The sequence below is a fragment of the Martes martes genome (assembly GCF_963455335.1).
Source record: "Martes martes genome assembly, chromosome: 7".
NCBI lineage: Eukaryota > Metazoa > Chordata > Mammalia > Carnivora > Mustelidae > Martes > Martes martes.
Window position 1 is genome coordinate 135956052 of NC_137894.1, and position 70991 is coordinate 136027042.

The 70991-nt window shown below is 50.4% G+C and overlaps 2 protein-coding genes across 3 annotated transcripts in view; one reads left to right on the top strand and one right to left on the bottom strand.

Annotated features, from left to right (window-relative positions):
* Nucleotides 1-110, bottom strand: part of SYNE3 (spectrin repeat containing nuclear envelope family member 3) — an 88487-nt gene extending 88377 nt beyond the window's left edge. For both annotated transcript variants that reach the window (XM_080808047.1, XM_080808048.1), the window contains exon 1: nucleotides 45-110. The gene's annotated coding sequence lies outside the window, so the exon portion shown is untranslated. The remainder of the gene's footprint in view (nucleotides 1-44) is intronic.
* A 16991-nt stretch (nucleotides 111-17101) lies between these two features.
* GLRX5 (glutaredoxin 5) lies at nucleotides 17102-26805 on the top strand. Its single transcript, XM_080808853.1, has 2 exons — nucleotides 17102-17454; nucleotides 26154-26805. The coding sequence occupies exons 1-2, from the start codon at nucleotides 17160-17162 to the stop codon at nucleotides 26330-26332; spliced, it is 474 nt and encodes a 157-aa protein (XP_080664979.1). The 5' UTR covers nucleotides 17102-17159; the 3' UTR covers nucleotides 26333-26805.
* Nucleotides 26806-70991: the final 44186 nt, after the last annotated feature.

Sequence of the window (70991 nt, forward strand, 5' to 3'; positions counted from 1 at the left end):
ACCCTCCCCGCCCCGGCTCGGCCTCCGGGTCCCGTGCCACTTACCCGGTCCGGAGCGTGCAGGAGCGCGGCGCCGCGGGAAGCTCTGGCCCAGCCGCCCTCCTCCCTGTGTCCCGGGCGGCTCCGGAGAGGGGCGGGGCCGGGGCGGGGCCGGACACTCGCCCCCAGCCCCGCCCAGTCCCCTCGGGGACCTGCCGCGGGAGCCGCCCTCGGGCAGTGCCACCCCGCAGGGCTGGGGAAGGACGCGCCCGGCTCCGCGCGCTCCGCCGAGGCCCCCGGTGCACCGACCCAGCCCCCCGGCACCCAATCGCAGACCCCTCGGAGGGAGGGATCGCGGCCGCGGGGGCTCCCCATCTTCACCCCCGGCCCCACGCCCGGGGCTGCGCACTCCCGCCCGGGAGCCACCCGAATCTCCGGACTCCTGCCTGCCTCTGCCCGGGTCTCATCCTTGGGGATGACACAGAGCTGTCTCTCCCCCGGGGAAAGTTGGATCGGGGAGGGAGTTCCTCCGGCGTCCAGATTTGGGGGAGAAGGCTCGGGGGCTGGCAGGTCTTGCCCCCTCAAGAGCCGCGGTGGGGCTAACGGCAGGGCACTCCTCCCGGAGGCGAGAAATCCGAGAAGGAAGTGACACCTATCAGCTGGCCTGACAGTGGGGGCGCCCCATCCGGTCCCTCCCCCCACCCAGAGCCTGGAGCCACCGCGCACGGGATCTCGGGGCCCCAGGCTCAGATGGGGGCCCCCCAGGATGCCGAGAGGGGGCGACGGTGCGTGAGCCGCAAGGAATGTGAATTCTTAGCATAATGGGGACCTCCCACCCAAGCAAGGCCCGTGAAAGTGTCTCCCTTTCCTCCCTGCCCCGCACTCCCACCACAAAGACAGGTTCTCTCACCCTTGATCAGCTACTCCACCAACTCTAGGCCTTGCCGCAGAATGTCTGAATCTTATCTGCCCCCTCGCTTTTAGCTCCCGGCACACCAAGGCCCTTTGAACTGTCTCTCCACCCCAGCCTTGATCTTTGTCAGCCTAATTACATGTTTTGCTGATGCTTCTGTCTCCTGTGCATGGGGATAAGAGCCGCTAAGGACACAGATGGTGGAACTGGGTTCCAGGGGGGACTCCAGTCCTCACAATTCAGGTGCGGTGATGCCCATTTTGCAGAAAAACACGAAGGCTGAGCCTGAGGAGTTAGGGAGCTGGCCCAGAACTATGGCTTCCCAGAAGGTATTTTCCTCTTCTCTTCCTTAGTGAGTCTGGCAGTTCCTCTATCTTCATTGGTTGAACAAATCAGTGTCCTAAGACAAAGATTAAATTGAAGAACAGGACCAGATAGTAATGGGGGTGTGTGTGCACTTCACGCATGCGTGTGCAGGGTGGGTGTGTGTGCCTTTTCCGAACCAAGGGCAATGCAGAAGAATGCCACAGCCCAGAAGTAACACTGGGGTAGACCTAGCAGGAGTCACAGTGCTGGTGTTAGTCACACCCTCTAACTCAGAACTCTGTTCATTAAGCTATAATTATGCACAGGGCCCTAGGACATGCCCACAAATGGCCTCTCCCACGCTTCCCCTTGACCGGTTTTAGGTGCCCTATTATGTTTCTCATTACCATCCTACCTCCATCTGAAGGGCTGTCACAACCCTTGGGGTTACAGCCGCCAAGCTGAAGGTCCAGACAGCAACGAGCAATAATGATGATACTTGGCATTTGGAAACACGCTTTGTTTTTCCAAACACTTTCACGTGTATCTCCTCGTCGCATCTCTGCTGAGGTCTTCCAGGTGGTGAGGAAAAGTTTCCTGAGTCTATCTTAGGATGGAGGTCAGGTGATTGGCACAAGGAGGAAGAAGGTCCCACCATCACTGCTGGAACAGGGGAGCAGCGGGCCAGCAGAAGTCAGCTTCCTGCAGAGAGAGATGGGGTAGCCCAGTTGGGGTAAAGAACTCAAGCTCTGGTGTCAAACTGCCGGAGCTGGCGACTTTCCGCTCATTAGTCACCCTTGGTTTCCTCTTCGGTTACATGTGCCCCAAAATAAGAATCCATCTTGAATGGTTTTGCACCTGGTAGTGTGAGACCTCCATTTATACGAGCTATTCTGGGCAGAGCATGACCACGACAGGTTCTGTTACACATCATCAGACATTTCCTGAGCACCTACTATGTGCGAGTCCCTGGGGATATGGAGAGCGAGAAACGGAGGCCTACTGCCAGAGGACGAGTTCACAGTGCAATGATTCTGTGCCCGGGGGGGTTGTCTCCCGAGCGGGGCGGTGGTGGGCATAGAGATGCCCTGACCCCACCGACCCCCCCAAACCCCCAAACCCTCCCCACACAGCACAGAGTGCCACCTCAAAGCTGTGAGACCCACACTTCGGACCCAGCTCTGTGTTCCAACACTGTGTGAACCCTAGCAAGCCATGTAACCTCTTAGAACACGGGCTCATCTCTTCAGTGCGCGTAGCAAGAATATTCCACGGGTGAAAATACACGTGATAAAAATATTTTCTGTGCCAATATTAGACGATTTATTGTCATCCTTAGTATTCTCTTCAGCTTTATAGGGCTTGGTGACTCGTGAGGACACTCTCCCGTTGCTCTTCTCGAGCCTGACATCAGCACAGGGCGTGATGTTTTGTTATTTCCGTGGCAGTCTTCCTCCACTCCAAAGTAGTCCACACCGACCAGGAATGTGCTGAGTAATCAAAGCGGGAGAGAAGGGGAGTTTGCAACTAGGGACGCTGTAAACCTTCACCTCTATCTTCAGCATTACCCACGGCTACAGAAAGGAGTAGAGACGAAAACTGCTCTGGAAAGAAAATTCTGGCAAAGGATGCCGGGGGGGGGGGGGGAGCCCCTCCAGCATCTCTGGAATTGAGCACAGGAAACCCCGCCCTGAGGCCTCCCTTTCAGAAGTGGCCCAGAGAGGGAACCACAAGGAGGCCCTAAAATTATGCCATTCGGAAATTCTGACTCATTTGGCAGTGGGGGCTGTTTGTGCAACACACAAAATGTCTCCCAAAAAGTGAAATTTTTACTGCTCCTTCCCCGTGTCCCTTCCCTGCAGCCAGCATCTCCACGCCACGCATGGGGAAGCAGGGGCTGATTTAATAAGCCCGGGAAATGACTCAGGTCTGTTATACATTTGCCCTTGGTTGGCGATCTGAACGAGTCTCATTTTGCCAGGCTGATTTTTAGTTGTTTGTTCGTGTGTTCAGTCTGCACGAGAAGCTCTGGACAAAATCTGGAGCGGCTCTCCTGGCTAATCCAAACCCCTTGTTGTATGAATGGGTAAACTGAGTCAAGACAGCAGCAAGGAGGGGCCCTGCCCAGGGCCCTACGTGGGAATCGGTGTTCTGGAAACTTAGGTTTCCATTTCTCTGTCCCTAGCCTGGCTTCCCCCTTTGGTGATGACTTAAGTAACCGCCACTGGCCACACTGTGATGAAAAGCTCACACTGGGGTGACCATTTCTGGGGTCCCTTCTCAGAGAAGCCCTGATCTGGGGGCGGAGAGCTGGTTCTCATCCTGGCTCTGCTCCCAGCTTCTTCTTTCTCTGTTTTCTTTCTAGCCAGTCCTCCGAGGGTTATCCCGTCGCTTCCCACTCTGGTCCCATTATGCGCTTGTAGGGTGAGGGGCCCATCAGTCTGGTTTGTTCTCAGAGTCAGTTGCTGTCCCCACCAGAAGCAGCAACCCCGTAACTGGGCAGGGGCACCCCTGCTGGAGGGCAATGAGTCATCTCAGGCCCTAAGCATGGACACCGGGGTAATTCAGGATATTGATCTAGATCCACTAATTGTGCCGCATTTAGAAAATAAAAATACAGAGCAGTTGGAAGCACAGGCCTGGATCCTGGGGTGACTGGGTCCTAATCCTGGTTAATGCTGCTAGTTATTAGTGCTGCTAGTAACTTTGGGTCACTTCTGAGTTTCTGAATCTGTGAAATGAGAGAATCGGAAAAGATTAGCTCTCGATGACTCCTCCTAGTTTAAAAAAACCATGTGAATCCTGATGGTGTTAGACAATAATGTTGTTTAGCATGACTAAACACTGCTATTAATATATCCCAAGGATTTAGTACTAATGGAAACAAAAATGTTAAGTACAATCGACAAACTTCCTTCCTAAAAAATAAAACCCTTCTAGAAGAGACTTGCCATATTTCTTCCATCAGTGGGCAACCCAATCTATTTGTTCTGCCTCTGCTGGGAATGCCATAAGTGGCTTTTTAAAAATTAAACATTTGGTTTAGAGACAATTGTAGATTATGCGGTTGTGATAAATTCCACGGAGGGTTCCCTGTACCTTTTGTCCAGTTTCCCCACAGTGACGTCTTGCAAAACCATACAGCAGGATACCACGACCAGGATGTTGACACTGACACCATCAAAATGCAGGGGGGTCTTTCCCATCCTCCAAGGGTCCCACAAGCTGCTCCTCCCCTCTACTCTGAGTCCCTCTGTAACATCTGGCAACTGTTAATCCATTTCCATTTCTACAGTTTTGCCATTTTGAGTGGAGAGTCTGCTGTTTGTCTAGCCATCCGCTTGTTGAAGGGCATCTGGATGGTTTCCGGTTGGGGGCTGTTGTCTCCCAATAGATGTTCACTGTGGGCGCTTTTGCGTCTCTCCAAGTCTTCCCGTTTAGCATGTTAGCTGCTGGCTGTGGCACCCCTATATGATGCCAGAGCGCCGGATTTGTTCCTGCTTGTTTGTAGCGAGGCACACACTCCAGCGGTGCTGATGTGTCCGGCGGTTACCCAGGATGGGGCTGTGCACCGTAGGAATCCAGCAGAAGTAAATGACATGTTCCCTACGACCAGGGATCTCCCGTCTATGGACGATGCAGCATTAAGACTCAAACATTGAAATAACACTGGAATCACAAGACAGCACTGCCTGTCATCAAATACTGGACTGCACGGTAGGGAACTGAACCTTAGAGGAATCTAGAAATGGGAGACATGAAGGTCCAAGTATTTGGGGGAAGTTGTTCTGGGTAGTAATGGCAGTTAACATTGATTAATGCAGCATTAATGATCGTGTGCCAAGCACTGCACTAAGCCTTTACTTATATTAACTCATTTAATCCTTTTCACCACCCTGCAAGGTAGCTACTATGGTCTAATTAAAAATGAAGGAACAGAGAGGGTAATGACTTGCCCATCATCACACAGCTATGATATGAGCAGGAACCAATCCAGGCATCCTGGCCTCAGGCTGCATTTAATCCCTAGGCCTTCTGTGTGTCTGGTAGCAATCGCGGAGGACCATCTCCTGGTCATGATGCCATCCCCGTCCACTTCTTAGGTTCTATTTTTACACGGAATTATGTTGAAGATGAAATGTTCATCTCTGGCCTCATTGGTGTGATGAATTCCTTAGGGGTCAAAGTTATTTGAGTAGTAGGCAGAGAAGCAGGCAGAGAGAGAGAGGAGGAAGCAGGCTCCCTGCTGAGCAGAGAGCCCCACAGAGACCCTGGGATCATGACCTGAGCCGAAGGCAGAGGCTTTAACCCACTGAGCCACCCAGGCGCCCCTAGGGGTCAAGGTTATTGATGAAAACTTAATTGTACTTTGCAAAGAACTGCACCGGCTTTAGCAATAGGCAAGAAGCCTGCGTACACTCTGTGTGTGGGAGAGGGTGAGCACCGGCCTGGAGGTCTGCCCCATGTGTGTGGTGCGAGTGTGTAAACAGCAGGGCTGAGCACTCCAGTTATGTTGAGTACCTGTGTACGCAGCAAGAAAAGCATCGAAGTTCCAGCTTTATCCCGTAAAACACCCAGGGCTGGCTGAGTGCATTTCAGTTCGTGAATGTGGCTTCGTGTCTTCTGAATGACTGTGTAGCTGGAAGGCCACGTCCACACTCACTCTCTCCGTGGCGGCCCAGCACGCCAGGGGTGTGGTTTCTGTTCAGTCATAGCGTTCCTGCTGCTGGCCATTACAGCTTCATCATTTTAGTTCAAATGAGAGGATATCCGGATGCCTGGGTGGCTCAGTCGGTTAAGCATCTGCCCTCAGGGATGCCTGGGTGGTTAAGCAGCTGCCTTCGGCTCAGGTCATGATCCCAGGGTCCTGGGATCGTGTCCCATGTCGGGCTCCCTGCTCAGCGGGGAGACTGCTTCTCCTTCTCTGCCTGCTGCTCCCCCTGCTTGTGCTCTCTCTCCCTCCCTCTCTCTCTCTTTCCCTGGCAAATGAATAAACATCTTAAAAACAAAACAAAACAAAACAAACAAACAACCATCTGCCTTCAGCCCAGGTCATGGTCCCAGGGTCCTGGGATCGAGTCCCACATTGAGATCCCTGCTCAGCAGGGAGTCTGCTTCTACCTCTCCCTCTGCTGCTCCCCCTGCTTGTGCTTGTCCCCCCAACTCTCTCTTAAAAAAAAAAAAAAAGACAGAATTCCAGCAACTTGGCTTATTTGTTTGTTTTTGTTCTGAAACCTAAATGCAGCCTTGAGAGTGTTGACTGCCGGCCCTAGGGTGGGCGGGCAGAGTGAAAAGCTCATTGGGTGAGACCCTTTGGACCAGGACCTGGGGTTATCTCTGGGTTCTGTCCCCTCCAGCTGGCGGAGCGGGGTGTCCCCCCCCACCCCATGTCTCTACATCTAGAAAGTGGGGACAGTTTCGCCCTGCCGTCCCGGTAGGAGCTGTCCCCGGGATAAGGACGACAAGCACGGGCTAGAAACCCACTCGGTGAGAATGTTGGCTCCTGTGGGGAACTGAATCCTGCCGTGGCGACGCTTGCAAACACAACTGCAGAACCCACGCCAACTCGGAAGAGGCGGTGAGTGAGGAAGACTTCTCCCCAGAGGAGGAAGAGGAGCCTTTATTCTTTTGCTCCCTGGAGACGTGTTTTTGGAAACCGGCCGTAGTGTGCTCTGCTTGCTTTGGGCAGGCTCGGCAGTCCTGGGCACGCTGTGTGATAGGCAGTGTGCCCAGGAAGCCAGGAGGCCTCGGAGCCCCACCTGGAGGGTGGCAGAACCTGGGCAGGGCATTGCAGGGGTAGGGGTGGGGGCGGGTGGCCCTCCAGCATCGCGCCAGCAGGTGGGGCTCTGCTCTCTGGGGCAGCCCGCTCTCGGGGCACAGTGCTCCAGACACAGGGGCTTGCGGCTAACAGGTGTCTGGTCTGAGTGACGTCTTGAGGACGGTTCTTGATGGCCCAAGATGAGTCCCCAGCAGAGGGAGGCCCTTTCCCTGCAAGAACCTCACCCACAACAGGTTAGAATCTTGCCGCAAACGGCTGAGCCCAGACACACGGATCCGGTGTTTCCAGACAGACGGCTGCACGTCCCTGCTGCGGCAGGAGCTGCTCCTGGCCCGGGATTTTAAAGAATGTTCATCCTCGATTTCTCCTTTGATATTGTAGAGTTGGCACGCGGAGAAGTATGGCAAGGCCATGCACCGCACCTCCAGGCTAGTTAAAAAGCCTTGCTCAGCAGAGAGAAGCAGCCCAGTGGACAGGCGGGAGAGAAGGCAGCACACATGTCTCGGTGTCCTTGGGTGTTTAAAAGGCCCTTGCTGGCAGGACGCCTGGGGAGTCAAGGCTGTTCACCATCCACACTGAAATTTTTGCTTGTTTGTGTCACTGCTGAATGCAGCAGAAGGACTGGACCCTGTGTGCTCGGCTTTCAGATCCTGGATTTGCACACAGACGCAGAGGTGATGGCCAGAAGCACCTTCCACCACCACTGTCCTGGGTTCTTCATGTTCCAGAGACCCTGAGAGGTCCAAGGAACATCCTGATCGCTTCGGCCCACCACCAGGCTTCACTCAGTGGCCCGATCGTCCGGGCGACGCTCGGGTTCCTTTCTGGCCTCTCCTCCTATCTCCTCCCAGTCCCGTGGCCTGTCCTTCTCTAACTGCACAAGTTCTCCGGGTTCTTCTGTTGTTCCTTTTCTCACTCTCGCTGCCCAAATCTATAGCCCAGACCTGTAGAGGCAACAATCTGAGTGTAATGTGCCCCCTTTTTTTTAATTTTAAGATTTTATTTATTTAAGATAGAGTGAGAAAGAGAACACAAGTGGGGGGAGAGGAGGAGGCAGGCTCCCCACTGAGCGGGCTCAATTCCCAGGACACTGGGATCAAGCCATGAGCCAAAGGCAGATGCTTAACAGACTGAGCCACCCAGGTGTCCTGTGACCCCATATTTTAGGTACAATCTAATGATTTCGATTCCCCTCAGAATGTCCGAAAGCAATTCACGACTCGCCCTTCCACCCCCGTCCCCCTTCTCCCTTGTACCCCAAGCCTCAGCAAGAAGAACCCACCAGCCGCCAAGCCAGAAACCTGGGGATAAGCCCGAGTCCCCGCCTTTGCTTCCCAGCCAGCTCCCCACCTCCAGCCAGGCACCGGATGCCGTCAGTCCTAAGGGAAGCCTCGCACGGGGCCCTCTGCCCACCCTAGTCCCTGCCCGGGCCCCCTCTGCCACTATGCTCCCCCCCCCCCACACGCCTTGCTCAACGTGCCTACCAGGGGTGGCTCTCCCGAGCTCCGCAGCTCACACTCTCTCTGTGACCTTCCTTCACCCTGGAGAGGACAGCCCGAGGCCCTCAGCTGTGTCCACGTGTCATTATCTCTCTGGAGCGTGCGTGGGCCTCGGAGCCTCTGCCCTGGATTGTTCTTCCCTTTCAAACAGCCGCCCTTCACCTTGCCTTCGACGTAGTTCGAGCGCTGTCCAGTCCCCTCTACAAGCTCTCTCCGGCCCCCGAGGCACTGACTTGCCGTGCTGTTTTCTTGCGTCTGTCCCCACCATAGGACCGTGAGGCCCTTGGGAGCAGGAGTGCCTCATTGCACCCTGTGTCCCCCTTAGCGTCTGTGCTGGAATGTGTCTTCGCGTCCTGTGGTATCTGTGGTTGGGGTGAGGAGTTTCGTGCAATCTGGGATTTCGGAGATACTGTCCCGTATTGCTCACGGTGGTACGGGCTCTTCTCTCGAGAATGATGCCCAGAGCACATACTAAGTGCCCGGTAGACGGCTAAGGACCAGGGGCAAAATAATGAATTCTGTCGGCCTAGAAGCTGATGGTCTAGTTGGGGGGAGGGGGGACAGAAAAAAATAAAACTGTGATCCCTACAAAACATCCGAAGGGCTTGGCTCCCAACAGCAGGGAAGTAGGGTTGGGCTGTAAGATGCGCAGTGATGTTCTCCGATGCGTTTAAGGGCACGTTCCGGACTGCACGCCAGGACAGCATTCAGATGTTGTACGGATGGCTGTCCCCAGGCCTGTGCTGGCTGAGCTCTCTCAAACCCAACACGTGGTTCACAGTTGGCAAAGATCCAACCATATGCCAGTATCATTTAGTCCCTCCCCATCTAATTAAACTTCGTATTTCTAAGGGGCTTACCATGAACTAATAGGAGGTACCTAATAGAAGTCGGATAATATTGTTTATCTGGCATAATGGTGGAGGAAAGTATTCCTTTGACGTTGTTTTGTTTGAGAGAGAGGAGAGAGAGAGAGAGCAGGAGAGCACATGCACACAGAGGGAGAGGGAGAGAGAGCATCCCAAGCCGACTCCCTGCCGAGTGCAGAGCCCGATAGAGGGCTTGGGCCGCAGATGGTGAGATCATGACCTGAGCCAAAACCAAGAGCCAGACACTTAACTGAGTCACCCAGGGGCCCCTGAAGTTTATTATTATTATTTTTTAAGATTTTATTTATTTGAGAGAGAGAGAAAAAAAAAAAAGAAAGAGAGAGAGAGAGAATGAGAGGGGAGAAGGTCAGAGGGAGAAGCAGACTGCCCATGATGCTGGGAGCCCGATGTGGGACTCCGGGAACATGACCTGAGCCGAAAGCAGTTGCTTAACCAACTGAGCCACCCAGGCAGCCCCTGAAGTTTATTTTTTAACACACCCCTTTGACGAAGCCATGTGTGTGTAATTTGCATAGGCAATCGGGTCTATGTTGTTTCCCTGACTTCCTAACCAAAGCCTGTGGAATACTGTTCTTCTCTCGGTGACTTGGAATTATTTTACGAGGCTCTAAAGTCCAAGGCATAGTGACATGTGACGGCTGTTGGCCCGCTTACATCAAATGCTTCCAGAATACTGCTTTACCAAAAACAAACAACAAGGGGGCACCTGGGTGGCTCAGTGGGTTAAGCCTCTGCCTTCAGCTCAGGTCATGGTCTCAGGGTCCTGGAATCGAGCTCTGCATCGGGCTCTCTGCTCGCCAGGGAGCCTGCTTCCCCATCTCTCTCTGCCTGCCTCTCTGCCTACTTGTGATCTCTCTGTTAAATGAATAAAATCTTAAAAACAAACAAACAACCAAACCAAACCCCAGAGTCTGCTTCTTCTTTAGTACAATCTCCAGGTAACCTGGTAGTCCCTGCTTCTTCCTGCCCTTAGTGTTAGCCTTTTGAGCTTACGGCTTCATGCGTTGTGACTGTCATGTTAGAGAAGTCAGCAGGTTAGCCCTTCCCGAGAGCAAGAGCCGGCCTTGGAGGACGGAGGGACTCTGCCTGGAAGTCGGAAAGCTGATGGCTTCCCAGACGCTGCGTGCGAGGACCGACCGCCCCTCCGGGCGCCCGCTGCCCCGGCTTCCCAAGTAGACCAGCGCCCCCTACCGGCCTGGCCGGGAAAGGCAGACACTGGGGAAGTGCTCTGAGTTTCTCAAAAGACTGATTTGTAAAGACACATGCTACTTTTGCACATGAGCAGAAGTCCCTTCAAGTAAGAAGATACTATTGGCCCTGTCCCCGGCCAGCAGGATGGGTGAACTATCACAGGGCAGCAGCTGTGTGGGATGAAGGGAGACGAACCCACAGGAGTCTCTCTCATCCCGGACGGGTTGTACCAGAAACTCAGTGCTTCCTAGACAGAGGTCCCCGCAGAAGAGAAGGCCATGTGGCTGCAGATCTGTGGGGGGAGTGGGGGGGGAGGGCCTGAAATACGTTCACCTTGTCCTCAAGGCTTCTCACACACAATTCTCTTGGTCACCCAATTTTTGGAAAGCGCTTCCATTCCTATTTTCCTTTTACAGAGTATAATTGGCTTATAATATAGTCTTTTATTAAAACTCTCCAACTCCAGCTTACAGAAATTTGATATCAATTAATTGTATCTCAGTAGGCTACACTCTCAGAAAGTGAAGTTTAGAATTAACAAAAGGGATTTTTCTGGCCATAAAAGAAAAAAATAAATAAATAAAATTCTCCAACTTTTCCCTGTAAAGGAAAACAAACAGTTAAAGTCTCCTCCCATTTGCAACCTGCCCCCACCCTCCCCCGCCTTCTCTGTCAAACTGGGGTGGGATTTCCCTTCCTTCACTGATGGATTGTTGCGGAAGGCTGGAGCAATGGTGCCCCACCATAGCAAGGTTTAATTGAGAGCATGAAATTATTCAGACTCAAAGGCTGAAGTACAAAGTGAAATTCTGACACATCCTAAAGAGTATTTATGGCCTTGGAAACACATCTTAGCAATCATTCAAAAGAAAACAATGAAACTTTTCTAAATGTTCCTCTGGCTGCAAACCCTGGGTGATCATCAGAGGGAGACCTTCTGCGAACAGACAAATCTTCATAACAGGTTTGACACACAACACTGGCTGCTTGCTTTTCACACCCTAGGGTCCAGGGACCTTCTCAGAAGCTGCTGGAATAGAGTAACAGTTTGTGCTCTGGAAACTACCTCCTGGCAAACAAACAAACAAAACCCCACATAATGCAAAACATAAAAGATTTCATTAAACAGACAGTTGAGGAAAAATCAACAATCATTCTATCACTTTTAATCAAGTCTTCACATGGTTCCTGATAACCATTTATTTCTTAGTATTACCTTTGAGGAGGTTATGATTTGGGTTCTTTTCCTCTGAATAAAATGAAGTTTTCAATAAAGCATAGTGCAGCCCATGCCTGATTTTAAAAGCCTACAGCAGAGTTCAGGCCTGCAGAAAAGCAGCACGGGGACAAAGGACCACAAAACTTCCGAAGTAAAAAGCTATGTTGATCCCTGCCCCCCGCCAAAGGGTTTTTGGACTGAAATTACAGCCATTTTAGTTTCACAGAGCCTACAATCATATCTGTATCCCCCAGATACACATGTGGTGAAGATAATTCAGGAATATTTGATTTTCTGCAGGACTTGCTGGTGATACTATGATTCAGCAGGGGAAAAAAAAGTGCTTTGATGGCAAAAAACACATAGAGGAACCCAAAGGGCTCTAGTCTCCCCAAAAGATGTTATAAACAAATGCTGGAGAGAGAACATAATTTGGGAACCACTGGAGTTAACGAAAGGTTCAAGGGAGTTCATGTACAAGAACACATGATATGCCGTACATGCAAGAAGGAAGATGGTATTATCTGGGGGGTACCTCTTTGGGAGCAGAATGGAGTAGAAATACCTTTCCTAAAACCCTGCAGCCCTCACATAAAGACATCTTGGAATAGACAAAACCTTTTGCAGACGTCACAAACAATTTTCCCAAACCCCGGAAGGGGAAGATTGGAGGGGTGGAAAATCTCCAAGAGAAGGAACTTTTAAGTCTAAGCGATGTCAGCCCTAGAACCCAGGCCTCACACATCTGCAGTCCAAATCCCAGGACAGAATCGGGGGCTGCTGTGGCATCCAGGCTTCTCAGAAATGCTTCTTAAGAGAATCCGTTTCCTCCTGGATCTCCCAAGGTCTGTTCTAAACTCAGCGAACCCAATTTACAGCACACCGTTTCTCTCCATTTCACCCAGACGAGGAGAGCAGGACCACTGGAAGGGGGCCCTAATGAGCTCTGCCTTCCTGTCTCTAGGCGGAGCCCACCAGCCGTGGGACAGAGATTAGCACGACTGAAGCCACTCCCATGGCCAGAGAAGGATTTATAAAACCAGCTGTCTTGTCAGATAGAGGGAGTGAACATCCAAAAGGCATTTCTATCTTGGCACAAGGGACTGGCAAAAATGCTCTCAGAGGGCTGGGCATTGCCTGGGTTTCTCACACGTTTCACTATTCTTAGGGGAGCTGGGTAATCAAGCTAATTCCATGATTGTGGTGATGCTATAAAATAACTGGACAGTAGTCAAGCACGCCGAGAAAGGGTTCAGGTTCCAGCTCATGTCTGTGGAACCGTGGATCTCAAATGCTATTTTAACTCAGGAACGTTGGGTGGTTCAACCCCCTGTGGAGTCCAAGCAGCCACTTCTCTCTTAAAATGACTCTTCTAGAATGCTTCAGCTGGCTTGGGCTGCCCATGTCTGTACCACATGTGCTAGGCACAGAAACACACCCTCTTCGCAGGAATGAAGCAGGGACTTCAATACTGAGGTCAGCGTACAGACACAAATAACGCTGGATGTTCAAATAATGGGTCATCTTAGGCTCAACAACCTTGACTTTTCATTGAGGGCTGATATATAGGAAGAAACGAGCTCACATTTATAAGGTTTTTAACCATAGGTTTCATGGTGAATTTGCCTTCGGAGGGGTGAGTAGAAAGGAGAGATTCTGCCAAATATAGTAAAACCTTATCTATAAATAAGCACAGGGAGAAAAACATTTTAGGATGTTTGAGTCAGCATGTTTATACATGCATGGTTATTGAGTTATTTATACACGGCACGGTTATTGAGTCTAATTATACTTTGTGACCCAAATCCCAGGATTCAAAAAAGTTTCTGTGTTCTTCCCACCCCCACCTTCTCACTAATGTCCAGGTGGAAGAGATCACAAACTGATAAAGATTACTGACTTATGTTCAGGGCGCTTGGGTGGCGTAGTGGGTTAAAGCCTCTGCCTTTAGCTCAGGTCATGATCTCAGGGTCCTGGGATCAAATCCCGCATTGGGCTCTCTGCTCAGCAGGGAGCCTGCTTCCTCCTCTCTCTGCTGCCTCTCTGCCTACTTTGTGATCTCTGTCTGTCAAATAAATAAATCTTAAAAAAAAAAAAGATTATTGACTTATGTGTTCAAAACACCCAAATACATGGGAGTGTAAGTGCAGATCTCTGACAACTGTTTAAGAAGTATATTTTTATCATGTTTTCATTACAGAATTTTTCTCTTTTAATTTTGGCATAGTTAACTTAGTGTTATATTAGGATCAGGTATGCAATATAGTGATTCAGTCATAATAAAAATTCTAAAGAGAATCCTCAAAACTAAAATGCCAAATTATACACAAGAGTTTGATGCTTTGGGAGAAATATTTTGTTTTTTTAAGGATTTTATTTATTCATTTGACAGAGAGAGATCACAAGCAGATGAAGAGGCAGGCAGAGAGAGAGGAGGAAGCAGGCTCCCTGCTGAGCAGAGAGCCCGATGCGGGGCTCGATCCTAGGACCCTGGGATCATGACCTGAGCCGAAGGCAGAGGCTTTAACCCACTGAGCCACCCAGGTGCCCCGGGAGATATATTTTGAACACCATTTTTTTCCACTTCTTTATTTATTTATAAGATTTTATTTATTTATTTAGAGTGTGCATGAGCAGGGGGAGGGACAGAGAGGGAGAATCTCCAGCAGACTTCCTATAGAGCCGGACAGGGGTCTTGATCTCGTGACCCTGAGATCATGACCCACGCCGAAATCAAGAGTTGGATGCTCAACTGCCTGAGCCACCCAAGTGCTTTAAATCACCGTGTTTGGTGCCAATACTCCAAGGGTGGTTTTGAGATTAAAGGCAGAAAGGAAAGTGTTCAACATACATAGTATTTTATATTTGTGGTTGCTTTAGTAGAAACTTAAAATTTAGGTCTACAGTTTTTATGTCTTTGGTTTGGCTACCCGATTTATCCTCCTGCCTTTGATCCTGCCATCAACGCTGCCCACTGAGCTTCCTGAAGGAGCACAGACATGCTTTCCCAGATCCTAAGGTTTCACTCATGTTCTTGGGCTCTACTGCACACAGGAACTCAACTTACTGTAGGTTGGAAGAACACAGGCTCTGTATTGTTCCTGCTCAAGGTTTACTTGTAACCTTTAACAGCAGCTCTGTTCTCCGTTGAATAAATAATGTGTGATAACTAAGAAAGACAACTATGCTTCCGAGCCACTATTACACACTAGGGGAAGGGACAGTTTCCTCCCGTCACTGGCCCACGCCTCTGCCTTCGGTAAGTCTGCGAGCTCATCTCTGTATTCCACTCAATACAAAAACAGATCAGTTTAGAGCAGGAAACCAACAGTTTGAGATTTTCAGGAATTATCAACATTTATTTAAACAAACAATCAAACACACCCAAACTTACTACAACATAAGCCTGAGGAAAAGTGAGGTGATTTGGGAAATAATCTGTTCTCTCACGGAAGTGCCCCAGACACAGGTCTTCTGCAACAAGGCGTGAGCTTCGGCATCCCCACGCTTCCTACACATTCCTGTTCCTGACACTTGTTCCTCTGATTTACCTGCAATCCACGAATCTGGGGGAGAAAAAAAAAAAGCGTTCTGTAAGGAGCTGATCAATTTTGGGTCCCCCATGAGAAAACGATCACACATCCATAGCATCAGGGAGGCTGAAATAAACAGGTCACTGAGGAGCACTTCTGAGTAGCTCTTGAATTTATTCCCAGTTTACTAAGGTTCAGGTTTCATGCTGAATGAGTATTTCCAAGAGTGCTTGCTAGCAGCACTCCGGCTCATTTTCTGGTTTTAAATCTGAGAACCTCCAAAACAGAAGCCGGTCACCTCCAGCAACAATTTTTAAAATGCTTTTTTTTTTTTTTTTAAAGTAATTTGTAGCAGTACTTAGTGTCCAACAGAAACCACTCCGTCTGTTAAACAATATCTCGACTGCGAGGCTTCTCTTACTGTCGGTGGATAGATAACGACACGGCACAGTCATTATCACCGTGGCAACAGTACCCAGGACTATCAGAGGAAAATTGCACATAGAACCGCTGGCCTTTGAGCAGTCATGCCTCAGCTTCCTCCGGAGTATGCTTTCTCTGCAAGTCTGGTGTGCCCCAGGGTACCACCAACCCTGCGCGGCTCCAAGACCACAGATAGTGCACGGGTTTCACCGGAGTCCCGAGCTTCCGGAACCCTTCACTCCACCAGCAGCCACACGTGCCACGTCCCAACCCAGCAGTGAGTTAATTCCGGTGCCTGGGAGGGAAATCAGTAAAACAGAGAATGAATGCATGTCAAGCTGCAATGCGTACAATGGGGAACAGAGAAAGCAGCGAGCCCTGTTGCGCACCCGCTTCGCTGTTCCCCCGCTGACTACCAGCTCTGGGCATCCCGCGCTGGCACCGTGCCCGGCACGCAGTAGCAGCCCAGGAAACCTCTGTCCCGCGAACCAATTCCGTCTTAGCTCCCCGTTCAACAAAGCTTTCCGGGGCCTTAGGCTCCAAGGACTTAAGAGGCCCGCAAAGCCCACGAAGCCACAAACCCGGAGGGGATCACGCACACGAGGGCACCTTACACACTTTCAAGATAATAGTTATTTTGGAGAAATAACCGTGCGGTGGAGACGGGAGCCCTGGGGCCGGGTGTGGCCCTGCTCCCGCGCGGGCTGCGGGGCCGACGGACGGCCGGGACACGTGGCCCCCGCCTCGACCCGGGAGTCCCGGCCGCGAGAACCTGGCCCCGGCCCGTCCCCGCCACGAACGGCCGCTTTCGGCCACGGCCTTAGGGAGGCACCGGGATCGCTCACCTAGGCTGGGAAAGGCGGACCGGACCGGCTCCAGCCCCGTCGCCATCCCAGACGCTGGAACCAGCCTCCCCGCTACCGCGTTGCCACGGCAACTCAACTACCGCCTACACCGGAACCGGAACCACCGCCTGGATGTGACCCCTTCCCGGCGTTCCCCGGAACGCCGAAACCGGCCCACTGCCTTCCCTAGTCATCCGGGAGTATCCCAGCAGGCTCATCTACCCTCCGGAGGAAGTCGTCTTTCCCCTGGTTTCGCCTCTCCTTGCCTCGGAGCGCGACGCTGATGGACATTTACTCTCTCCAATCAACTGACAAAGCGATAGGCAGCGACCAATAGGAAGGCCGTAGGGTGCGGCTCTGCTTTAAGGACGGCCTCCAATCTGTCGGGGGCCGGCCGAGCCACATGATTGGTACAATCGAGTAAAGTGCGGGCTAGCGTTTTCCAATCATGTGGAGCAGTTCGGAGCCGGCCCAATGAGGTCCCCCAGGGGGCGGGCCGGGCTGCCGCGGGCCTGGGGAAGGCTGGGGGGCGGGGGGCGAGCCGAGGGCCCGGGCCGTCGAGGGCTCCCGCGAGGGTGTTGGGATGAGTGGATCCCTGGGCCGGGTGGCGGCGGCTCTGCTCCGCTCGGGGCGCGGCGCGGCCTGCGGCGGCCTGCGGGGCCCTGGCGTGCGGGCGGCGGGCTCGGGCGGCGGCGGGAGCGGCTCGGCGGAGCAACTGGACGCGCTGGTGAAGAAGGACAAGGTGGTGGTCTTCCTCAAGGGGACCCCGGAGCAGCCCCAGTGCGGCTTCAGCAACGCGGTGGTGCAGATCCTCCGGCTGCACGGCGTCCGCGACTACGCGGCCTACAACGTGCTGGACGACCCCCAGCTCCGGCAAGGTCAGGGCCCGCCGGGTGGGGGGCGACGGGCCGAGGCCGCTCGGCGGGGCTGGGCTGTGCGGCGCGGGCTCTGTCTGGGGGTTCGAGTGGGGTCGGGGCACCGGCTCCTACGCTGTGTTCGGGGTCGGGTAGGGGCATCGCTGACTTGAAGTGGGTCTTGAGGATCTGGGCATCTGGTACTCTTGTCAGCTTGGACATTGGGGAAGTCCTGGCGGTTCCGCGTTCCCCACGCGGAGCCGAGAGAGGTCTTTTGGGGCCAGATCGCTCAGGCTCGGTCCGAGGAGTGGTGGGGAAAGGGGCCTGGAGGGATCCTGTAAGAACCACTAGAAGGCAGGCACTTTGGGGGACACGCTGAGTGAGTGGGCCTGTCTCCTGGTGCTGTTGGTGGTAGAGGAGGGGCCGGAGCTGCCCTTGTCAGAGGCGGTGGGGTCAGAGGCTAGCCTGGTGCCTCAGGGCTGGGGGTGTCAGGAGCTATCCTGTGTTGCTACAAGGAAGGGGTAGACACAGCTTTTGGACTGGTCTTCGTTGGGATCACTTGGTGTGGAAGGAAGAGGCATGAACTTTATTTTTAGATCCTTGAGGCCAGGGAGGGATTTGTGGGGGTCTAGGGCTTGGAGAGAGAGGCTTGTGGGGAGAGGGATGAGGAATGACCCTTGGGCCCTAGCTAACTCGAGCGTGGATCTCAGGGAACCTGGGGCCAATCACGGTGCGGGCCAGATGGCAACAGGTCCCGTGGCTTGTTGCTGGCTTAGGGGAAGGAGGGAGGGCCCTGACAGCTAATAGTACCTTTTCTGCGGAACACCGAGCCAGGAACCTTGTAAGTATCTCAGTGGGGGAGGAGGACAGGGCCAGTGGAGTACATAGATCTGCTCCTTCTCTAGGGCCCTTGGTCAGAGTTGGTGGAGAAATGGGGAGGCTGTGCCTGCACTTCCTAGAGGGTGGCTTAGTATCCTGCATTCCTGTTAGAGACCTCCAGTAGGGGTCCCGGGATGCCGTGCTGTTCTTTAGTTACAGTGTTCTGAAAACAGTTTTACCGGGCACCAGGTTCCCTGTTATTCTACATGTAGAATTCTAGAGTTTGTTATTATGTACTTAGGACTGTTATTCTGCAGTTGAAATGATCAGTCCTAGTCCTCCCTCCTTGACCAGACAGGCTGGTGTGGCGGAAAAACTTGGGGCTGGAACCCTGCTGCCCCCAGTCAGCCGGGCAACCCTAAGCAAGTCCCATTACTGCATTTTCTTTTTCAGTAAGGGACGATAATGAAACCAAACTTGACAAAGGTTTGATGAGGAAAAATAGAGAAAGTAAATCTTTTTAGAAAGTGCCCATCGTTTTATCTAGAACACAGAAGGCACTCACTCAGCCGGAGGTATTTTATCATTGGGACTTAATGGTTCTCAGAGTAAGTATATTTTCCGCAGATTAATTCCTGGAAAACTCTCCGTTTGGATGGGTGGAAACTAGGAGGACAGAAGGCAGGTTAACATGACCCGCTCTGTGTGATGCTGCCCTGTAGTAGCCTCCTGGCTCTTGTTTGTTTGCCTGCTGGAGTGTCACTGGCTGCTGGGTGCACCGGCACCCAGGCCGTGGGCTGTGTTTTTCGTCCAAGGTGGGGGCTGGGGGGATGGCTGCAGTCTTCACCCAGCGGTGGCTGCTCTGCTTCAAAGATAAGATAGGAGAAACTACTCTGCCGTCGTTCAGCAGGGACCTTGCCACACGGCAGGCTAGTAGGGCTGTTAATAAAAAGTCATGTCATTGATAGCTTGCTTAGTATAAGGTTTTGAGGGTCTTTGGTTTGTGGTTTCTATTCTGTTTATTTTTATTTTTTGTAAATTTATTTATTTATTTATTTTAGAGAGGGAACGCAGAGGGGAGGGACAGAGGAAATTAGGACTCGAACATAGTTTTTTGGGGGACACAATTCAACTCACAGCACCAGTCTTTTTAAAGATTTATTTATTTATTTATTAGAGAGAGAGAGCGTGCGCGAGCATGCGTATGCAGGGGGGAGGGGGCAGAGAGAGAGAGAGAGAGAGGGGGAGGGAGAATTCTCAAGTAGCACCCCCCCCCCAGCCTCATCTGAGTGAGCAGCCACGCTCAGGGCTTGATCCCAGGACCCTGAGATCACGACCTGAGCAGTTGGTCAACCGACGGAGCTACCCAGGTGCCCTCTGTCTCCCATTTAACCTAACTGGAGATGGGGTACACTGGAGTGTAAGAAGAAGGTAGGAGCAGAAGTAGGAAGGTTCACACATAGCGCCGAGCTTCCCGTCTCGTATTTCAGGCTCACGTTCAGGTGTTCAAGCAACAGCAACAAGAATTTAGCCCTTAAATTTTTTGAGCGTTGAGTTTCATCATTTTTATTCCCAGTTTGTTTCATACCAGATTATTATCTTGGGCAATAAAGGTGTTGGGTCTATATTGGACATTAACACACACCTCTTTTGTGGCTTGGAAAAATAAGCATGCATGCCACTATGAACTCTCAGACTGGGGCAGGGTGGTGTGAGCACGTTCCCGTGGTGTGGATGAGTTTAATCAGGGTAAGACTCGATAAAAACACGAACGCTCTTCATCTCTTTGCTCTCTGCACCCTTGAGTTTTACCGAGAGAAGCTGACAGGCTGTCTGATGCTTGCTTTTGCTAGCCACAGATACATCTGTGCACCTTTCCCAGATCCAAGGTCACCGCTTGTAACTAGAGAGGGGCTCCTGCAAAACCGCCTTTCCTTTTCTCTTGTGCCAGAGCTTTATGAAGGGCCCAGAGCCCAGGGAACACCCGGAGAAGCTGTCTTCCTGTTTGGGGGCCGGGTCCCTGAAGTGTGATGCGGAGACAGCTTGGCCTGTGACCCAGGGAACAGAGATGAGTGTGAGGTCTTCCTCACGTCTTTTCCTTCTCCTGTTGACCTGGAAGAACGTAGAAGGTGGCCACAGAGGGACCGGGTCCCAGTAGACAGGTGTCAGCATACCCTAATCCTGGTCTAACAAAGAATCTCTTTCACTTCCTGTTGTAAACATAACATGCTCATTGAAGAAACTTGGAAACGCTGAAGGCAATAAAGGGAAATCACCTGTAATTCTATATCCACCATTATTAACATTTGGATCTAGTTTCTAATCTTTTATTTTTTTTTAAAAAACCACACTTGAAATCATGCATGTCTGAGCATAGTATTTTGCCCTCCCGAAAACGGAACTTGTCTTATGCCACTGCCTGAGGACCCTGTGTATTGCTTATGCAGAGAAAGCTTTCAGTGATTCTTTTTTTAAAGCTTTTATTTATTTATGTTGAGAGAGAGCTAGTGCGCATGTGCACATGAGTTGGGGGAGGGGCAGAGGGAAAGAGAGTTCTAAGCAGGTTCCTTGCCCAGCGCAGAGTCTGATGCGGGGCTCGATCCCAGGACCCCAAGATGATGACCTGAGCTGAAACCAAGAGTCAGACACTTAACCAGTGGGATGCTTAACTGATGGAGCCACGCAGATGCCCCTCAGTGGTTGTTTTAATGAATAAGTAAATTCTTCTTTTATATATACTTCTTTTAAACTCTTCCATGCTCTTAAAAACATAAACACTCTTGGGACGCCTGGGTGGCTCAGTCAGTTGAGCTGCTGCCTTTGGCTCCGGTCGTGATCCCGGTGTCCTGGGATCGAGTCCCACATTGGGCTCCTTGCTCAGCGGGGAGCCTGCTTCTCTCTCTGCCTCTGCCTGCCTGCGCTCACTCTCTCTCTCTCTCTGACAAATAAATAAAAGCAAAAGCAAAAACAAACATAAACACTCTTAAATTTCTGCCTGTTCAGATCATCTGTAGAATGAATAGCCATTATCCTATTGTTGAGTGTTTATTAAGTATTTGAAACTATGTTCAGCATCGGGGAGATTAAGCAACAGAAACAAATCTGTGACACTGGCAAATGTTAGAAGTCACATTAACAAGTGGTGTTTCTGGGCTCGTGTGGCAAATGTGTTACACGCCGCAGATGAGAGTATAAAAAGGTACCAACACATTGGAGGAGTAACTGTCAGTACCGGGTCAAGTTGAAGGTGAACATGGCTGAAGACCCAGCTGCTTCACTCCTGGGCACACAGTCTAGATTGGGGGTTGACAGACTTCCTTTGTAAAGGGCCAGAGAGGAAATACTTCAGTCTGTGCGGACCCCACAATCTCCATGGCTCGGATTCCACTCTGCTGGGGTGGTGTGAAAGTGGTCGGGAACGGTACCTGACGGATGGGTGTGGCCGAGTCCCAATAAAACTTTATTTACAAAAATAGGAAGTGGACCACAGATGGCCCACACGCCATAGTTTGCCACCCCTTTCTCCAGAGAGGAAGCCCCTGCGTGTGAGTTAGAAGGCAGATAAAAGGATATTCATTGACGTGTTGCTTGTAATAATGAAAGATTAGCAAGAGGGGGTCTTGGTCTCTTAGCAGACTGGATAAACAAACGGTAGTGTAGCCCCGTGGTGGGAAGCTAAATTGTGGCTCAAACGAGCTGGATCTAGATGTCATCCATGTGACTGTGTCTCGGAGAATGCAGTGTTTAGTCGTGAGGTAAATTGCAAAAAAAGGAACTACGGCACGATGCCGTTTGTGTTAAAGCTGTGAGACGGTCCCCCGTGTCATGGATACACGTGCAGTGTGAGTATGATTCGTGGGCTGGGGTGACTTGCCAGCCACAGGCCAGAGGCCATCTCTGCCGGTCTAGAACCTGGCCTTCGGACTCGTAGAAACCTGGATGGAAATCCAGGCTCCACCACTTGCCAGCACTGTGACTTTGGTCAGATAACCTCCCCGAGCCTTGGTTTCTTCATCTGTAAAACAGAGAAAATTGTGCAGTCCCTGTAGGACTTTTGCAAAGGTTAAGTGAGGCTATGTGTGTAAAATACTTAAAGAGTATGAAATTCAGAAACCCTTAGCTCAGCAAATGAGTATTCCCGTGCTGCCTGGCCACAGGATTGGTATTTTTTTCTGCATTCGTCCCCGTTGCGTGTATTTCTCAGAGGAGCATGATGGAGGGACGGCGTAGGGGACGTCGCGGTGGGCAGAATCTCCGCCTGGTACCTGGAATTGTGGGAGTTTAACCCCATCGCCAGTTAGATCTCATCTCATCTTCGCAATAAATCCTTAGTTATTCCCACGTTACAGGCAGGGAAACCGAGGCTAAGAGAGTAGCAGATTGATCTGACCCTGCATTTAGTTACAAGCTGGCAAGCCACAGCCCGCTGACTCGGAGCCAGGGCTCTGTTCGCTGTGGCGCTGGCCCCTGGGGGGTCTGCCTTTCCCTTGCCCGTAGCTCCATGATCTCCCGTGGTGCTGTCGGAGGCGGCCCTGTGACTTGCCCAAGGCCGGGTTGATCTGCATCAGATTCCGAAGCTCCTCCTATGGTGAAAATCTCCCGGGGAGAGAGGAAAGCTGTAGTGGCGCTCCTGTCCTTTGTTGTCCAAACTGGGAACAAGTCTAATATTCTGAAACGTGATGAATTTTGAAAAGTCCCTTTTGAAAGTTCTGGAAGGGAACTTTCTAATACCCTTATTTTTCCCCCCACTCTGGTTTGATGCTTTGGAATACTCATTTTTTTAGTGGGGCAGTAGGTGCCTGTAGAACTGATTTTGTAAGACCGCCTCCTTCCTTACTCCCAATTTCTAGTGTCACCCCGCTTTATAACTTTGCAGTCAGTATTTTTTGTCCCAAATTGAATCGTTGGCACTTGTCATCTGTAAAATATGATTACCATTAAAACGCATTCTTGGATACGATTTCCTAATTTTTCAGTTTCTCTCTCTGATTCTGAGTTACTTGGAGCGAAACTTGGAAGAGCTGTCATTGTATGTTACAGTTTTTGAAACTGAAAAAGTGAGAGAACTTAGCCATGTTTAAACGATTACATATGAATTGATGGGATTCATTTTCATTTTCAACTTATGAACAGTGGTCTTTTATTCTTGGAAGTTACTTGCTTCGTGCTATAAGAATCACTTGGCTATTTCTTTCAATATTCAAACCTGTAATCAGACTTTTAAAAATAAGAAATAGTATTTTTTCAAGATGCCAGAGCTCTTTGCCTTGGTATCAGCTGCCTCTAATGCTTGTTACCCTAAAACCAAAGAAGCAGGTAAGTTTAATTTTGATAAACTATCCGCTAGTCGGCACCGTAGCCACTCTCACATGCCATCATGGGCTCTGGAGCCAGGTTCTCCTGAATTCTTGAAATACAAGTTATTAGGCAAGAGAGCATGGCCCCAGGGTCTGGAAGAAATTTGTCTCCCTTGCATATGACTGTGTTGTGTCCGATGTTCAAGGTGGTTGGAAAGCCCACTTGTTTGGTAGTTTTAACGGTGACAGTTGATTCTGGTGACGTGTCCTCTTCCCTCTAGTCTGGACATGTGATCTGTAGCGATGTGCTGCTTAAATGAACGAGATAAGCCTAAAGCTTTGAGTGAGTGTGGGACTGTAAACGTGATTGACAAGAGCAAAGTATTCTACTTCTCAGAGATTTCAAAAAACTGCTTTTTGGGATTGGATGTATGTGGTTGGAGTGAACCTCAGATGGCAAATTTATTTTCATTTTTGGTGTGTTTCATAAATTTCATTTAGGCAGTCACTGAAAGAATCAGATATTCATTGTCTTGGAAGGCTTAACACAGTGTATTACTAGTGGAAAAATCCAGATAGAAAATCATGCACATAAATGGTTTATGCACACAATATAGAAGATATTTAAGAAAGTTTCCAAGAATTATGACTTCTGTGCTGAGTCATCTGTGTTGCACCAAATATCAGAATTCAAGATAAAACTTGAATTCATTGAGAAATTCTAATAAATCTAGATATTTGGCACTATAACGACATTCTGATGGTTAATGGAATTTTCCCTTTTTTAGTAACCCCCGTACCTCTAGCTGATTTATTTATTTATTTTTAAAGACATCCAAAGTGGCTTAGAAGTGTCCTTTTCTGGGGGTGTAGTGTACAGCATGATGACCTTAGTTAATAATACTGTATTGCACATTTGAAAGTTTTTGAGAAACTAGATCTCAAAAGTTCTCATCACAGGAGGAAATCTTGTAACTGCATATGGTGACGGATGGTAACTAGATTTCCTGTGGTGATCAATTTGTAATACATACAAATATCAAATCATTATGTTGTAGACCTGAAATGATACAATGTCATATGTCAATTACACCTCAAAAAAAAAGTAAAAAAAAAAGTACGTTTTTGGGGGCCTACGATATTGTAACCCTTTCTCTGTAGAGGAAGTCTGGAGGAGAAAGATAAAGCCTTGGGAGGGGGGGGACTTCTCTGGTGCTCTGGTTAGAGCAAAGTCACTATTTTTTTTAAGAAGGTAGTGACTTTTAAAAGAGAAGAAAACATTATTATCTTAGGACTTGTGATATGAGTCAAATGGGTGATTTTATTTGGAAAACAAGTGATCATAAGTGATAGGATATCAAAGACCAGTTTTGGTATTTTTAGTTTTATTTACACGAAAACCACCACTTGAATGATTTTTAATTTGCGTAGTATTGTATTTTGTTTGAAGAATCTGTTGACTTTTCTGTTTTATTTTGTCTGCTCATTTTGCCCTTTTAAAAGTACCTTTCTAGCTATAGAGATATAAAAATAGCAAGTGTGGTCTCTAGTGGTTAATTCTCCTATGGCATGCTTTTGCTCAGCCTCTCTTTACAGCACCAACACAGATGTTTTATGGATGGATGGATTTTTAAAAGTGTATCTCATCTGTAGGAAGGAGGTAGAAGAACACGAAGAAAGAGTAATCTTTTGTCTTAAGCCTGAAACCACATTTACTTCCTCCTGTCTTGTTAAGACCATCAGCCTTACCGTCCGGAACTGAACAGAGTGGCCGCCTGGCTGGGGTGTCCTAGGAGGTGCCACATCTCTGTGTGTCCTCAGAACCATTCGCACGGTTCTTAAGGTTCTTGTCCTTGAGGACAGGGAGGGGGGTCTCTCTCACCACATGGACGTTAGTGGGGCTTTGGACCTTTCCTTGCTTTGACTCAGTGACTGTGAAATCTGGGTCGAGCCCCATCAGCCTGCCCCACGGAGAGCCCGTCCAAGGGGCTAAAGAGGGTGAAGGCTCCAGGCTGCCCTAGGAAAGAGATTGTTCTCGGGGCAAAAGGGTTATTAAAAATAAAACCCAGTGATGCAGCATCTTGGTGGTGTTCCCCAACCCAGATGGGCACAAGAAGCCTGAGTGAGGCCTGCCTCGCTTGGCAGACTTCCTGGGATGGACCCACGTTAGGCAGTCCCTTTGGAAAGGAAGTCATAGCGTTGAAGTTTTGTTGCACGGAGTCCGTGACTGCAGAGGAAGGCGGGCCATGGCATCCACCAGTCGGGTTCTCTGCCCTCGGTCCCTGTTCACCGTCTGTTCTCTGTCCGGGGAGAGTCTCACCTCCCCAGTGCTCAGGAGAACGGTGGGAGGTCGGGGTGGAAACAGGCGGACAGTTGAGCGACTTGGGGCGGCCTCACAGTCGGTTATCAGAAACAGTAGGGTATACATAGTTGTCCAGTTTTCACTAAAGCTCCCACTCCGTGGCCGACACATGGTTCCCCGAGGATGGGAGGGGAACTCGGTGGGGGACCCTGGGTGTTCTATTGGGAGCCGGGAGAAAACGGATTGCACCACGCAGAGTTCAGCTCTGAGCATCTCAGTGACACCTGCGTGTTCTTTCCCCGCAGGCATTAAGGACTACTCCAACTGGCCCACCATCCCGCAGGTGTACCTCAACGGCGAGTTCGTGGGCGGCTGTGACATCCTCCTGCAGATGCACCAAAATGGGGACCTGGTGGAGGAACTGAAAAAGCTGGGGATCCGCTCAGCCCTTTTGGATGAAAAGAAAGACCAAGACTCAAAGTGAGGGCGGCCCGGGGCCTCCCCGCGCAGCAGGGGGCTGTCGGCGCTGAGAGCCGCTGCCAGCAAAGCCTTACCGAGTCTGCTGTTCGCTCTTCGGACGGCCGCTGCTTGCACGGGTCCCCCTGCTTGTCAGCAGTTGGGGGGTTTTGGTGTGTCTGGGGTTTGGGCTGCGAATATTCGATTGTGAACGTAATTATAACCACTGCACTGTAATAATTCAATGTTGTATTATGATATTGTTGTAAGCAAAATCTGTTCTCATATTGTCATCTGCTCTTTGCCTGATTCAGGAGTAAAACCAGGAGCTTTTAAATGATCATTATTCATGAATCCTCTGCAAATGTGTCAGTCGGCAAAGATAATACCCCCCCCCCCCTCCAATTTTTCGTAGCTTCTTCTGTTCACGAAAATGATGGCCAAGGAAGAAGATGTGGGAACTGGGGTGCTGTTTTTTAAAAATAAACTGTCAACTGAGGGATACCGTGTGCGAGTTGTTAATTCTGAATGGTGGTAAGTCTGTCCCTCAGTCTGCTCGGGCTGCTGTGACAGAATACCACGGACTGGCTGGCTTGTAAACAACACGTGTTTACTTCTTCAAGTTCTGGAAGTTGGAAGTCCAGGCTCAAGTCTCCAGCAGATTAGGTCTCTGGCGAGGGCTGTGCCCGCCTGGTTCATAGGCTCCTCTTCTCCCTGTGTCCTCACGAGGAAGCTCTCTGGACTCCCCCTTAGAAGGGCGCAGATCCCATTCACGAGGACCCTGCCCTCCTCATCTGCTCACCTCCCAAAGAGCCCCCCCAAACCGCCACTCTGGGGGGTAGGTGTCAGCACAGGAATGTTGAGGGCACACAGACCTTCAGTCTGCAGCAACTAAGGAGGTTGAATGCCTGTGACCTTTTCTTTCTAGAAATTAAGAGTGATTCTTACACTCTTCCGTTAAATTTGACATGGAAATTGCCATCAGACTATGGTCTAATTTCTCGAGGGAAGGTAAGTGTCAACACTGAGTGCTGTTGACGGTGCAGTTGGCGGCCTGGGTGTTGTGCCCAGAAGTAAGGTGGCTGAGGCTAGGGGAGGCAGCCCCACTCGCCCACTTTGGAGGGCTGGTGCTCTGCAAGCCGCACTGCCATCAGCTGGGGAGAAGTCACCCGCAGGCCTCCAGAGAAGAATCTACGTGGCACTTTCTTTCTTAAGAAATACAGTGTTTACATGATACTGTGTAGAGAAAACCCTAAAGACCACCAAAAAACTTCTAGAACTGATAAAGGAATTCAGTAAGGTCGCAGGATGCAAAATCCGTTGCATTTCTGTATGCTAATAATGAAGCAGCAGAAAGAGAAGTTAAGAAAACAGTCCCATTTATGCTTGCACCAAAAGTACCTAGGAGTAACACTTAAGCAGGTAGGTGAAAGATTTGTACTTCGAAAACTCGGAGACGTTGATGAAAGAAATTGAAGACCTCACAAACAAATGGAAAGACATTCCTCACTTAGGGATTAGACAAACAAATATTGTTAACACGCCCATGCTACCCAAAGCAACCTATAGATTTAATGCAATCCCTATCGAAGTACCAATAGCATTTTCCACAGATTTAGAACAAATAGTCCTAAATCTGTATGGAACCACAGAAGACCCCAATTAGCCAAAGCGATCTTGAAAAAAAACTGGAGGTATCACAGTTCCAGATTTCAAGTTATATTACAAAGCTGTAATCAATGACAGTATGCCACTGGCGTAAAAGTAGACACAGATCAATGGAGCAGAGTAGGAAACCCAGAGATAAACTCACAATCATATGGTCAATTAATCTACAAGAAAGCAGTTAAGAATGTGCAATGGGAAAAATTCTCTTCAACAAATGGTGTTGGGAAAACTGGACAGCTACATGCAGAAGAATGAAATTGGACCGCTTCCTGTCATCACACACAAAAATAAACTCAAAATGGATTAAGGCTCTAAATAGACCTGAAACCATAAAAATCCTAGAAGTGAGCACAGGCAATAATTTCTCCGACATCGACCTTAGCAGTATCTTTCCAGGTGTGTCTCCTGAGGCAAGGGAAATAAAGGCAAAAATAAACTGTTGGGACTACCTCGGATTCCGCACAGCAAAGGAAACAGTCAACAAAACCAAAAGGCAGCCTGCTGAATGGGAGGAGAAGGTAGTTGCAAATGACATGTCTGATAAAGGGTTGGTATTCAAAATATATGAAGAACTGCTACAACTCAACAAATAATCCAGTTAAAAAAATGGGCAGAAGACATGAACAGACATGTTTCCAAAGAAGACATCCCGATGGCCAGCAGACAACAGAAGATGCTCAACGTCACTCAACGTCAGGTAGATGCAGATCAAAACTACGATGACCCATCACGTCCCATCCATCGGAATGGCTAACATCAACGACTCAAGAACAAACAAATGTTGGAGAGGATGTGTAAAGAAAGGAGCCCTCTCGCACTGTTGGTGGGAGTGCAAACGGGTGCAGCCACCGTGGAAAATAGTATGCGGGTGCCTCTAGTTAAAGATAGAACTATCTTATGATAATTAGACCACTGGGTATTTACCCAAAGGACACAAAAACACTAATTTGAAAGAATGTACGTACCTCTGTGTTTATGGCAGCATTATTTCCGAAAGCCAAACGATGGACGCACCCTAAGTGCCCATTGGTAGATGAATTGATAAAGATGTGGTGTATATGTACAATGGAGTATTACTGTCCTAAAAAAGAATGAAATCTTGCCACTTACAACAACAGGGATGAATATAGAGAGCATGCTGCCAAGTGAAATAGACGTGTTCGTCTATATGTGATCTTACTATGTGGGATTTAAGAAACAAAGCGGGTCGGGGGAAGGGGCGGAATGCCTGGGTGGCTCCATCGGTTAATCATCTGCCTTCGGCTTAGGTCAGGATCCCAGGGTCCTGGGGCCAAGTCGCATGTCAGGGAGCCTGCTTCTCCCTCTGCCTGCTGCGACCCCTGCTGTGAGCACTCTCTCTCTCTTTCTCTTTCTCTCTCTGACAAATAAATAAAATCTTTAAACAGATTCAAGTTCCTGTGATCTAAAAAAACAACAAGCGTGCAAAACTCCATGTCCTCTCTTTAAAAAAAAAAAAAAAAAAAAGGGAAGAAAAAGAAAGTGGGGGTGGGGGTGTGGGTAGGGAGCGACAAACCAGAAAAACCACACAACGACCCAGACTCTTAACTATAGAGAACAAGCCGTGGTTGCTGGAGGGGGCGTGGGGGGGGCGGGGGGGAGTGCTGGGGAAATAGGTGAAGGGGATGACGAGCACTGAGTAGTGTATGGAAGGTGGGATCACTGTGTTGTACACTTGGAACTAATACAACACTGTGTGAACTATGCTGGAATTAAAAAAAAAAAAAGACTTGGCACATGAAAAATAGATAAGGTCTTTACAAAAGGGATAATTGGAATCACAGAAGATACTCTTCCAATATGCAGGATCTTTGTTTTTTTAAGTTAAGATTTATTTATTTATTAGAGCGTGAGGAGGGGCCGTGGCTGAGCAGACTCCCAGCTGAGCGTCAAGCCCCAGGCGACTCGGGGTTCCATCTCACAACCCTGGGATCAGGACCTGAGCCAAAATCAAGAGTGGGTCGCTTCACTGCCTCAGTGCCCCAGGGGCTCCTACGGCAGGACCGCGGAGGCGGAGCTGGAGGCAAGCCTTTCGGCTCCTGGGCGGAAAGCCCATGCTGTCACCAGGTGCCTTTGGGTCCCCAGAGGCCTTCATCCATCTGCAGGGCCTTAAGCCGGACGTCCGTTGGAATTGTATCTTCCCAGGGGCAGAAGTAGGAGAAAGAATGCAGTTTTTCATGAACAGACCGGGAGGGACAAGGAAGGAGGGAGGGCTCATTCCCCGGAGCTGTTCTAGAAGCTTGTCCCCGTACTTGGTCTGCTTCAGTGCCTCTTGAAGAAGTTCTGAAAACAGACGGACGTAGTTGGATTGACCTTCTGGGTCCCGGCCACCATCCCTCCCCCAGAGGTTTTGGGATCCAGAAGAAAGGAAAGAGGAAAGTGGGAACCCCAGCCCCACTGCAGTGGAGACCGCTCTGTCGGATTAGTGGACCGCTCCTAGCCCAACACAGAGCCCGGGGCTTCAGGGAGAGAAAAGCGGATCATTCTCACAGAAAGGTTTTTTGTGACCTGAATTCTGCCCTGCATCCCATCAGTACCTTGGTGTCAGCTCTAAAATTCCACGGACCCCTAGGGGAGGCTGGGACTCAGCCAAGTGACCTTGTTTTGCACATGGAAGTGTGGCCACTAGAAGGGAGGGAGGCTCAAGGTCTCCCCTGAGTTGCCGTAAGGAGGCCAGGAGCCAATAAGGCTCCTACTCTACTCTACTCTTAGCCTTTGGAGAGAGTATCACTGACAAATCCCACAGCCCCCAGATGAGCGTGCAGCACACGCAGGACCGCACAACTCTTCCCATTCACCTCTGACGTGTAGCTGGTACTTATAATTTTGCCCTTTTTTTTTGGCTTTTCCTTAGACCTGCCTACACACCTTTAGGGTTCACCTGAAAAATGAAACGACGGGAAGATCATCAGGGAAACACCAGTGTAAGACACCTCCCCAGACGAGTAGGACTGGGGGAGGGCCACCGACTGAACAATCTTACTCAGACTGACGCTTGTGACTCACGGTGACACGCCGTCTGTCGCCAGAGAGCCTCAGTGTTGAAGGAATCACTGAGCTCTCCAGAAACGGAAATGTTCTTTGCCGAAGCTAATTAATACTTTTTTCCTCTATATGCTTAACGAGTCTTTACCAAGTGGAAAATTGAAGATGCTATCTTCTGTCAGCCTGAATAATTGTAATGATCTGCATAATCAGAATTCACTGTGATAATTAGAACAGGGACACCAAAGTTCCTTGTACAAACAGCAGTGTCGCACGCCATCTATTTTGAAATGGAAGGTCCGCTTCACAGCCTTTCAGCATAGTACGTTCGGCTCATATCCTCGTGATTTTTTGGCTTATTGTCTCAGCTTCCAAGTGCTATGTTAATAGACCCTTAAGAAATAGCGGAAGTTATTTTAGAAGCTTAAACGTTTGCATGATTTCAGGCAGTTTTTGCTTCCTGAATTGGTCGTTGTATAAATGTCATCGCACTTCATTTAAGCAATGAGTGTTGGAGATACTTTGGGACAGAAGGGAAATCTTAAGAAATCTCTTGGCCTTGGGGTGCCTGGGTGGCTCAGTTGGCTGAGCATCTGACTCTGAAATTCAGCTCAAGTCCTGATCTCAAGGTCATGAGATCGAGCCCTGAGTAGGGCCCTGCACAGACTGTGGAGCTTGTTGGGAAATCTGTCCCTTCCCCTAAATGCCTCGGTCCATGCGTCATTCACCAGCGCTCAGTTGTGTTGGTGGGGATTTTTAGGTAAAACATATATAATGTCGCCCTTGACTCCAAGGTGCACCTTTCCACATCAAGATGCCCAACATTCCATTACCTTCGAGAGTTCTCTGGCCCTTTCCGGGTGATCTCATCCCACCCCCAGCTCACCCCCACCCCCACCCCACAGGCAGTAACTACCGGATTTTTTTTCTCCCAGAGTCACAATGCACTTTCGCTATTTATATTTCATTACAGAATTTTTTTAAAAAAGTGTTACTTTTCTTTCCTACAGTGGGAAGTCTTCACCCATAGATTGTGCTTTTATTGTGCGGAGTTATGCTTCAAAGAACACCGTCAAACCTTGAGCCAATTCTGATGTACCGACAGCAAGGATTGTGATACTAGATTGTCTTGTACCTAATTAAGAGATTTCACAGGGATCATGTTTCCAGGAAAAAAAAAAGAAGAAAAGAAATGATCCCCGGCTCATAGGAAATCAGGTGATGAAGTTCAGAAAGTATTTCCAGATGACCGGTGTCCGGCATTGGTCGCGAGCAGGCAGGGGCTTTGAAGCCCATGCTGAGCCCCCAACTCTGCAGGGGGAGCTCTTCCTGCCCCGGACCCAGGCCGGCTGCGGAGAGCCTTCCGCTGGGGGTCAAGTGCGGCGGGGTGGGGTCTGACACACGTGTCAGAGTACTTGGAATCTGAAGGAGAACTTGGCGGTGATTCAGTACCTGAACAAGGAAGGTGGAATCCCAAGAACCTAGCCTTGTATTTCCCACCATGCTGGCTTTTTTCCATTTTTAATTTTATTTTTTAATTTTTCCCCACAATTCCTTAGCAAACGCTCCCTAGAATGACTTTTGGAGGAGAGAACAGAAGATGGTTTTGGTCCCACCCATACAAGCCACCACAGTCTGGGTAGAATTTCGGAAGGACTGATTTGGTGGTCGGAACAAGGGAGCCCCAGAGGTGCCCGTGTCCTAATCCTGGAGGGTGTGACTGTATTACCAGGCGCTTTGCCAATACGGTCCAGTTCAGGGTCCTGAGGCAAGGAGACGGCCCTGGATGATCTGGGTGGGCCCAGTACAGTCTCACGTGTCCTGGGAGAGGGAGGCAGGGTCACGGTCAGAGAGGAGGTGGGATTTCAGCAGCAGAGCGTGGAGAGGTGGGCTCTGCAGACGGCGAGGGGGTGCGAGACGAGGATGTCAGTGGCTTCCAGAAGCTGGGAAGGGCAAGGAAGCGGCTTCTACCCTGGGGCATCCAGAAGGACCCCCCCCCCACCTCCACCTTGAGGTTGGCCCAGTGAGACTGATTTTGGATGTCTGACCTCCAGAACTGTAAGAGAATAAAATTCAGGTTGTTTTCGGCCATCGAGTCTGGTTATTTGCTACAGCAGCTGCAGCAAACGGACACGGCTGGATTTGTGTGGGAGGCGCCACTTGGTATGAGTGGCCAGGGGTCTGGGGACAAACATTTAGTGAACCCCTACCCTGTGCCAGGCATTTAGACCCCTAATATACTGGTCACAAAAAGCCTGCAAATGTGGGAGAGGGTCTCTGCGACAGATGACAAAGCAGACTCAGTGGGTCGGGTGACTTGTCCAAGGTCACTGCCTGGCGAGTAGCCGGGCTGGGACTTGAATGGAGGTCCTCGTGCTGTATCACACGTCAGAGGCCTGACCAGATGGTCCCGTGCTTGGCGTGGTGCCAGCTGTGTCTAGGAAGACAGCCTTGAGAAAGGCCTTCTCCTGACGCTGAATTCGGTCTTCACGTCCCACTGAATCTCGTAGTGGGGGAGGCTGGGGCTTCTGGGAGACCCTCCCTGACCATCCACACGTAAGTGTCCCCAGCCCGGGGGGACATCCAGGTACAGAAAGCAGCCTGCAGTGAGGCCAAGGAGGCTGGGGGGCCCCCTGGTGATCGGTGTGCGAGGATCGAAGATTGAGGGGCGTGGGAGAAGCAGGGGTGAAGCAGGGAGTAGTGGGACATGAATGTGGGGGGGGGTGGTCCCAGGAGCAGCCTTCATGCCACACATGGCTGTCAACTTTTCAAGGGGGAACAGAGGGGAGCTTTGGGGAGACCAGGCAGAGGCTCCAGCCTGAGATGGGGCAGCTGGTCTAGAAGCCAGCGGAGCCGAGGACACTCGAGGAACGCAGAGGAGGGCGAATGGGAGCTGTCTGGACAAGGAGGCCTGGGCCCGCCACCTGCCCTCCCTCCCTTGATGCTAGAGCCCAGGACGTCGCTCGGGTGTCCCGCTGGGGCTCTCCTCCGGCTCCTGCAGTGGCCGGCAGCCCTCAGGACCTCCAGGCCCCTGGGACTGCTGTCTGCTGGGAGTGTGCCTGTGTGCCTGGGGCCCCGGGGGCTGGAGACTTGAGGGGCTGAGGAGTAAGCACCCGCGCCACAGACCTGGCGCCCAGCTCCGGTGAGTTTACCTGGTGGGCAGCCCTCGGGCCATGTCACATGGTTGCTGGAAGAATCAGGCGTTGTCCCTGTGGTGACCTGGCGAGGGCAGCTGCCAGCTCCTGCCTCGTCCTGCATGGACTCTGTCCTGTGTGCCTTCTACATTTGCTTTCAAAATGGTCTCTAGCTTGTCACTGTATAAGGCACGTAACAGCTTCCGTAAGTCCCGTGAGTCCTGTGTGGTTGTCCCAGGGACCCCTGGCCATGGGGAGGATCTCCAGCTGGCTGGGCTGGGGAGCCCCAACACTTTTATCTCGAAGAGTGACCAGATCTCATTAACTCGTTCCAGATGACCTCCACCATGACCAGCCTGACCTCCGGACTCATGGACCCACGACCCCCCATGGCAGTGCCTTTAAGAACAGGCACACTCAGAATGGACAGACTGGCTCATGGGCACAGACTCTGTGCCTGGCCTCAGTCATGGTGGCCTTCCTCCCTGGACCAGACCCCCGAGGGCCCCGCACACTAGCGCTCTGCACCTTGCAAGGTCTGAACCAAAAGAGAAAAACGGTTCTAAGCCCTCTCTTTCATCTCCCTGGAGCCAATTACCTGAGCTGGGATTTCCCGTCTGGGTTCCAGCCTCCCCTGCGAGCTGTGTCCCCTGGGAGCGACCTCTGACCTCCGTGTCTAGCACTGACCCTGGCCTGTTATCCACCCCCAGGAAAGGGCCCTGGGAGGGGATGTGGATTGTTGTGCAGAAGGACCTTAAGCAAGCTGCAATTTTGCTGCGCCTTTCAAAGTCACCCGGGTTTTCTCCTACTCATTAATGGACTGTTTACATTTGAAGACTTGACCCAAGCGTTGACTGAGGTTAGCGGAGCGGGCGGTGAAGGTAAATACCGCTGAGAGCCGGGACTTGGGCGGAACCCAGCTAAGAGCTGCGAACTGACACGAGCGACCCCAGCTTGCTGTATTCCAGCTCAAGCGGAAATAACTTTGAGTTTCCAAACAGTCAAATACATTAAATATGCATACGCTGCAAGTATCCTAATTTTAACGTTGATTTGTAAAAAAAGATTCTATTTATTTATTTGAGAGAGAGAAAGAGCGAGCACGAGCTGGGGGGAGAGGCAGAGGGAGACGGACAAGCAGGTTCCCTGCTGAGCGGGGGGCCCGATGCGGGGCTTGATCCCAGGACCCTGAGATCATGAAGCCAAAGGCAGATGCTTAACTGACTGAGCCACCCAGGGGCCCCAATTTTAATATTGATTTTAAATGTACCAGTGAGAGTGGGGCACCCGGGTGGCTCAGTCAGTTAAGCATCTGCCTTCAGCTCAGGTCGTGATCTCAGGGTCTGGGGATTAAGCCCCACATCTGGCTCCCTGCTCAGTGGGGAGTCTACCTCTCCCTCTCCATCTGCCCCTCCCCCCGCTTGTGCACGCTATTTCTTTGTCTCCCTCTCATATAAATAAATAAAATCTTTTAAAAATATAAATAAATTTACCAATGAGAGCACTGAGGCATAGAGAAGTCGAGCGGCCAAGAGACACACAGCTGAAAAAAAAATGAAAGAACTGGCTAAGAAGCCCAGGGGAGCAGCCCCAGGGCCCATGATCATAACCACTACACTGCTAACCTAGTGACATATAATGTATTATAAAACACATTTCTTTAGGAATATTGCTTTCCCCCACTGTTTATGAAACACTTAAAACACTCCATCTGCATTTTCATTATCGATGTGTCTGTCATCACGAGAGCACATTTGGAGCTCTGTACCAGCTTTTCTCGAGCTGACCTTCCCACACTTTGTGGGGCATACTGACCGTCTTCTGGAAGGATCCTGTTTAAATGCAGGTTCCAGTTCCGAATTTCTTTTTTTTAAGATTTTATTTATTGTTTATTTGAGAGCAAGCGAGCGAGAGAGCAAGAACAGGAGAGGGGCAGAGGGATGGAGAGAAACAGACTCCCACCTAAGCAGAGAGCCTGATGCGGGACTCAATCCTAGGACCTGAGATCATGACCCAAGCCAATGGCAGATGCTTAACCGACGGAGCCCCCCAGGTGCCCCCAGTCCCAAATTTCTAACAAGCTCCCGGGCCCATGCTGCTGCTGCTGGCCTGAAGACCATGGAGTGAGAAGCAGGTCACAGGAGTGCATTGCCTCGGCTTTCACTTAAGAGATCTGTGACGGAGCAGTTTTGAATGTGTATGTGACCGCGGGAATCTGGTCTTAAGCCTAGCAGGGCACTTGAACTTCTCCTGTTGTCCCGTAGGTGTTTACCCCCAGTCGCCATGATGTAACCACGTACTGTTTTGCCTCTTTTTTTTTTTTTTAAAGATTATTTATTTATTTATTTGACAGACAGAGATCACAAGTAGGCAGAGGCAGGCAGAGAGAGAGAGGAGGAAGCAGGCTCCCCGCTGAGCAGAGAGCGCGATGCGGGGCTCCATCCCAGGACCCTGGGATCATGACCTGAGCCGAAGGCAGAGGCTGAACCCACTGAGCCACCCAGGTGCCCCCTGTTTTGCCTTTTAAAGTGATCTTTAAAAGACTTGATTAAACAACGTTCAACTTCCCAGCTGGGACTAGTGATTGCACCCTGTTTAAATACTTTGGCCAAACTAGCTCCAGGTGAGGTCATTTTGGGGCTCTCCAGATGGAAGGTCGTTATTTCAACGAGAGTGGATCAAAGGAGGCCCTGCAGGCTGCCGTTTTGGAAAGAGTAAACTAGCTGTTCCTTCTGCTTAAGAAACTCTTCTTCCCTACGTGGCTGCTTCCTTCTCATGGTTCGTGTCTATTCAGAGAGGACATCTCTACCACGTTGACCGGGGGGTGAACCCTACTTCCTCCCTCCCCCAGAATGCTGGTCAACATCAGTTTCATTTTTGATCCTCTGTCTTTTTTTTTTTAAGATTTTATTTTTAATTTTTTTTATTTGACAGAGAGAGAGAGAGAGCGAGCACAAGCTGGGGGAGTGGGAGAGGGAGAAGCAGTCTCCTGGGTGAGCAGGAAGCCCGCTGTGGGGCTCGATCCTGGGACCCCAGGATCATGTCATGACCTGAGCCGAAGGCAGACACTTAACCAACAGAGCCACCCAGGCGTCCCAATCTTCTGTCTTAATCATGGCATCTGCCAATCCCTAAACCGAGCTTGCGTACGTATGTACATTTGCACATGTGTACATGTATGTGTGCAAGTAGTCTGTCTGTACGTGTGTGTGTTCATGTGTGTGTACGATGGAATGGCTATCCTTTAGATGCAACTTCCAGAACAGAAACACTGTCTGTCTTATTTTACTAGGTTCTTGACATGTACTTATCACATAGTTAACAAACACTCATTTTGGTTTCGTTTCTAATGCTAAACAGATAAAACTCTTGCATAATCTCAAATTTAACTCCGAAGAGTAAAATACAGAGTTGGCTTTTGATGTGTCTTTGAGATGCTCTTGTCTCACGGTCTTTGGTGGGTCGCAGAGCGTGTCGCACGACGGACATCCAGCAGATGGCGCCATTTCCCCGGGACTGAGCCGCTCTGCCTGGGGGTGGCTGGGCAGGCTCCAGGCTGTGGCTGTCCCTTGACTCAGGTTTACCCACGCTGAGCCAGATTCTGATCTTCCCAAACAATCCTCTGTGTGGAAAGCAAATCGGGAGGATTTACACATGTCCCCGGGTATGGCCCCGCATCCCCCGCATGCCTCACTTCCTCCCGCGGAAGGGGTCTCGCCTCCTTCCCTGGGCCTTCGGGGTGCAGCCCAATCCTATAGAGGAGCCCCGTGGATTTGGGGGCACCCTCCCTTCCCCTCCCAGACCTGCCTCCTGCATCAGGCCAGAAGCAGGCGGTGTGGTGTTCTCGGGCTCAGAGCCACCCAGTGGGGGGGATGGTGGGCAGGGAATGTGGGGTCTGAAGACCAGGAGGGGGGGTCCTTGCTCCCACTGAACTCGGACAAGCTTGCTCAGCTCTCTCCGTTTCCTTCCCTGTCAACTGAGATAATCACAGGGCCTCTCGTCAAGGAATAAATCAGCTGCAGGTAACGATTAGACGTGAACTTGCTTCTCTACAAGGGAAGCCAGCAGAAGGTGGACGCCCATGGGGTCAAGGCAAAGGCAGGGTCTGTCTGTCTTCTGCTGAGATGCTGAGGGGCTGGCATCGCAGAGGGCCAGCCAGGGTATCTGCCCTTGGCTTGCAGATGGGTCATCAAGGGAACAGTCTGACTTGCCCAGGGGTCTCCAGAACACTTGGGGCTTTAACTGTGGGATTCCCATTGCACTGGACTCCCAGAAGGTCCATCGCAAGGACTTCTGAGTCCCCCTGACACTGGTGCCCTCTGCCTGTGCCTCCATTCACGCTCCTCCTGGGGTCTGTGTGATGCTGTTGCCTCGGGATCTGGATCAAATACTCATCCCATGGGCCTCACCCCTCCTTCTTCCTAGAGGAAGCCACAGCCCCCCAGTCCTGGCTGGTGCCTCCTGGGACCCTGGTTTCCTCCCTGCTAGTTCTTGGGTTCTTCCTTGCCTCCACCACTGAACGTAGGCTCCCAGGGGCAGGTACATGTCTCCCTTCTTCCCTGCAGCCCCCTGGCACCCAGCACAGTGCCTAGAGCATAGTAGGTGCTCACTGAATGCTGATTTTAATGGGAGAATCCTCTGCCCTGTGCTTCCTTAGAGGAGGTCCACTCTTTCTCGAGTCAGAATCATGGACATTTGTGAATGGAAGGACAATCTCGCTACTTTAAAAAGGCCCTGGGTGGGAAGCCAGTCAGAAATGGTGATAAAACTAGTTTGGAGTAGTAGAAAAAAAAGTCTTATTTTTTTATAAGACCCCAGAGTTGGGGGCACTATACCATCTATAGTAGCAGAGAGCACAGGGCTGGGACTCAGGTGGCCTGGCTTCTAGCCCTGGATCTGTCACTCTTATGCTGTGCAACTTCAGGAGACTCACTTTTCCTCTCTGGGCCTCCATTGCCCCGGCTTAGATACAAACACTAGGGCTGCAGGTTCCCTGGGCTTTGCTATGTGTGATGTGCCAAGGGTTTGTAACGCAGAAATCATCATCAGGGGCTGATCAGTCCTCACAGCGGCGGGCTAGTTGCCGGCAAGGCTAACACTGACCCTGGTCACCCTGAGAACACCCTGGTCAATGTTAGTCCCGAGCTCACTTTTTCAAGGCCTCCAGAGTGAAGCTTGCTGATCTCAGACAGCGTCACTCCAAGTCTTAGGTAGACGTGTGTGCGCTCTCTCCCTGGGCCCACTTCCCTCCAATACCATTTCTGACAAAGTGGGCTGAGGCTGAATTGCATTTGAAATGCATCATGACCATGGCCTCGGAGGCATGGCTGGGGCAGACAGGTGTACTTGCAAAGTGAGAAGACTTGTCCCAAGTTTGCTTCTGCCATTCTGGACTTGTATGCATTGGATTGGCTCTAAGGCAACCCCGCCCAAATTGGTTTCCCAGGACCGTGGCCACTAGCTGGCGGGGCGCTACCTTCTAGACCCAGGTTGGCAAACTTGTTTTGCAAAAGCCCCATTAGTAAATATTTTAGGCTTGGCAGGCCGGAGTGTTCCCGTCACCGCTCTTCGACTCTGCCATTGTCGCTTTAGGAAGCCTTACATAATATGTAAAATATGCATGTGGCTCTGCTCCAGACTTTATTTATGTGCACTAAAATTAGAGTTTTATATAATTTTCACATGCTCTGAAATACCATTTTTATTTTGTTTTCTTTTTTTCAACTATTTAAAAAAGGTAAAATCTGTTCTCAGCTCACCAGCCACACAAGAATGAGGCGGCGGGCAGGATTTTGGACAGTTTCGGACCCCTGTTCTAGACTGTGGTGCAGGGGCTGACCAGCAGGGCGGGCCTATGTCCAGGACGGGGCCTGGGTCTCCTGGAAGGGTTTAGAGCGTAAAGCGGGGCCTCGCTTATGTGTCAGGGGAACAAGAAAGTCAAAACAGATGTGTCCTGTGTTTCATCAGGGAGTGGTAAGTTCTAGAACCCCACAGCAGGGAGAGGGGGTAGAGAGATGCCACTGGGGCCTCCCCATGTTTGAGGGACCCGAATGATTTCCATAAGGCCTGACCAGGGTTGACTGGCTCTGTGAGGCCAGCAATACTTTCTGCTTTCAGGTTTCTGGTTGGAAGGCCTGAGGGACACGCAGGTGGCTCGTCCCCACATGGCCTCAGTGAGGGGGCCTGGTGCCCATGGAGAAGGGATGTTTGTGTGGATGTCTCTTTGTTGTTAGGCATCATGTGGTTACTTATGTACCATACGTTTGAGGAAGGGACCGCTGGGACACAGATGTAACCTTATTTGGGAACAGGTCTTTGCAGACAGGAGTCATTAGGATGGGGTGATGCTGGGTTAGAACGGACCCTCGAGCTCACATGCCTGGTAGCTTTCCAAGAAGGAAGAAGAGGCGCCTACACAGACAGGCGGGCTCGTGAGGACAGAAGCAAAGACTGCAGCGAGGTAGCTCAAAGTCAGGGGTGGCCAGTCCGCACGGGGAGCTCAGAGCCGGGAAGGGCTCTTCTGTAGCGCCTTCCAAGGGGTGTGGTGCCAAGAGACATCGACTTGGGACCTTGAGCCTCTGAGCTATGATTGAGGACGTCTGTGGTTCTGGGTCAGGGCCACTCCGGCGCATGAATGCAGCTCCCCCAAAGAGATGTCAAGTTGAGAGCTGGGAGGCCCGGTCTGCAGTGGAGAGGAGGGAGCTGCTCGGGTGGGTGGTGATTCATGCCCCCCGGAGTGGCTCAGAACGTGGGGGAGTGATTCTGACTCCAGATGGGGGAGGCGCATGCCTGAGCCCTGGCTCTCTCCGATGTTGGCTGGGAGAGGACAGGGGGAGAAACCGGCAAAGGAGGGTAAAGGGCCAGGAAGCAGGAATAAACCAGCGCTTCCTGAGTGTCTGCGGCAGGAGGGAGAGGGCACCTGGGGCCAAAGTGCTGAGGGGGTCAGGTGAGATGGGGCTCGGACCCCCCACTGGACTTAGCTACATAGGGGTCACTGGGGACCTGGACCAGAGTAGTGGGGGTGGAGGGGTGGGCTGATGGGGGTGGAGGGGTGGAGCGGAGGCCTGTCTCCTTGGCTCTGCCGGCAAACTGAACTCTATGTTGCTTCCTCCAAGAAGTCCTCCCTCACTCATCCATGTAAAAATGCTGTCTTCCTGCTCTGGAAGGGTGGTCCTCTGTATAAGCAGCCTGGTGTTAGGCTTGCTCTGTGTGTGTGTGTTTGTGTGTGTGTGTGTGTTTGACACGACTAGCCATACGGCCTTCAGGAAGGGACCCAGCCCAGGGAGGCACTGCCGCATGTGTGGGTTCAAATCTTGACACCCTCACTCACGAGCTGTGTGCTCAGGCAAGTTTCTTGTGCCATCAGGAATCCTTTAGGGTCTGACGAGCTCATAACCCCTGCTGTGAGAACCAAAGACATGATCTATAAAAGCGCCCAACACGGGGAGTTCCACACCTGCCCTTTTCCCTCGTTCACACAGTAAGTGGGTGTTAGGCCTGGCATAGGTACTCAGAAAGAATAAATACAAGAATAAAAAGGAAGTCACAGCAAATCGTCACTTTCATCGGGTGACACAGTTCTTAACCCGATGCCCATTTTATAAACTGAGGCAGGAAAAAGGAGCGTCCTGTCGAAGGTCCTCCGGGCACATCCACACTCTGCTCTGTGCCTACCGCACGCCCGTGGCCACAGGTCCGCCGCAGGCTGCAGGCTTGGCGGGGCTGCTGTGTTCCCAGAGAGGAAGCGGCTGGGTCGGAGCGGGCCGAGGGGAGTGCCCTGCCCATCCACTCATTCATCCACGGCAAACGCATTCATTCATTGTTTTCCCAGCTCTCCTGGGGAGTAATTGACAAACGTACTTGTATGTATTTAAAGTGTATAATGGGGGCACTGGGTGGCTCAGTCGGCTAAGCATCCCACTCTTGATTTCAGCTCAGGTCATGATCTCAGGGTCCCGGGATCGAGCTCGGCGTCGGGCTGGGTGCTCAGCGGGGAGTCTGCTTGGGATTCTCTCTCTCCCTTTCCCTCTGCCCTCCCCCTGCACTTGCCCTCTCTCTCTCAACCAAATAAAGAAGATCTTTAAGAAAAGCATACAATGTGCCGATTTCACACCCACACTGTGAAATGATCACCACCACGAGGTAATGAACATATCCGTGACTTCACTACCATGTTTTTAAGTCTGGTGAGAATGTCTCAGACCTCCTCTCTCAGCAAATTTCAAGCACGCAGTACAGGATTAATGACTCCGGTCACCAGGCTGTGCTCCTGATCCTTGGAATTCGTCCATCTAGTATCTGAAGTTATGAAACACCGGCGGGGCTCCGTTCCCGCGTCTGTAATGTGGAGGTAATAACATCCACCTAAGAGGCTGTGGCGAGAGCTGAAGGGGCTTGGGTACCAGATGCTGAGCATAGTGCTTTGCCCATGGGAGGTACCCAGTAAACAGCAGGTCTAAGATCTCACTTCTCTACTGTGCTGTATCTTCCGTTTATCTGAGTGGCTGCCCCGCCCTTTCATGGGGACAGGAGTGATGGAGAGCAATGAAGGGTTTGAGAGACACCTGAAGGTCAAATTGGAGATGAAGCAGGAGCCGAATGTAAAGCCCAGATTTCCACACGGCGGCCTGGGAACTGGCGTGGGGTGGGGGTGGGGGTTCTAGAATTCTCCAGCGGCCAGGCCGTCCTTCACCTGATGACAGACATCACCAATAATCTACACATGTACAAGCGATCGGGTGGTGTTCCCATGTACGCGGGTGCGGCGGGGAGCTGGGGCAAGGGAGGTCAATCCTGGCATCTTGTTATAAACTTGACCTGAGACCTGCTGGCGGGTGGGCTGTGAGAGCCACGTGCTGCCAGCGGGCTCTCAGGGACGACCTGGACGCTCTAGACATGTGGGTGGTGTTGGGAGCGGGCGCGGCCTGACACCCGGGCTTCCAAGTGCCCCCACCCCCACTCCCTGTGCCTGGAATCGATTCCAATCAGCATAGGTGTTGTTGAGGTCTTTGATCCATCCCGCCATTTGGATCAAATAGCGGACCCAACATTCTGAGAGTCTCTAAGCCCCCGAGTCATAAACAGCAGGGAGAAGAAGAGGCTTAGAATTTACTATTGATGGCTCAGGTTTGGGATAACAAAGTTTCTTGCTGAATGTATGCAGGTCTTCTTGGCCCTGGGCATTAAACAGCCCATGTGTATGTGAGCTGGTGTGTGTGTGTGTGTGTGTGTGTGTGTGTGTGTGTGTGTGTGTTGTTATTAATACAGTAACAACATTTCCCAAACAGCACATGTCTCCTGATCAGCCATTTTTGATAGAGACCCCAGTTCTGCCAGCAGGGAGACCGGTGTTCTCAGCGATCTGGGATAATCACTGGTCCCTCTCACAGCATTTCCCAGGGGACTGGGGTTTCTGCAACAGCCTTGGAGGCCTCAGGGGGATGCAAAGGGTCTAGGATCTGCTATAAACAACTTAACATTTAATGCTTTTCTGACCATTTCTGCAGGCACGGGTGGAGGATAGGTGCATGTAAATCTCTCCTCCCTGGAGATCCTTTGTGGGCTCTGAACTCAGCCTTCTGATCCCCCAGAAGGGGTTCCCTCCGTCTCCGCCTCTTGGAGAGGGGTGAGGAGGAGGAGAGGTAGGAGGATCGAAAACTCTGGACAGAAGATCTCTCCTCTTCATGTTTTCTTTTCCTCTCTTCCAAACTTTTCTTGGGTATTTTTTCTCGCTTCCTCCTCCTAGGGAACTTCAGAATCATTTTGTGAACAGAGTGTCTTTTTAACTTTTGCTCACCTACACACATTCCGGGCAGTGACTCATCTCTCCAATCCCAGCCACACACCCCCCCGCCCCCCCCCGCAGCAGAGCAACTTGGGATCCATGGGGCAGGAGACCCTTCCTCTTCCACCATCTGAGAGAGACCTCGCCCCTGCTGGTGGGGGAGGCGTTGGCTGGGGCACCTGCCCACCCTGGGAGGGCTTGCTCATCTCCCCACCAGCCTCACCTCTGCACCAGCACCCACGCTGGGATTTCTGCTTCTTCCGAAGGCACCCTGGCGAGATTCTGGTACCGATTCCACTCTGATGGGGATGCAGATCCCAATCCCAGTCCCGACATTATCCGCTGTAACCACGACAGCAACACAAGTACTAGTTTTTGAGTATTCTTGGTCTGAAACTCTGCCAAGCATCTTTTGTACTTCATCTTGTTTAAGGTAATCTACCGAGTGCGAGGGGCAGACACTTTTTTGGTAAAGGGTAAATATTTACAGCTTTCCCAGCCGCGTGGTCTCTATGGCAACTAGCCACCCCTGGTGTGGGGCAAAGCAGCCACAAATCCATCAAACGGGCGTGGCTGTGTGCCCCGTGGACTCGGTTTACAAACCCGTGGTGGGCTGGATTGGGCCACCCTGGCAGAGTGGAATTTCCAGGAGGGCAGACCCGGAGCTCAGCTGCTTGGACTCGCATCCGAGCTCTGCCGCTTCATGTCTCCGTAGCCTCAGGTCAGTTGCCGACATCTCTGTGGTCTAGTCCTCGTGATGCTTCATTTCCACCCCGCTGGGGTACGGACGCCCAGAGAGCGGGTGAAACGTTACTTCTGGGTGTGTCTGTGAGAGTGTCTCGGGGCTTGAACCGGCAGACAGAGCAGAGCAGACGAGGCTGCCCAGCCTGGATGGTCATCGTCCATCGTCCAGTCTCCTGAAGACCCGAAGAGAACAAAAAAGCAGAGGAAGGGCAAATGCACTCCCCCTGCTTGAGTGGAGACCTCCACGTTCTCCAGCCCTCAGACGGGAGCACTCCTCCCTCTCTGGCGTTCAGGCTCAGAATGGGATTGATACCGTCGGCCCCGGTCCTCAGGCCTTCAGACTCCCGCTGAACCACGCCACCTTCTTTCTCGGGTCTCTAGCCTGCAGAGGGCAGAGCACGAGACTGGTCAGCCATAATCATCCGAGCCAAATCACATAATAAATTTCTCCTTTCCTGTCTCTCTCTCCTACTGGTTCTGTTTCCGACAACCCTGACTAATCCAGTCCTCAAAACCCAACCTCCCCCTTTCCGTAGCGCTGAGCTTTCAGCCAGGAAGGGGGCATTTCAGAGGAGAGCCTCATCTCCCAGCTCTCTAGCAGCCGCGACCACGTGGCTACATTCTGGTTAACGCGATCTAAGCCAAAATGTCATGTGTTCGTTTCTGGGAAGTCTTCCTTCAGAGACAGCGCCTCTCTCTAATTTTTAAAAATCCCTTCCGTCAGGGGATCCTGGGTGTCTCAGTCGGTGAAGTGTCTGCCTTTGGCTCAGCTCATGATCCTGGGGTCCTGGGATCAAGGGCTTCCTGCTCAGCGGGGAGTCTGCCTCTGCCTGCTGCTCCCCCTGCTTGTGCTCTCTCTCTATCACTCTCACTCACTCTCTCTCAAACAAATAAAATCTTAAAAAAAAAAAAAAAATCCCTTCCATCATTCTGCCTGTGTCATGGTGCCACCAGTGTGGACCCTGAGGGAGAGGCCACCGTGCAGAGACGACAGTGTGGTGAGCTACAAGGACCTCCTGGAGCAGAGCCTCCACACATGTCCTGGTCCCCTGACCGCTGTGCTGTGACATGAGAGAAACACCATTGTCATCCTTTACCTGGGATTCTGTCGCTCATGGCTGATCCTAAATTAACTAATGCACTCTTTGCAGTATCCTGTAGTATCCTGTACGTAAATAGTAGTAACAACAATATCCCCCTCCCCACCACCTTGAGGGTTTGTTTTGAGGATTTAATGTGTCAGCGCATGTAAAATGCTTAGAAAACTGCTTGGTATGTAGTAGGTGCTCAATAAGTGTTAACTGCCATTTAACCCTCATATGACTCCATGATGTGGCTCACATGACGCACATATTCTGGATAGGTGACTGAGGTTCAGAGAGATGAAGTATTAGGATTATATTCAACTGCTTTAAAAATATATACAATTAGTGGTTTAAACAAGATGGAGGTTTATTTTTCCCTTGTGTAAAGAAGGTCTAGGGCTTGTGTGGGAAGTCCTCGACGTGTTGTCTGATTCTAGTCTTTTGGGTACAACGCTATGCCTCATGTTTCAAAGTGGCTGCCAAAGCCCCCTTCATCACATCCACTTTCGAACAGGAGGATGGGGGAAGGCGCCCGGAAAGGAACACCTGCTTATCTTAAAAGACTTGACGGAAGTCACACTCTGCACTTTGCCTACCACTCGTTAGCCACCCTGCAGTTATATGGGCACGTTGAGAGGCAAGGTGGCTTGGGCACGTATCCTCTTCCAGACACTCTGCTGCACAGAATGGCAGACTCAGGATTTGACTCCAGGACCCACTAATTCCCAAGCCCAAGCTCTAATCCACAGCCTCCCTTTGCTTCTCACCTTTCTTCGTCCTGTAAGCTTGTTTTGGAAAGAACATGCACTGGCTGCCAGTCAAACCCAAATGTTGTCACTAATCTGCTCTGTGACAGCAGACGGGTCACTTGAGTTCCCTGTAGCTCCTCAAAAGGCAGAGACCGCACACACTTCCTCGGGCTGTTGTAGGATTGCATGAGGTGGTAAATGTCAGGAGCCAGGTAATAGGGGACTGCTCTCTTCCTGCTCCTTTCTGAGTACCCAGGGCATGCCCGGCTTCCCCCAGCCCCCAGAGATAGACAAATAATGAACAACCAATGTGGGGTAGTAAGGGACATGCAAATAGGCGTCCTTATTTGGACATTACTACCTTTGACTTTCTTGCCTCTTCCTCTCTCCACAGGGGCCATATGCCCACTTGGCTTCCCCCGAGAGCTGACCTCGTACAGATTCCTCTCTGGGATCAGTTCCAAGGCACAGGGATGGGCCAGTTGTGGACATGGGAGGAGGTGGGCAGGGGTGAGGCTGAATGAGGAGCCCCTCGGCAGCCCCTGCTGACTCCCCGTGCACACTGGTGTGGGGTGGGCAGCACCCGAGCTGAGCCAAGGGTCCAGAGTCATGGAGGAGCACCCCCAGGGAGCAGGACTGGGCTTTCATCGAGGAACTGGGGATGTGTACCCACAGCTGCATTTCAGAATGGCTCTGGACGAGGGACCCCTGTGTATTTCCGATTCCCCTGAAGTTTTACTTTTCCCATCCCTCTTGGTCGGGAGTATCATTACAAGTGTCCTCTGCCTAACTGTTGTCTGCTGGGAGTGGGAATGTGAAGGGAGACATAATTGTCCCTCTAATTTTCAGGTCTTTAGATTGCAAGGATCATTACGACAGGGGCACCAAAGGAGCCTTGTCAATCTGCTTGGGCTACTGGAACAAGACACCACAGAATGGGGGGCTTATAAACACCCAAAACGTACTGCTCACAGTTCTGGAGGTTGGGAAGCCCACGGTCAAGACAGCAGCAGGGCTGTGCCCTGGGGGAGGTTCTCTCCTTAGTTCATAGCTGATAACTTCTCACTTGTCTTCACATGGTGGAAGGGGGGACAGATCTGCCTGGGGCTGCTTTTCTGAAGGCACTAGTCCCATTCATGAGGGTTCTACCTTCCCGACTTAGGCACCTCCCAAAGGCCCTAGCTCCACATGTTACCATCTTTGGGGGTTGAGATTTCAACACCTGAATTTTGGAGGGACACAAACATTCAGACTGTAGTGAGCCTCCTCTGCACCTCGACCTGATTTATACGGTGGGGTCCTAGACCTTGAGCCTCAGCCAGGCTCATAGCGGTGAAAGTTCATTTTGGCAGGGGATGAATGCATTTTGCTTGTGTAAAGGACATGAACTGTGACTGCAGACTGGATGGTGATAGCTTGCCTCCAAAGACGGTCACCATTACTTGTCTTTCCCCCTGTGTGCTCACACTATCTTCCCATTGGTAAATAAAGGCTATTCTTCTAACCCCTTGACTCCCACTTGTGCTTTGACCAATTGATTCAGCAGGGTTGGGGTCCAGGGCTTGGTCATAAGAAGCCTACGCTTGCTGCTGGGACCCCTGGAAGGCTTGCTCCTGATATACTCCTTTTGGGAACCCAGCCCTTATGCTGTGAGCCAGCCCCAAAGCCATCTTGGACACCTAGCCTGATTCAGCCAGTGGAGGTAACTGCAGCCCAGCTACCATCTGACTCAAACTGTGTGAGAGAGCCCAAGTGACTGCGTCTCAGCTGAGCCAAACCAACCCCCTGAACCATGAGTGAGAATAATCGTTTTAAATCACTAAGTTTTGTGGTACTTTGATACAGCAATAGATGACTAGAACATCTGCTTTGCTTGGTATCAAATTAAATTTCCTAAGCTCTCTTGCCATTTGGGTTCTTGGCAGTTTGGGCCCATGGGAGGCCTTTGGGGGAGACTGGAAGGTGGGAGCAGGGGAGGAGCCAGGGTCTTTTCTTTCTTTTTCTCTGGGCTTCGGGTGGCATCTCCTCCAACGGGAGCATCTCCTCCTTGCCTCCGTCTCTTGTCAGACAGACCTTCCCTCTGTGGTTCTCGATGCCAGTGGGCAGCGTTCCCAGCATTCTAGCTCCTGCCAGCCTGCCCCGGCTTCTGGCACCAGGGCACACCTGTTAGCCCTCTGGCCCTAAGTACGGTAGCAGTTTCCTGCTATTGCTACACCGTCTCTTGTTCGGACTCCCCAGCATTTCTACCACCTGTGCAGCCAATTCCCATATTTGAATTCCTTCTTTTTGAAACACCTGGCATGGTCTCTGTTTCCCTAAGTGGACCTTGAGGGATACAGCATGAAGGAGGGTGACGTGATCCAGCCTCGCAGGTTGGGAAGGCTTCCCTGGGGAGGGACGGGTCGAGCTGAGGCCTGACAAGTGAGGAGGACTTCTGGGCATCAGAAAAGAGCAAGGACAAGTGTTCAGAGGGAGGCGAGGGCGGGTAAGAGGTGCTAGGGACCACGAAGACAGTGAGAGGGGGTGGGGGTGGCATGAGACGAGCTTGGAGACGTTGGCAAGGCCAGATGAAGGGTCCTCCATCCTTGCTGTGTGTTCGAACCACCCCAGCCTAGCAGAGTCGGAATCTCTTGGGATAGGGCCCGCAGGAGTCTTACCTGCTGTGTTGACTCGAAAATAAAGAGCCCCACTGAGAGGCAAACCAGTGTTTATTTGGGATCAAAGAATTGCAGTCAAGAGGGCACAGATTCAGGTAGAAACTCAACTAGTGTCTGGCCTGTGGAGTGGAAGCTCCGGGTGTTGATGAGAAAGAGGAAGGGGGTACAGGTACATGCCTGGGACGAAAGGGGAAATGAGGTCAGTTAGTACTAAGAGGCTGAGCGGCTTCGGTTTCACGTTGGCCATCGTTCTATCTGTGCAGCACACGAACCGTTCCTCGAACGCCTGAGTTCACGGTTCTGTCCTCACAAAGTTCACGGCAACAGTTATATGGTTGGGCTGCCATTCGTCCTGTTGGCTTATGAGCAGCTGCTTGTAAAAACAGTTGCCAGTTCTGGCCCCAACCAAAGGTCTTTTTTGCCAGTTCAAGAGTTCCTGAGCCATTGGTTTTAGAAAGGGAAATGGAGCTTTTCTCGGAAAATGGAGTCCCTCGTGTCCAGAAGTTTCATGAGGTTCCATGGCAGTCAGAGCCCAGAACCAGTGGGTCAGACCACGCAGGCCTGGTCTCTATCCTGGTCAGTGGGGAGACAGAGGGCAGCGGGCTCCCTGCTGCTGAATGAGGGCATAGAGGGACCCAGAGTGGGGAAGGAAGACCATGGAGGAGGCCATCTTGGCAGACGGGGCAGAACCGCCATGCTCCTGGCCTGTCGATGGTTGGAACGGACCAGAGTAGGTGGTTCAGGACTCGTGGGGCTGGGTTTTCTGGAACACCCTCGCAGGGTTTTTCAAGTCCCTTCATCTCGCTCCGTGTTCCCTTGCTCCCCCTTGTTTCCCTGCCGCTGGGTTCTGTGCTCATGTCCGCCTGCCCGGTAGCTTCCTGCCTCCGAGCCCAGCCCTCTTCCTCCGGGTCAGATGGATCCCAAAGCCCCGCCGGGAGCCAGCTGGGGCAGAACCTGGGAGCCCACCTCCTCAAGAACCCTGGAATTTGAAAATTGCTTGAATTTTGATTGTATTTGGCAGCTAGAGTCAGAACCTCTTGTCAGAGAACCTCTGAGTTTGAAGCCCCTGCGGGTGATCCCTTCCAAACCTTGGATTTCATAATCAGAGGAGATGCGGAGCTCCTGAGAGTCCAGGGCGGGCCCCAGCTCCAGACTTTCCTTCACACCTTGCTGTCCTCGGGATTTTACCCTGAGTGGCAGGCGAAGGAACGCAACGCTCTGCCTGAAACTCATTCCCGAGCTCCGGAGAGCTCACCTCCACTCCCAGGGCCAGAATTATCATAAAAGTGTCCCAAGGATAATCTTTTTGTAAATTTTTTAAACCAGTGCCTTTTCACTTCCCTCTTTCAGAGAGTTTCCTGGCGGCTGCTTGCTCCAGGGGAGCCAGAAGGCTTACTGCTCCCAGGCAGGAGAGGCTTTGCAACTCGGTTTTGAAACCTCTGAGGGGAGAGGATGTGCAAGGATTCCTTGATCTCCTTCATTAGCATATCAAGGGCAAAGCTGGGAGAGCGTCCAGGTCCCCAGGGGTCTGTGTGGGAGGGGCCAGGCCCGCAGGCAGAATGCAGTCCTGCAGTCCGGGAGAAAGGATGGACATTGAAATAGGGCAAAGGCTGCCGGCCCTGGAGGACTGTGGGAGAGAAGAAAGGAGGTGTGAGCGGGTGGAGAGTAAAGGGGTCAGAAGCCACTTTTCTGATGGTAACTCCTGGGCCCAAGGTGGGCAGAGAGGGAAGGATGTTGGATCAGTGAGGAATGTTGGAGAGAGGAAGCTGATCACTGTTCCCTGGGTGCCCACCTTCAGAAAGGAGCCAAGAGGGTCAGCTAAAGGGCACCCTGAGTTTTAGCTTTCTCCTGAGTGGCACCACCAGGGGGCCTATCCTGGGCAAGGCGAGTGGCACTCAGGGGTGACACAGGTCAGTGGGCTGCCTGGTGGAGGGCTTCCATGGGCAATGCAGAACAACGTTGACCTTGAACAAGCCCTGGCCTCCAGCAGCTTTGAGGCTAGAGATCTTGGAGATTCATGAATGCCAGGGGCATCTCTCTGGGCTCAGGACAGGTCAGGGCCTCTACCCCCCATCTCAGTCCACTCGGGCTGGTAGAACAGAATATCAGGGGGTTTATAAACCACACAGTTTGATTCTCACGGATCAAGGTACCAGCAGGTTGGGCACCCAGAGAGAACCAAATTCCAGTTCAAGGTCTACAGTCCTCCTGCTGTGTCCTCACTTGGCAGAAGGGGCCAGGGATCTCTCTGGGGTCCCTTCCATAACGGCACTAAGGCACTAATCTCATTCTTGAAGCTCCACCCTCATGACCTAATCACCTCCCCCAAAGACCTCACCTCCAAAATCCATCATGTTGGGGATTAAATTTTAGCATATGAATGTGATGGGACACAAGATTTCAGTCTCTAGCATGCCCAACACCTCCAGGAAGGCTGCTCCTCTTCCCCACTCACCATACATCACCTTAGGGACCCTGCAGGGGCAGAAAGGGGCCAGCCAAGAGCACAGGTACCTCGGAAAGACTGGGACACTGGTTGAAGGCTCAGATCCGTGAAAACTCTAAATAGGATCCAAGTAGTATTTTGGCCTGATAACCAGGGGGTGGGGAGAGCTCAGAAGAAAAATTCAGTTCATTCCACATTAAATAAGCAAAGCACTTTTTTCTGTCCTGCACAGCCTGATCATAAAACAAATTACATTTGTGACCCTCATTCGACTGCTACTGAAGGGAAGCGTAATTCGCCCTAAAATATACTTCCTTGGCTTAAGTAAGGATTTTTTTTTTTTTTTGAGCAGATTATTTTTGAGAACAGGAGACATAGAGTATGTTCTGGAAACAGAATAGAAATCACCCTTTTGTAAGGGCGTTTGCATCTCTAAAGGTAATCGGAAAGTTCACTTTGTTGGTGTCTCTCTCTCTGTACCTGGAAGAGAAGGATGGCTCTAAATTATGAGAAACTTATCAGTAAAGAAGGGACGAACCTGAATTTGGCTCCACAACCTCACCTGTGTTTACCCGGCTTTTGCTTTACCTCCCATACCTGTTCCCCATACCCACCCAGCCCCGTCATATCTATCTTTTGTCTTTAGCTGAAGATGGCATTCAAGACGGTGGCTTGGGCCATCTTGGGGAATTAGTTTCCCTGGGTATCTCCCCCAGACACACGAGGCATACCTGTTAATTAATTTCTGTTTGTTCTTCTCTTGTGAATCTGTCTTTATATTCTGAAGGGTTTTAGCCAAGAACTCAGAAAGGTAGGGGGGGAATTGCTTTTCTTCCCCTACGCTACCATTTATTGAGCAACTATTTTTCGCAGGACTCTGTGCTAATATTTGGAAGTTAATGCGGCGCCTGACAGGTAGACACACTGGCTTAGATGTCGCCGTCACTGGCATTATCGTTATCATGATGATGATGCTTTAATCCTCCTGACAGCTTTGCATACTGGATATTAACAAGGAAAATATGCTCCCATTGACTTACCCAAGGTCATACATTTGAACAAAACTCAGAGTTAAAAACGTTTATTTTTTTTTTCAATTCAAAGATTTACCATTATTTTACATACCACTAAGAAAGGAAGGGGCACCTGGGTGGCTCAGTGGGTTAAAGCCTTTGCGTTCGGCTCAGGTCATGATCTCAGGGTCCTGGGATTGAGCTCCACATCGAGCTCTCTGCTTGGCAGGGAGCCTGCTTCCCTTTCTCTCTCTGCCTGATTGTGATCTCTCTCTGTCAAATAAATAAATAAAATCTTAAAAAAAAAAAAAAGGAAGACAAACATCTAGCAACTGAACTGTGACACAGGATTTCTGCAGCATTTAGAATTTTTTGGTAAAATTACCATAAAAGCTCTTTGAAACTTGTTTTAGATTTTAGATTTTAAACTGTTTAGATTTTGGCCTTTTGTTACTCTTTTGCGTACATAGAGAAGAAAATATATGTGAAATAAATTGGTTAAGTACTTCTAAAATGTCTTCATGTTCAGGCTTTAATTCCTTTAAGTCACTTTTCATCTCAGAGTTGTGGACAGCCTCTGTGCAAAGTATGTTAGTGACGCAACATTCCCTTTTTTATGAAACTTTATATTTTGTTTGGAATAATTTCAAAGTTAGAGAAAAGTTGTCAGAATAATACAAAGAGTTCCTTTATGTGCTTTGCCCAGATCCTCAAATGTTTACATTTTATCAAATTCTATGTACCATTACCTACAAGTGTGTGCATGTGTGTGTGTGTGTGTGTGTGTGTGTGTGTATGTCTTTCTATGTACAGATGGTCCCCAAATTATGATGGTTCATCTTAACGATTTTTCAGTTTTATGATGGTGCATGTTCAGTGGGAACCAAACTTCAAATTTTGAATTTTGATCTTTTGCCAGGCTGGGGATATGTGGTGTAATCCTCTCTCATGATGCTGGATGAGGGCAGCAAGCCACAGCCCCCTGTTGCAGGGTCCTGCAATCACGGGGTTAACAACCTGCTCCATTGACAATGGTCCCACCCATACAACCGTTCTGTTGTTTACTTTCAGTACAGCGTTCAGCCCATTACATGAGATAGTCAACACTTCCTTACAAAATAGGCTTTGTGTGAGAAGATTTTGCCCAGCTGTGGGCTAGTGTGAGTGTTCTGAGCACGTGTAATGTAGGCTAGGCTAGGCTGTGATGTTCAGTAGGCTTAGGTGTATTAAATGCATGTTTGACTTAATGGTATTTTCAACTTACAATGAATTTATTGGGAGGTAACAGCATTGTCAGTTGAGGAAGACGCATATATTATTTTTTTCTGGATCAGTCGAGATTAAGTCACAGATATGATACCCCTTTACCTTTTTTTTTTTTTTTTTAAGAATTTGAGCAGGAGAGGGGAGAGGGTCAGAGGGAGAAGCAGACTCCTCACCAAGCAGGGAGCCCGACGTGGGACCCGATCCCGGGACTCCAGGATCATGACCCGAGCCGAAGGCAGCCGCTCAACCAACTGAGCCACTCAGGCTCCCACCCCTTTACCTTTAAAGACTTCAGCACATATCCCCCCCTAAAGAGAGGATATCTTCTACTTTCATCACAGAACAATGATTACCACAATGAATAAGGGAAATTAATATTGATATAATTCTATTACCTATCTTGCAGACCTTACTCACATTTCCCCGTTTTATCATTAGTTTTTAATAACAAAAGAAAACATAAGAAATAAAATAAAATAAAACACTTATTTAAAAAATATGTATTTTTTCCTCCAGAATCCAATTCAGAGCCATGCACTACACTGAGCTGCTGTGCCTCTTTGGATTTATATTCTGGAATATTCCTCAGACTTCCTGTTCCTTCCACCATCTTGATATTTTTGAAGAGTACGGAATACTCATTTTGTATAATGTCCCTCAACTCACATTTGTCTGGTATTTCTTCATGATTAGATTCAGATTATGCATTTCTGGCGCGGATACCGCGGACGTGATGGTATGTTTGTCTCAGCACATTGTATCAGGAGATACGCGATGTCCATTTGTCCCACCTGGGGTAATGCTAACTTTGATGAAATGTCAAGGTGATGTCTGCTGTCAAGCAATTATTTTCCCCTCTGTAATTAATAAACATCTTGTGGGCAGATACTTGGAGACTGTAGAAATACCCTGTTTTCCTCAAACGTTCACCCCGTAGTTTTATCTTCCATTGATGAGCCTTCCCTGAGTCCACTGTGACTGTGATGGTTGGTAAATAATGAGATGCGCCGTATTGGTTTCTTAATATGCTATAACAAACTACCACCAACTTTGTGGCCTAGACAAAATGAATTTATTATCCTACAGCGCTGGAGGTCAGAAGTCTGAAAACAGTCTCCCTGGACTAGCAACAAGGTGTCAGCAGGGCTGTGTTCCTTCGGGTAACTCTAAGGAGACTCTGTTTTCTTGCTTTTTCCTGTTCTAGAGACCGCCCATATTCCTTGACTCATGACCACAACACCCTGACTCCTGTTCCTGTGGTCGTAGCTGCTTCTCTCATTCTGACCTTCCTGCCTCCCTTTCGTACTTCTGGACCCTGGTGATTACACTGGGCTCACCCAGACCATCCAAATAATCTTCCCATCTCAAGATCCTTAGCTTAATCATAACTGCAAAGTTCCTTTTGTATGGAAGGTAACATATTCTCAGGTTCCAGAGATTCACATGTGGACGACTTTGGTTGTGGTGGTGGTGGGGCGGGGGCGTTGTTCTGTCTACCATATGTCACGATTTCTCAAGAGTGCTCCACTGTTGTCTAAGGGATTTGCTTCTGAGCTGCTCACCCACATTCCATAAGCTCTGACCTACACAAGCAAGAGTGGCAAATGCCACTGGCCACAGGGATTGTAAGACGCATCTTGATCTCAGAGATACTGAAATGTAAAGATAGTGCCTGGCCCATGTACTGAGGATTCTGTGAGTCAGGCTCCCGTCGATATCTTGAATCCTGTGGCTTGCTAAACTTTCAGCAATGTATCTGAACACCTTCTACATGCCAGCAATTGTCCTGTCTGTTGGGTGTGCACAGATGAGACACGTACCCCTGCCTTGTGGTCGGGGGGAATACATCTGCCCTCCACTGGGAGAGACAAAGATAAAAGTCAAATTAGAAGTGATTTGGCAAAGAGGGTTGGCCTGGGAAGAATGATTGGAACATCAGATTTCCTTACTGGGCTGGGGTGAGCGGTGCTCAATTGGGAGAGGCTCTGCAAACGGCTGGAGAGGTGGGCAGAGTCCACTGAGCCCCAGACAGGCCCGTGTTCAAACACCAGCTTAAACAGCAGAGCCCTAAGCTTAGCTACTGAATCTCACTCGGTAGAGCAGATTCTTACAAATATAAAGTGATCTCTGTGGTTCCTTCCAACCCCCAGAGTCATCTGTGATTCTCTCTCCTCTTGCTAAAGGCAGATCAAAATAATTACTAATAAATGACAGTGATACTCCGCATATACCAAACCCCCATCAAGCCGTCCGCTGACCGTAGCCATCTCTGCTAACCCGGAGCATCTCCTGGGCTGTGGGTGTTGTGTGTCCGTGTGTCTGTGTGTTCATACACAACGGAGCTCCACTTCCCAGTTGTTTGCCAAGTCCTGCTTTGTGCTTGGCAGGGGGACTGGGGACTGGGGGCAAGACATAGCCTCAGGGTCAGTGAACACTTCTCCCTTCTTAGCCTTGGAAGCCAGATGGACCCTAGTGTACATCCTGCCTCTACCACATTCTGTACGAGGGCCTGGGGACCCCAAATCACAGGCTGCGTCCGGTCTTCCTGGAGGAGTTTTACCATCAGTTCCTAGCCCGCGAGGCGGCGAGGAAAGCTAAGGTGGAGACATATATAGTCACTGCCCCAGATTTCCGGGGCCTACTGTGTGTCAAACTCCACAGTGCACTGGGGATGTCAGAGTCAAAACCAAAACCGGTCCTGCCCTTGCCGGGCTCAGAGTGGAAGGTCAGAGAGTGAGGTCGGAAGGACAACAAAGCGAGGGGAGGACCTGATGCACCGTGGGGGTCGGCGAGCTGGCAGGTCTGAAGGAAGATCCAGGGCCAAGGGCACAGAAGAGGGGTGTGGCAAGGGCCGAGGGGACCAGGAGCCTTTGTCTTGACCTGAGGGTCATCGGCTGAGGCTGCAGCTGCGTGGTTTTCGGTGGAAGCCTGCTTTCGAGAATGACATCTCAGCCCGGAGCAAGGAGGTCACGGTGCTGGGCGGTCCCTCACAGGGGTCAGGGCCACCTTGTGCAAACGATGGTTTTGAAAGCCTAGTGAACGAGCTCTGGATAGAGTGTGACCAAATCTGCCTCCCCGACTGTGGAGGGCATCAGGCTTTCTCTGCGAGGGCGCCCAGTCGGGGGGCTCTCACCCCATGGCCGGTGTCATCGGGATTGGAGCCCAGTGCAGCTAGCATTCTCCCCGGAACCCACTGCGGGGATGCTGACCACAGGCATTTAAAATCTGTGGGTACAAAAAGAGCACTGAAATCGGAGAAGCCCACCGCCTCGCTGTTTGCACGGAGCTGATGATGACGTCGCCGTCCCGTCTGCAGAGCAAGGGTGTAATTTGAAGCTCCGTGGACGGAGGGAGACTTAGTGCTGAGTCTGAGACGGGCTGCTCGAGTCGGTGGACACAGGAGGAGGCCTGCTAAGCATCGGGCCCCGGACTCCCTCCCCGGGGAGACAACCGATCATTCATTCTCGAGCACTAGTTAGGACGCAGTCAAGAGAGAAACGTAGGAAGTGTAATTCCAGGTCAGATGGGAGCATTGCCAGAGGAGACAAGAGGACACACACGGTGCAGGTTGGAGGAAGGGAGCCGGTTCCTGAAGCTGGAAGAAGCAAAGGGCCTCCTAGAGGCGGCGGCGTGGGCTGTGGGCCCGGAAGGACTTTGAAGGCAGAGACGGGGACAGGGGTGAAGAAGACCCTGCAAGAAACAGAATCACCTGCGTCTAGCGCTGTCGGTTTCCCTGGTACAGCAGAGCTCCTCGCCTTTGAACACTGACTTTGGAAATTGATGTGAGAATCGCTCACTCCTCAAACACCCTTTGGGCAGGTGTCATGTACCCCGTGCTGGGAGAGCCGCTGGGAGTGCCATGGAACGGCTCTACCGTGCTGGTGTAAATCCGCAGTCTAGTGGGAGGGACACACGAGACAGAACGATCGGGTGCGCTCAGAAAGGCAATAGGACCCGCGAATGTGCACCCGGTCCGCCCCATCACCCCCATCCCCACTCCCGTGGAAGACGCTTCCCTGCCCTACCCAGGACCACACCCTCCGCTCGAGCTCTGGATCCTGCCCCTCTGGTCTTTTCAGGGCCCTTCCTCGTGCAGGTGTCCTGTATGTCCCTGAATACTTAACTTCACCGTCTCCACCGATGGATCCCACGAGGTTAGAAACCTGCTCTGACGTCATTAAAAAATCCCTCCTTGACACACCTTCATCTGTCGGCGACTCTCCATTCTCCGCTCCTGCTCCCTGCAAAGCTTCTCGAACCAGTCAGTGGCCTGAGGCTTCTGGGTCCACCTGCCCTTTCCACCCCTCCAGCCGATGTCCACGTGTCTCCAGTCACCAGCATTCCCCTGCACCTGCTCCTGACGAGGGCAGCAATGACCCCGGTGTTGCCAAATCCGATACGAATTTCTGTCTTCAGAATTTTCCATGTCTCAGCAGCATCTGACATAGTGAAGCATGCCTTACCCCTCCTTGAATGTCTTCCTTCTCTTGGCCTCCATGCTTTCCTGCTTTCCCGTCCTCACTGTGGGCTCCCTAGGTAGCCATCCCCCACCCCCCTGCTTGACTTCCTGTGGCCGAGTCCCCAGGACTCAGTCCTCAGTCCTTCTGTCCTCTGCCTGCTCCTCGGTCGGCCCAGCCACCCCCACGCTGTGCCATCACCTTTGTAGGCCAATAGCCCCCCGTCTCTGCCTCCTGCCCTTGACCTCTCTTTTGAACTTCATACGTGCACGCCAGTCATGCATGTGACAGTTGCACATGGGAGTCCAACAACACCTCAAAATCCACTAGCCCCAACTGAATTTGGGGTTCCCATGGCCAGACCAGCTCCTCTGCCATCTTTCCCTAGGCAGCCGCCATCCACCACCCGGTGTCTGAAGGCGGCGCTGGGGGTTACTCTGGCCTCCTTTTGTTCCCTCACTCAGCCCTCATGCCCAAGCCTTAGCAAGTCCTAGAGACTCTACCTTCGAAATGCATCCCTACGTAACTGATTCCTCGCCATTTCCTCCTCCCGCTGCACACGCTGAGCTGATCCGATCTCTCCGTGGATTATTGGCATTGCCTGTCACCTGTTCTACTCTCACTTTTGGCCCTAGTAGGACCTCATCTCCACCCAGCAGCCAGAGAGGCTTCCCCCAAAGTGTAAATTAGACCATGTCACAACACCGTCCCCTCCCCCCACTTAAAACCTTATAGTAATTTCCAACCACATGTAGAACATGTTTTAGCTCCCAGTCCCCGGTGTAGGAAACCCTTTGCATTCCGAGACTGGCTGACCTCTGTGCCCTGGTCCCACACACGTGCCTCCGCCCCACCTCCCTGACGTGCCCTGCTTTCCTTTCCCTGCCTCTGTCCTGTGGAACTCTTTCCCTCCTCTGGGCCTTTGTCTCGTCTGTTCCTTTCGCCTGGAATGCTTGCGTGGCTGCTCCTTCCTCTCAGCTCACTCTCCCAGGACCACATTTGGGTTCTCTGTCTCTTCCGTATGGTGAGGATGCCTCTGATCTTTTCTTTTGCTTATTTATTTATTTATTTATTTATAATTTTTTTTTTATTTGACAGACAGAGATCACAAGTAGGCAGAGAGGCAGGCAGAGAGGGGGGAAGCAGGCTCCCTGTGGAGCAGAGAGCCCGATGCGGGGCTCGATCCCAGGGCCCTGGGATCATGACCTGAGCCAAAGGCAGAGGCTTAACCCACTGAGCCACCCAGGCGCCCCTCTTTTGCTTATTTATTTGTATATTTGCCTTTCTCCACTAGAATGCAGTTTGCATGAAAACACAGAGCTTGCCCGTCGGGTGCAGCTAAGTTCCCAGCACCTTGTACGGTGCCTGGCCTAGAGTGGACGTTTAATAGATGTATGTGGAATGAATCAATGAATTTCGTAACGAGTGTCCTTGCAAATGCATCTCTGAGAGGCTCTGTGGTCGCAAGTCTGTAAACATGAGTGTGAGAGATCTCCTGCCCATCCTCATGCCCTGGAACACGTTTCTTCCACACTGATTCTGGATGTCGTTGATGAGATGCTGGAAAATTGGACATGGAAAGTTTTAGCCCTGGGGATCCCAGAGCCCACTGTGAGAACGTGCCCAGCCAGAGCAGGCTGTCAGAGCAGCCCCATGGTTCCCCGGGATGGTGGCCTGCTTTCATGTCCACACCAGGGGGACTCACTGAAGGGTGTAGCCCACAGACAAAGTGGCCCCAGTGCAGTTGTGGGGTGATGGATTTCAGGGCCCAGCTGCTGGGCCCCTCCCTGGTGAGTTAAGCTTCCCATAGCTGGAGATCCATGAGGACCTTTGTCCTGGGTCATCCACTGTCGGCCAAGGCTGCACTTACCACAGGTATATGGGAAAGATCAGCTAAGCCGCCACGATGGGAAGAATTACGAAGCCAACTCACAGACTCATGAGCTAAATCTAAATTCTTAAGCCATCAAGTTTTGGGACAGTGTCTTTCACAGCTCAAGATAACTGATAACACCTCTTTGATGATTCCTTGGTCCCTGGGGAGCTTGAAAGCACTTAATACATTCCGCCAAATCGCTTTTCAGAAAGGCTGTATCCATTCATATATCCCCTGGCAATATACGAGACTGCCCGTTTCGGTACATCTTCCCCAGCACTGGGTATTATTCTAAAAGGCATTTGCAAATGTGACATGTGAAAAGGGGCAGATGTGTGGTTCCAAATGCGTTTCTTTGACTCTTCCAGAGACTGACTCTTTTTCCATATTTATTGGCCATTAGTGAGGTGTCTCTTCTTATGCTTGTTTAAAATCCAAGTTATAAGTATAATTCCCGTGTTCCACATCCCCCTTTTGAGGGGCGGCAGCCCGGAGTGACTGCCCTGTGCTTCTGTCTGTGTCCACGGCAGCCCCCCCGTTTCTCTGGTAATCATCGGCTGATCGTCTCCCTAATGCGCTCTCTCGGTACTCCATGGTTAACCCCGTGGCTGGGGGGCTGCCTAAGGACATTTTTATAGTCTGGTGTGCTCCGCTTCATTAAGTCCCCAGCCGCGGACACAGCAGGGACTCCCCGCTAATGAGTCAGAAGTGGGGCCGTGTGGTGAGGTGGCTGCGGCCGGGGTTCGGCTGGGCAACGCAGGAGGAGGGCACGTGGTTCCCGGGCATGTGACCTGCGTGGAGGGTGGCAGCGGGGGGCCCACGTGGCTGGGGAGCACAGGACACGTGGGGAGTTCAGACTGAGGTCCGCGGTAGCTAAATTATGGATTACCTGTTGAAATGTTATCTTAAATATATTAGGTTAAACAAAATATATTATCAAGATTAGTGTCATTTGTTTCTGTTCCCTTTTCCTACTGTGAGCACGAGAAAGATGGGAGAGACGCGTGTGGCTTGCATTACGTTTCAGTGCGCAGGAGCTGTTCTAAGGTCTCACGGGGAGTGAGTGGCAGTGGGATGAGAGGGTGTGTGAGTGCGTGCAAGTGTGTGTGCGTGTGTGTGAATTTACACGTGTGAGAATGTGTGTGCATGTGTAAAGTGCTCGAGTGTGCGAATGAGTGAGCTTATCTCTGTGTGTATGTGTGAGTGCAGGTGCACATGTGTATGTGTTTATGTGTGTAAACATGTGTGTATGTGTGAGTGCACACACATATGTGTATGTGTGTATAGATGTGAGCATGTGTCTCTGTGTATCTGTGAATATATGAGCATACGTGTATGAGCGTGTATATATGTGGGCATGTGTCTCTGTGTGTAAGTGCATGTGCATACATGTGTGTATATGTGCAGGCATGTGTCTATAGGTGTGAGTGCACGTGCATACACACATGGGTGTGTATATGTGTGGACATGTGTCTCTGTGAGTGTTAGTGCATGTGCATATGTGTATGAGTGTGTATGTGTGTGAACATCTATGTGTAAGTATGCGTGCATATGGATGCACATATGTGTGTATATGTGAACACATGTCTGTATGTGGGAGTGCATGTGCATAGATGTATGAGTGTGTGAACATGTATTTCTGTGTGTAACTGTGCATGCATGTAGGCATGTATGTGTATGGACACACACCTGTGTGTGCATGTGCATATGTGTACAAGTGTGTATGCAAGAGTATGTGCGTGAACATGCACGTAGATGAGGGGACATGGGGTGGGGTAGGAGGGCTGACTTGTGCACTCACAGTCTGTGACCCAGATCAAGGCCTAGGATGTTGTAATCTCACCACCTTATGCTCTGGCCCCTCCTCTGTGTCCGGCACCCTGCATACACAGTCTCATTACACCTGCAGGAAAACACGACCAGAGGAGTGCCACCCTGCCCCGCACATGGTCAGAAGGCGAAGTGACTGGTCAAGTCACAGGCTAGGAGGTGACAGGAGTGGCATGGGAGGTGGTGGAGCTCCACACCTCTGTTCTGTCCCCTGCAGAACCAGCTCATGCAGAGGCTGGCCCAGGGCGAGGGAGGGGGCTGTGGGGGTGGGATGGCTCCAAAGTGAATTTCTGTGTTGGCGTGACCTTGGCATAGGGTCAGTGGGCCATCAGCCACCACTCACTCATGCCTGTCCTCACCATCTCACTGCTTCCTTGGCCATACCCCACAGTTGGCCCAAATTAATAAAGATCAGGGAAACTGCAAGATTTCAAGGTGCTGTAGAAACAAATACATGATAAAGAGAGAAAGGCCCACAGGCATAGGACACAGACCTGGTCTCAGATGCGGGTTCTGCTTCTGAGCAGCAGGAGCTGTGCCTTGGGCTCCCCACGTGTGTGGTGGAGTCTGCTTGTGTGAGGAGGAAATGAAGCAATGCTTGTCCAATGCTGAGCACAGAATAGAGGCCTAGCGCGGGTCACTGCCTGTGCCCTTCCTCTTAAGCAGTCTCTGTTTCAAGTTTTCTAACTGCTCGGGTTTAATAATAGATGGTTTCCTAGACAAGCCTAGATATGTGACAAGCAAGCAAATGCAGTCACTTAGAATAATAGTTTATCTACAGCATCTACTTTACGTGTTAAGTTCTTTACGTGTTATCTCCTTTGACTTCATAATAATGTAGAATGTGTGCATGTATGCATGTGCGTGCGTGTGTGTGTGTGTGCGCGTGCACGCGTGGGGGGCTGGGAGACTGATTTGCACCCGGTCCCAGGAAGTAACCAGGCTGAAGCCCAGCATGTTTTAAATCTTCCCCTTTATACTCTAAACAGCTTAAATCAAGACCAGTAGAATTCTACAAAGAACTGTCGAAGGACCTTGGGAATTATCTAGAAAGAAGTTAGGGATAAAGATTATAAAAGAGCATGTGGCAGATTTTCAGGAATATGAGTTTCTTGTCCTCCATGAATATTCTCCTGGGACCTGGAGGAAAGTGCAGACAATGTTACCTTTGCTGAAACATGTTTGATAAAAGAGGAGCCTTGGAAGATGGGGGATGGGGAGCTGCTTCTCAAAAGAGAAAAAAGATATTTTTAAATTATATTAAATTATAGACCCATCAGCTTGATTTTGATTCCAGGACAGTTCTAGAATATATCACAAAACACTACGAAAAGAAGTGGTGAAATCAGGACTCAAAATGTGTTGGTCAAGAGTGAAAATCCATGTTGGACAAACTTCCTTCCTTGATGGTTTGTGATACAGGAATCATGTCATGTGCTCCTTTGCAAACCTACTGTATTTGTCAGCTGTTGCTGTGTAATAGATTGTCCCAAAGTTCAGGGACTTAAAACTACAATCAACATTTATTACCACTCACAGTTTCTGTGGGTCAGAAGCCTGGAAGTGGCTTATCTTGTATTTGTCATGAGGCTGGAGCCAAGACTGTAACTGGGATTGTGTTATCCGAGGGCTTGAATGTGGCTGGAGGATACAGTTCCGAGGGGCTCATTCATGTGGCTGGTGGACAGATCCTGAATATTGGTGGAGAAGCTCAGTTTCTCTTTGCATGGGCCTCAGGTTGCTTGAGTGTCTTGACAACATGGTGGCTGCCTTTTCCCAGAGGAAGTGAAAGAGAGAGAGAGACAGAGAGAGAAAGCGAGAGTGAGAGAGGGAAACTGGCAGAAACCATCCTGTTTAGGACTTGGACTTGAAAGTCACAAAATATTACTTCTGCCACATTCCGTTTTTCATTTCAAGGGGAGGCCAATTGTTTGCACCTTTTGAAGAGGGGAAGATTATCAAAAAATTTAAAGACATATTTTAAAACCACCACTCCACTGTCTTTGTAATTTAGAAATAACATGATATATGCTGCATCTTTGTCCACAAAAATTTATTGAACATTCATTTGTTCAGTAAATTGTTTTGAGCACTTCCCATGTGCCAGGGGCTGAAACAGTTTCCCCTTTCCTGTGGAATTAAGATATTAATGAAGCAGCATCAGGAAAACAAAAGAACAGGATAATGTGATGAAGAGAGACTCAAGAGTGCTGTGTATGTGTGTTTGTGGAAAGGGAAACCTTGATAAGGTAGTCAAGAAAGGTTCTCTGAGGAGATGGCATTTAAGCTAGGAATGGAAGAAAGAGAAGGACTCAGTCAAGGGAAGAGTGAGAGGCAGAAAATTCTGGGCAGGGAAACAGCTGGTGCAAAGGCACTGAGGCAGAAATAAGTTTGGTGTTTCTAGGGAGCAGAAGGAAAGAGCAGCGTATGTGGAACAGAATAAGGGGACAAGAAAACAGGTGGGTTGAGGGGATGAAGTCAGAGAGGTAAGACCAACTTACATCACCTCCCAGGGTCAGTTAAGGAGCTTGGCTTTCCTTTTAAGTGTGATGGGAGGGAGATGAGCAACAGGCAGTGGTATGAGTTGATTTATGTGTTAACCAGACTACTCTGGGCATGGCGATCAGGCAAGAGCAGAGGTTGTGCAGCTGAAAGAAAAGAGGCAGTTTAGGAATATGTTTTATTTTTTATTTTATTTTTTTAAAAGATTTTATTTATTTATTTGACAGACAGAGATCACAAGTGGGCAGAGAGGCAGGCAGAGAAAGAGGGGGAAGCAGGCTCCCTGCTGAGCAGAGAGCCGGATGGGATGCGGGGCTGGATCCCAGGTTCCTGAGATCATGACTGAGCCGAACGCAGAGGCTTAACCCACTGAGCCACCCAGGCTCCCCGCGAATATGTTTTAGAAGTGGAATCCACAAGATTTGCTAAGGAGTTAAACTTGCAGGTGCAATGGAGAGAAGAAAGCAATTAAAGATGGGTCTTAAATCTCTGACCTACCCAAGATGGTAGTTGGTGGTGCCATTTGGTAACATGGAGGAGGAGCGGAGTGTGTGTGTGTATGTGTGCGTGTGTGCATGCGCGCGCATGCCCGTGTGCGTGGAGGGGCGTGAGGAACTGAATGCTCCATCTGAGAACCCTGGTGGGCATCCCGGTGGAGACGTCTAGGTGGACAGATGCTTTGGGGCTCAGTGGGGCATTGGGGCTGGAGGTGTCCATTTGGAGTGATTGGTAGATGATGATCTCATGTTTTGCCTACCCTAAAATGCATCTATTTTCATATTTTAACACCATGCTGCACACTGTCCCTTTGAGCCAGGTGGCATTAGGGATGCAGCTGCCATCACTCAGTCATGGGTGTCAAGGGCTAGACAGAAAGTCCCAGTGACCATAGTGGACACTCTTAACAACAAATTCTGCCTCTCCAATGCTCATGGAGCACCAGAGAATGAGTCTGTGCTGAGAAAATGGACACAGGTTATTCTGAGTTGTAAAGTTTTACCTAAAAGTTGGGCTTTGGATAGAAAAAGATTTGGGGAGTATCTTACCCAGTTTATTGCATGTCTATATCCATGGAATGTGTGCACCAGATCGATATGTGATCGATATCAGTGTCAAAATAGGTCTAAGGAGCTCTCTTGTGCATAAAAAATCCAAACCCCAAATGATTAAAAAAATCATTACAACATTGTTAATTGGCAGCAGCCTGAAACGTTTTCCTTCTAAATGGTACATAGTATAATGGCACGTCTTACACCTGATTCGCTAAGTCAATAGAATCAAGAGATTTGGTGGAATTTTGGATTTAAAGCCACAAGTCTGGAGGATAATCGCAACAGAGGATGTGAATTGAGTACTTTATTATGTGCCAGGAACACACTGACTGTTCTGAGCACTGTGTCCACTAGCTTGCTTAATCCTTGTGGGTGCTGGCGAAGCCCGGCCGGTCACCCCCTCAGCTGCACGACCTTGATGTCCTACCCCGGGCCTCTGTGACTCCACCTGAGGGCTCTCCCCGGCCCATACATGGACCTGCTTCTGTGCACTTGACCCGGATTCAGTTCACAGGCCACATCTTTTTCAGAGCCAGAAAAGGTTTGTTTTTTTGTTTTTTTTTTCCCCCACACCTGGTAGGAAATTGAGAACCGCTCTTCATCTTGAGGAGTTCAGGCGGGGTGCAGTAGAGTCTTGGGGAAGGGTTCCAGAATTCAACGGCTTCTAGTCTGTTAGAACAGGAGTCAGCGGACTATGGCCCAAAGACCCAAGTCCAGTCTGCTGCCTGCTTTCATGTAGGCCTCGAGTTAAGAATGGTTTATACAATTTTTTAAAAATTGTGGTAAAATACACATAGGATAAAATTGATCCTCTTAACCGTCACCAGGGTTAAGCATATTCACAGCATTGTGTGGCCAATCTCCGGAATTTTTGTATCTTGCAACATTGAAGCTCTAGGGCAATTAAACAACTCCCCATTCCCCTTCCCCTCCATCTCTGGCAATCCCAGTTCTGCTGTCTGCTGCCCTGGGTTCCATTACTCTAGACACTTCATATATAAATGGAATCACACAGTATTTGTTCTTCTGTGACTGGCTTATTTCACTTAGCAGAATGTCCTCAACGGCTGTCCATGTTGTAGCGTGCGTCAGAATTTTCTTTCTTGCGACCCCGGGGTGGCTCGTTTGGTTGAGTGATCGACTCTTGGTTTCAGCTCAGGTCATGATCGCAGGGTGGTGAGATCGAGCCCAGGGTCTGGCTCTGCGCTCAGCACAGAGTCGGCTTGAGATCCTCTCGCTCCCTCTGCCCCTCCCCTGACTCATGCGTGCACACGCTCTCCCTAAAGTAAATTAAATAAAATAAAAGAATTTCCTTTCTTTTTAAGGCCAAAATATGATTCCATTGTCTGGATGGACCACATTTTGTTTATCTGTTCATCTGTTGATGGACACCGGAGCTGCTCTGGCTTCTGGGCTGTGGTCAATAGCGCTGCTGTGGATATAAGTATGAAACTACCTCTTTGAGATCCTGCTTTCAAATCTTTTGGGTATATACCTAGAAGTGGGATTTCTGGGTCTTACCAAAATTCTAGTTTTAATTTTTGGAAGCTTCTCCATACACTTTCCCAGAGTGGTTGCCCCAGTTTGCATTCCCACCAACGGTGCATGGAGGGTCCAATTTCTGTACATCCCCATCAACACGTGTTCCTGTCCGCCTTTTTTTTTTTTTTTTTTCTGGGATGGTAGCTATCCTATGGCTAGACATGTCGAGCATCCTTCCCTGTGTCTAGGGGCCATTCACGTGTCATCTCTGAAAAAATGTCTTGAGTTCTTTGCCCATTTTTAAACTGGAGTTTTTGTTGTTGAGAGTTTTACTTTTTTAAATGGTTACAGAGAACAAAAGAAGACTATTTTGTGACTTGTGAAAATTAAATGCAATTCAAATTTTAATGTCCATAAACAAAAGTTTCATCGGAACAGAACCGTGCTGATTGGTTTACATCCTGGTCATGGTTGCCTTCGTGCCACCACGGCAGAGGTCAGTGTTTGCGACAGAGATCGTAGGTTCTGCAAGTCTTAAATATTTTACTGTGCCATCTTTTACAGAAAACGTCTGATACTCCTGTGCCAGGATGTAAGGGGTTAAGAGGAAGCCTTTTAAAGCCCAAAGGGAGGGTGTGTTTGCCCCCTACAGACAGTGGGGGGCAGCAGAGAGCTGGTGTGCTGGCCAGTCCCTTCAGGTCCTGCCGCCTGGAATCCACAGGATGGATTCTGCTCCGGGCGCCAAGCTCATCAGCTTGTAGGGTTTGGAGGAAACCATAGGATGTGTGTGAGGCTGACCTGGGAGAGAAAGAATTTTCGTGCGTCTCCTCGTCTCCCTCCTGCCTTCCTCTCTGCTCGGTATGGGTGCCAGCCAGCCTGCCCTTCCTCGCACACAAGTCTGGCCCAGCTTCTTCCCGATTAACCCCCTTCACTGGCTCTCTCTCCGCTCTCCTTGGAGATTAAGCCCAATCTCCTTCAGTCCGGTTCCCCAGGTCCTGTCTCTCTCTCTGCCTTTCTTCCGTGGTCTTCATTGCTTGGTTCCATCAGCTTGAAATGACTGAACCTCAGGCTCCAATAATCTGAACCCCAGGCTGCCTGCCACTCCTGGCTTTTCTTCTGACCTTTGCTCACGTCCTCCCACGGCATGCGCTCACACTCACCCCTCGCCCTCCACCTCTTTCTCCCTGATAACTGCTCCTGTCCTTAGGCTTAGTTCCGGCTTGCTCCACCTCCTCCGGGAAGCCTTCCATGACTACCTCCTTCCACCCCAGACACAGCTAGATATCCCTCTTCTGACTCCTTTAATTCTCAGGGTTCGCTCTGTTCCTGGTACCTCAAACATGGCCACAGGCACCGTGTGTCTTGTTATCTTTGGGTCCCCAGTGCCCATGGGAGGTCCCGGTACATAGCAGTTACTCCGCAAATGTCTGGAATGAGTGAGTGAATGAGCGAATGAATGAGCATCAGGTCCCATGGAGAGAGGAGTGAGCTCTTTTCAGGTCCCACAGAGGCTTTAGTATTGTCCTTCGTTTTCCTGGTGTGGTTGGACCTGGGGGAAGAAAAGACCCTGCAGTTTCCTGCGCACGGACGTCTGGTCCCTGCAGATCGTGAGCTGAACCGGTGAAGAAGCTGTTCCTTCTGCTTATGGAAAACCTTGCAAAGTGAGGTTGACAGCTTGAAGCCCTCCCTGCCCCCATGCCTTGCCTTCACAGGCTCACATATGGGGCAGCTGGCCCCTGAGATGGGCCGGTTCCCATGGGGACCCCAGTGGCCACACTCCCTGGGGCTCTCTGGAGCTGTGCAAGGCAGTGATGACCTATGACGGTGTGATCACCCAGTCCAGTGCAGGAGGAAGTGGGGGCTTGGAGGCAGAATAAGCTGATGGGTCCCCCTCTCAACTTGCTCCCTCCTTACACTGGGGTCTATCAGCCTGAGGTGGATAGGACCAAACAGAGCCCTGGAGTGGGCCTCAGACGACCTGCAGGCAGTGGCTGTGTGACTTTGGGGGAAATTCTCACCTTCTCTGGGCCCCGGCTGCCACCTCCTGGGCTTGCTGGAAGACTCATGGAGATGGGTCTAGGTCTTTCCGCGTGTCAAATATGCAGATGCGTACTGGGCCGGCCACCGGGACGCAATCGTCACAGGCTTAAAGCCTCTTTATGGGGCCTCCAGAACCGATTGAAGGAAGAGAACCTTTAAAATTCCAGCCAGGCTCTCAGATGTATCTCTAGCTCTGGAGTTTTCCTGAATGCTGCTCTCGCAGCTCAGCCCAGGGGTTTCAAACTCATTTTAGAATTAGCAGGAGGAATTACTCGCTATACAAACAGACTCCTCTTGGCAGATGTAATTTGTAAATATCATTTACAAAAGGAAGTCAATGAAAACTCTCCCTGCTGACTCGGGCCCCCCTGTCCCCAACCTCCCCCGCCCCCAGCACAACGCCGTTCTTTATTAAGTGGTGGGTGCCTTTTCGGGGTAATACTTGGAGAATTCTCCTTTCCTCTATTAATTAGATATGATCCGGGTCTGGTGGAAATCTTGTCAGGTTTCAAGCTCTTGCCGATAAGTCATTTTCCTTTAGAAATAAATGAATTGCCGGTTTTTAATTGCTCCATTCACTCATTCAATAAAGGGATACTCATCTCTCCGGAGTCCGTGCTCAGATCGCAGCTTCTCCAGGAGGCTTTCCCCGCCACCAGCTCAATGCTGTGAGCTGGTCTCCCCCTGCACTCGTGATCCCCCTTTCCCAGCTTGTCTCTCCCTCCCCAACAGACCTAATGACCTCCGAACATACAAAAAAATAAGGCACTGGCTTATTACATGTTTTGCTTACTTCCTGTCTCCCAGACTAGCAGTGGAGTCCCGCGATGACAGAGATCTTTGGCTACTTAATTCACGCATATACCCAGATGCTGGCGTGGCAAATAACAGATCATCAGTGAGTCATTTCTCGTGGATGAGTGACAAGCTAGGGACTCCTAGGAGAAGACCTGAACATTCTAAGAGAAGACAAGTGACACAGGGCAGTGGAAGGAAGAAGAAAGGGAATAATGTTTATTGAGTGCTATCCATGAACCGAGACTTTTATACAAAAGATCTTTGTCATTTAATCTTTACAATCCCTCCACGAATTAAAGTGATTGTTCTATTTCCACACAAGGAAGGGGCTGGCTAGACAGGTTGGGCTATTTGCCTCAAGGTCACATGACTAGAGAGAGGTGGCTCAGAGTCATCTTCCTCTAACGCTCTGTGCACTGCAGCACACGTGAAGAAACAGTAAACGCACTGGGCCTTCAGGGAAGGCTTCCTGGAGGAGGTGGCATCCACACCTTGAAGGCAGGACATGGGATGGACAGTCAGGGATGACGTAGAGGAAATGCTATTTGCAGTGGAGAAAAGGAACTGCCAGCCCAAAGGGAGGGTGGTTCAGGGAAGGAGTGGCCACCAGCCACCAAGATACATGAGAAGGACAGTAGTGGTCAAGAAGGTTGGAGAGGCAGAGTGAGATCAGGCACCAGCTGACACTCAGGTTCAAAGCTACTCCTTTAATTGCTAATTTGCAAAGCTTTCACATTTGCTACCGAAAGATGGGTCATGTTCTTAAAAGTCCTTAAAATAGAAATCAGCATTTCTTTGCTTCACATCCCCTCAAACGAGGCAGATCCAAGATGAACTGGAACAAAATAGAATTACCTTTCGAGTCTTCTGGGCCAAACAGGTTATAAAAAGCCCATTCAGCTAAAAGTGCAGCTGTTGCCTAAACAGTAAGAAAAAAAAAAAATTAAAAGACCCTCCATTCTAACGCGTGCCGCCTACGGGCAAGACATTTTGCATCTATGATGCGTGATCTAAGGACTCTGAGGCAGGCAGCGTGATGGTCATTTGAAAGAGGTTCAAAGAGATTCAGTTCCTTTCCCAAAGTCCCAGGGCCAGTGAGGA

Coding starts and splice junctions, on each gene's coding strand:
- GLRX5 (XM_080808853.1), top strand. CDS start 17,160: ATGAGTGGATCCCTGGGCCGGGTGGCGGCGGCTCTGCTCCGCTCGGGG. Junction 17,455..26,153: donor CGACCCCCAGCTCCGGCAAG/GTCAGGGCCCGC, acceptor CTTTCCCCGCAG/GCATTAAGGACTACTCCAAC.